This window comes from Macrotis lagotis, chromosome X (genome assembly GCF_037893015.1).
Source record: "Macrotis lagotis isolate mMagLag1 chromosome X, bilby.v1.9.chrom.fasta, whole genome shotgun sequence".
NCBI lineage: Eukaryota > Metazoa > Chordata > Mammalia > Peramelemorphia > Peramelidae > Macrotis > Macrotis lagotis.
Window position 1 is genome coordinate 573,492,443 of NC_133666.1, and position 72,089 is coordinate 573,564,531.

The 72,089-nt window shown below is 35.0% G+C and overlaps 1 pseudogene; it reads right to left on the reverse strand.

Annotated features, from left to right (window-relative positions):
- Positions 1-16,398: 16,398 nt before the first annotated feature.
- Positions 16,399-18,025, reverse strand: LOC141499370 (E3 ubiquitin-protein ligase RNF126 pseudogene; annotated as a pseudogene).
- Positions 18,026-72,089: the final 54,064 nt, after the last annotated feature.

Consider the following 72,089-nt stretch of genomic DNA (forward strand, 5'->3'; position numbering starts at 1 on the left):
TAATTTTTGCCACTTTTGGCAAAACATTTGATGATTGGAATTGTAATTTTTGGTCATGTAAAAAGCAGTAATTATCTCTACTGGATCTCTGATCTTAGATTTAGTTTTCCCATATTTTCAAGTCAGTTAGCAATAACTATATACAAAAACTACACACACACACAAAAAAAAGAAAGACACTAAATCAATAACATACACCATACACTAGAAACAAGATGTCAGGCAAATATTCCTTTATGTTTTTATCAAACCAAAAAAAAAAAACAACCCCAAAACGCCAGAGATCTAACCACTGAGCCTTCTTACCAAATGAGATTCCTCCTTTAGATTCTACAACTAAGCCTTGACACCCTCACTGGCTGGAAAACAAAAAACTAGGCAAAATCTCACCAAAATGAAAAAAATTGCCCAAAACCCTAAATAACAATTGCAGAGAACTTCATTTCATGAAAGAACACAATTCACAACTAAAGCAAATTGAGTTTGAAAAATAATAATCTCACCTTTAGACAAGTCACTCATCCCAGGCTTAAAATGTGTCCTGGGTTTTTTTTTTTCTTTTTTAGAGATCCCTTTGATAAATTATCCTGAGGAAAAGTTTATCCTTTTTCAAATTCAAGCCTAGATCTGATGTCACATGCACCATTTACTGTTAACCATAATTTTCCTTTGGCTAAAATGAAACAACAAAGTTAGTTTTATAAATGAAGTTTGATTCTCTAGGATCTTATCAAGACCCATCCTTACAAATGGCAAAACTGATCTAACATTTTGGGGGATTTTTATACAATTTAAACAAAGAGCAATAAAGCTTTAGGTGGCCAACCAATGAGATTTCACATAGATGACATGGTTTTACAATATTCTTCTCTTAAATCTTATTATATTTACTGAAAATTCCTATTGACAAGAATTCCACTTATGTTGAAGAGTAAATGTCTACCATCAACAATAGGATTTTCTCTCTTCTCCTCCAGGATGTCTCCTATCTTAAAGTTTGTTGATCAGGTACTAACATTGAGATAATCAGATAGTACTGACACAGGTGTAGTCAACATTGTAGGAGACAGGCCTTACATAGCAGACTAGCATTTTATATTCCTTAGTTAAAGGTTAAGAGACTAACTTCTGATCAGAAATATATTATTCAAGAAATATTAATTCCATCTTAAAGAATATTCAGTTAGACAACATATATAATACATGTATGTACATTTACACATGCATATATAATTCACTGTTCTCATTACATACACATAAATATGTACATATGTGCATGTATGCATACACATACATAAAAATGCAAACAGATTCTCAGATTCATTTTAATGGGGGAAATATGAACAGACATTAATAAGTAGAAATGAGAGCATATAGAGTACTTTAGATGAATAGTCAACTTAAAGCAGAAAGCAACTATAGGGGACGTGAGTAGTGGGAGACATTGAGGAGGGGGGAGATTGGGGAATTTCTGTAGAATGGGGCACATAAGTTTCATCTTGAAGGCAGACATACAGGGCAGCTAGGTGGCACAGTGGATAAAAGCACTGACCCTGGAGTCAGGAGTACCTGGGTTCAAATCCGGTTTCAGACACTTAATAATTACCTAGCTGTGTTGCCTTGCGCAAGCCACTTAACCCCATTTGCCTTGCAAAATCCTAGAGAGAGAGAGAGAGAGAGAGAGAGAGAGAGAGAGAGAGAGAGAGAAGGCAGACATAGATTGTGGAAAAAATAGATAAAGAGAATATCATACGTATTTTAAGACAAAGGGTATGGGAATTACAATGACCAATGTGATAAAGAGCTATGTATGTAGAGTAATACTATGAAGTCATGAAAGAGAGGAAGTGATCAGGTTGCAAAGATATTTAAATGCCTCTCAGAGGAGCTTCTATTTGATATTAAATATAATGAAACCTATTGGGGTTAATTGAGTAGCAGTCACATGATCAGATCTATACTTTAGAAAAATCACTTAATCAGTCCAGACAAAAGATAATGAGCACCTACACTATGGTGGTTATTGAGTGATTAGAGAGGAATAGATCTGTAGAAAATGAAATAATAAGATGGGACAAGTAATGAGACATGCAGTTTGAATGAGAGTGAAGATATGAAAGAATGATGGTACTTTCTATAAAAAAATAACCTCATGAACATTTGGAGTAATAAAAATGAATGTTGTTTTAGACATATTGAGTTTTTGACATCTGCTGAAAGACCAGTTTGGAAGGTCTAATGGTCCTGGAGGCCTGAAAAGACCAGGATTTGATGACAGGAAAAAAGACTAGGGTATATAACCCTACATAGGTATTGGAATCAATTTCATTAAAAAAATGTAAACTAAACACATTAGAATTGCTAAGATTAAGAAATGAGAGTATTGATAGAAAAGATAAAAGGTCCAGCAAGAGTTTTAGTGCACATCCAGAGTATTTGACAGGGATGAAGATTCATTAAAGGAAATTGACAACTAGTATCAAGACAACTAAGAGGAGAAACAAGTATTAGGAAAGCCTAGAAAGGAGGAAAATATTTGTAGAAAAGAATCTACAATATTAAATATGGCAAAGAGTTAAAGAAAGGTGGGGATTGAGAAAAAAATGACATTATATTTGGCAATAAAAAAGATATGATGATTTTGAAGAATGCATTTTTTCTTCAATATAATAAAATGGTATCCAGATAAGAAAAATTTCAGGAAAGTAGTTAAAGAAAAACTAAGAAACTGAATGTATGTTTGTAAAGAAATGATTTAGATGGAAGAACAGGAAAGAGACAGTATAATAGTTTTTCAACATAATATAATCTCATGTGTTTTCTTTTTTGTTGTTTTTTGGATTTTTATTTTCTGAGTTTTTAGGATGGGGTAGAACTCTGAATAAGCAAAATGATTGGAAAATAGAAAAAAGCAATTTGAGAAGAGAGAAGAGTAGAATTGAATTGGTTCTTCAAAGGATTGAGAATAGAGAATAGAGTGTATTAGAAAATTTGTAATTTTTCTACTGTGGAAGAACTGAGGGGCAAACTGAGGAAAAGAATTGAGTAAAGAACCTGCAAGCATACACAGAGTCATAATAAGAAAGAGTATGATCAGCTAAGTACATTTCAATTTCTTGAACATGTAAGTTAAAAATAGGAGTGAAGCTAAAAAAAAGTGTGTCTATACTTGTATGTGACTAAGGTATAATGAAGAATATGTAAGAGGTGAGTACATTGAAGAGCTAGAAGGGTATGTAATTTAAAGTCCCCTACTATGAGGGCAAGAATTGGAGAGCGAGACTGCAAATCAGAATTATACTCATACTCTTTGAGAAAGGAAAATGTCATGAGAATCAATAGTTAATGGCCTTTACTATTTGGACTGCATGATGCATTTGAGTTGCATGAACATCAAAGGAGGAGATATGCTGACTGATAGTGGCAGAGGGAGAGCCTTGAAATGGTACTTGGAAATAAGAGTACTCTGGCTTCCCTACCAGGATTACAGTAAAAGATTATAAGGGAAAATGCAACCAATATTACCCACACTTAGGTGGATAGTGTCAGAGCTAGAAGATAGGAGGAACAAGGGTAGACTCTATTTAACAATGAAATTTGTTTATTACGGTTTAATATTGTCAAGGTTTAATAGTAAAATTACTATAAACCCATTGTATTATATATTTAAGACCCTTGAGGCCATTTCACAAAGTCCTAGCATTGCTCTGGCTAGGAACTTAGACTTCAGGTCTGTCCAAAAATCTTTTGTGTGGGACAATTATTGGAAATGATTTATCCCTAAGAAACTTGGCATAGTTTATAGAATTATAAATTTTTCATTTTAATTCAGCCCTTGGAAACCTTGGAAACCCAACTTCCCTATATTTGTTTGCCACTTTTTCATATCTGATGCCTAATAGCTTCACTCCATTTCAAATCACAGAGATAGTCATAATTTAGATTTAGCTTAATTCTCACAATTATAACATGCCCATTACTTTTACATTCCAAAATTGTCATAGCTGATTATAATCTCTTATCAATACTTCTCTCCTTTTGTCTTCCTCTTCATAAGATTATTAATTCATACTTCAAACTTTGAACCTTCTGTTGTTCTGAGCCATTACCCTTACTCTGGTTTCATATTCCTTCCTGCATTAGTTTTGACACTACATTTACCTAGTTCACATATATACAATGTCCTTGTGTCATTAAGTCCCACCTCATTGCAAAGGAACTGTCCATAGGGCTAAATTGTTCTATGGTTTAATGATCAACCTAGGATCAAGGTCCTGAAATTCAGGAGCAATGTGACAGTGTTCTGCAATAATTGGAAGGATGAATATTAGTTAGCAACAAATAACCAATAAACATTTGTGTTTTTATTTGCTTCTATACAATATTTTCTTAACTGTTGGAGAAGCCCCTAACACTCAAGAAAAAGGGTTTCAGGCAGAAATCAAAATTATCAGAATCTAGTAATTAATTTTTTAGCAACTTTTTCATAGATGGGCCAGCTTCCTGTCCTAGAAGAAAAAATATTAACTGAGTTTTTTGATCTCTTGTCTCTTCCACATACAATCCCAAATTAGAGTCTCTAGCAGACAAGATTACAGACTCAACATATACCAGTCATGACCCAGGAATGTCTTGATAAATGTGCTTTCTTTTGGCTTTCATTAATCTTGGTTTACATTATTCATGACTTATTGATGCGGACTCCATATTTTTATTATTATGACTTCCTCTGCTTAAGGAATGCACATTATTATTATTATGGCTTTCACCAAAAGTGCCCCCAAAAGTACCTACTATGTTTAATGAATTAAGGAAGAGACAAAAATAGATACATTTATTATTCACTATATGCAAGAGAGAACAGCTGTTAGCAAAATTCAGAGCTTCTCTGAGTACATCTGGCTCGAGATGCCCTAACCTGTCACTTGCCTCCAGTACAAAGGGGTTCTCCTAAGGGGCATGCACACTGTCGTCAACATCCATCTGTTAGGTATTTGGAGGATCATACTAAATGAAACTGGCTGGCTGGTCACCATAATAATAAACAACACTATATTTCCAGATGTATTTTATATCAGCTAGAAAAGATATGCCTTCCAAATTCATGCCCTTGAGCTGAACTTATGTAGAAAACTAAACTTATCTTCTTGCTCCACCTCCAAACATGTTTTTCCTTCTTTTATACCTCTGTTGTGTTCATGGAAGCCTCATTTTCTTTAATCATTTAGATGTGAATCCTGAGTATTTTACCTTCAAGAATTCTTTGTCTCTAAACTTCCCTCCTTCTCCTCTCTGACCTAATCAATATCAAAATCCTTTCCATCTTATTTTTTCCTCTGCCTCTGTCTTTATCTCTCTATCTGGCTCTTACTTCAGTGTGTGAATCTCTCACTGTCTTTGTTACCATCTCTCTCCATCTTTACTCTTTCTGTCTTTCTCTGTCTCTCTCATAAATACACTCTCCACACTACCACCCTCACAGACATCCCTCCTCCCCCCAGATCATCAGTTACCCTTCTATAGTACTCACCTGGTCTCCAGGATTTCTTAAAATAAAAATAGTAATTCTAGATTCTAGTGTTCTAGTTATTGCAGTACCCTGTGATACATTCATTTAGTCTCCATCATTGGAACTTATCACAGAGAACAAAGGAATCTCTTTCTCTCTATTTATCTCTAGTATTAATTCTGTTTTAGGAGTGGTTGATAGGATCCCTTCCAGTTCAAAAATCACTCTTCAATAGAGAAAAATAGGGAAAATGTAAGAATTGAGCAGCTCTGTTTTCTCTCTAGTGTCAATTAACACAAGCTCGTGTTGCTCCCATCCTTTTGCTAATCCTTTTCTTTTTCACAGTATAGCTAAAAGCAATAATTGAAAAAAAAGCAAACATGCTTGTTGCTGAGCTTTCCCACAATTGATAGTATCAAATCATGACTTTATCCTTAAAGGGATAAATTTTTTAATAAAACCAAAACTGCTGTGCTATTATTTGTCCAATACTCTACATATCCTTCACACTTAACTATGAACTGTTTCTGAAACTTTTTCATTCCCAGATCTATAGCTTTCTCTTTGTGTGAAATGCTCTCTACTTTCAATATCTTTCTACTTTCTACATCCCAAATTCATGCCTGTAAATATTTTAACTATCTTTCAAATGATGCCTCTTCTTAATGCAACTTTATCTGATTTTTACCATTAGGGGAATACATCGCTCTTTTTCACATCATCATTTTTAAAAAATATGTTTATTATAACACTTTAAAAATGCATGTATTTTTAAAACTTCAAGGGATCTTAGAGATTTTCCAGTTCATCATTACAATTTTGCAGTGTTTTCACACACATTGGCAGATAGAACACTAAACACACTTGAGAAGAAAAAAGACAAAGGAATTAGTCCATAAGCATTTACTAATCAAATGCCATGTACCTGGGAATGTGCAAAATTTTATCTCATTTTTCATAAGTTCTTAACTGAGGCAATGAAATAAGGGTTATTGGTTTGTCATTGTAATAGATTTTCATTAGTATCATTTAAAAAAATCATACAAATCACTACCAGGTTCATGGAACATGACAAATCATTTCAAGGTTATATCAAATGTGAGTCCAGGGATATCTGGGTAATTTAAAACTGGGAAGACCACAATTGTTGCAGTTTATGATTTGTTATATATAATGTCTTGCCTGTAGTATTCATTCAATTAGTATTTATCTGAAAGAATGAATCAGTGAAGTTAGTAGCTATTGGTGGACTTCAGTTAAACTTTCCTTGAAAAAATTTATTGCATTTTACTTTGCTGCTTATAATTCCAGATTAGTAATTAATAATTTCAAATTTCTGAATAATTTTGGCATCAATATATGTGAGTTCTAAAACCAGTGCCTATTTTCTTAATATCACGAACCATTTTTCATCTGGTAAACCCTATTGACTCCTCAGACTAATGTTTTTAAATTAATAAAATAAATGTTTATGAAACAAACCAGTTTTGCTGAAATATTTTTATCCTATACAGTCAAACACACACATATATTTAATAAAACCAAATTGATGCACCTCTTTGAAGAGCTGCTTATACTCTACAATCCACTTGAATTCTTATAAGGTCTACTTTTTCAATATTCAGTTGATTTTCTTTGATTCAGCAAAAACTCTTGAAAAACAGTATGCATTTTTAAAAGAATCCCATCAAGTTGTCTGGATTCTTTACTAGTGTGTTTCATATTTAGCTTTGAGCAAATACATTAGGGTAGGGGAAAGGATTTAATTGACAAATAATCACAGTACTTTAAAAATGTAATTGTAACAAAATTCAGATATGTTCAAAATTGGAGAAACTTTATAGATGGTAAGAAAAATTATATATATATATATATATATATATGTGTGTGTGTGTGTGTATTTACATATGTGTACAAATATATATATATGTATATATATACATATATATATATATATATATCTCCATATCTATTTCCTTTTGCTTCTTCCTCTTTTTTGAAACTTTATAGCAGCCTTGCCATCAGTTTGCTCACAACATTCCTTGCTCTCCACTCTGATGGCATTAGCTGCCCATAAATAATGTGTGCAGTGGAATTTTAAAAATGGAAATTCTCTCTCAAGTTATTGAAAAGGAAGGTCTATTGCCAGTGCATAACAAATGTTCACTCTATGAGCAGCTGAAAATAATAAACTCCAAGGGTAGAGGGTTATGATGACTGTTTGGTAGCAGAATACAAATTATTCTCTGCTTCTTAATTTAAGAAATTATTATCACTAGTATGGATGGCTATAAATGTGCCATGAGAATGTATATGTGGGTGCAATTGTCTGCAAGTCAGCAAATTTCAGTGAATATTTATTAAATGCCTACTGTGTACAGAGTAAAAATCTAGGATTTGGAACTCTTATAAAATTTAGATAAAGTATGATCTCTTCCCTAACAAAATGGGTATGGGTATTAATTCTATAAGTATGGTATCTAACAAAACATTATGAAAGTATTAGAGATTAAAAAGCATGTGTTATATCAAGATTAAAAAGAAAATCCTTATTATCATCTATAATGGACAGTAGATCGGAGAATATTTCAGGCAGGAAATAACATTTGATTTGTGAGTTACAGGATCAGATTGAATTCTAGAAACATAATGGCAGAGGGAGAATATTCTAGATATTCATTGAAAAACACTGTAAGCAAAGTGGAGAGTGGAAAGTAAAGGATATATAATAAAACAGAACATGGTTTAGAACAAGAAAGTGTAAATGAGAGGAAGGAGTCTTAGAACAAGTTTTGGTACTGGATGGTACTGGACTATATACCAGGTTAGGTAAGAGAGTTTACAATAGGGAGTCAAACAACTTGTATGTTTATTAGTGCTATTTTTAATTTGTTAGTTTATAAGCAGAAAATTGATGATCAGATTTGAATATTAGAAAGATTGGCAATGGTTTGTGAGATGGATTAGAGGTAGAATGTTGGAGGAAGAAAAACTCAATAAGATGCTAGGTTATTAAGGTTATGGAAAGGAATAGGTAAAAGTAAGATTTTGCAACCGAAATTGGTGATTAACTGTGAGATATGATGAAGAGAATTCTAATCAAATTAAATGACTTATTCAGTGCCAAAGCAATGAAACTAACAAATAATTATTTTACTGAGCTAGAAAAAATAGTAACAAAATTCATTTGGGGTGACAAAAGATTAATAATAACAAGGGTAGATATGAAAAATGTAAAGGAAAGTGGAGAAGCTTTACCATATCTAAAACTATACTATCAAGCATCAGTCATCAAAATTATCTGGTACTGATTAAGAAATAGAGTAATGGATCAGTGGATTAGGATAGGTTCATGAAAAATTGGAGTAAATGAATACAATAATCTACTGTTTGACAAACCCAAAGATATTAGTTTCTGGGTTAAGGACTCACTGTTTGACAAAAATTGTTGGGGAAACTGGAAAATAATACAGCAAAACTAGGTATAGACCTACATCTCACACCCTTTAACAAAATAAGATCAAAATGGGTACAGGATTTAGATATAAAGGCCCACACCATATATAAATTAATAGACCAAAAATATGTTATCAGATCTATGGAAAGTAGATAAATTAATGATCAAATAATAAATAAGAGTACATTATAAACTGAAAAACAAATGATTTTGTCTATATTAGATTAAAAAGGTTTTACACTAATAAAGTCAATGTTGTCAAAACCAGAAGGAAAGTAGAAAATTGGGAAACAAACTTCCAACTAGGAATTCTTATAAAGATCTCATTTCTAAAATATATAGAGAATTGAATAAAATATAAAAGTTTACAAGTCATTCCTCAATTGATAACTGGTCAAAGGAAATAGACAGTTTCCAAATAAAGAAGTTAAAGCTTTATATAATCATATGAAAAAAAATGCACCAAATAATTATGGATTAGAGAAATGTCAATTAAAACAACTGTGAGTATCATCAGTGCACATCTATCAGCTTGGCTAAGATAAGAAAAAGGGAAAATGATCTATGTGGAAGAGGTGGTAGGATTGGGGTATTTATGTTTTGCTGTTGGAGTTGTAAACTGATCCTACCATTCTGGAGAGTAAAGTGGAACTATGCCCAAAGAGCAGTGAAACTGTTCATATCCTTTGAAATAGAAATTCTATTTCTAGGCTTATATCTAGAAGAAATCATAAAAATGGGAAAAGTCCCACATGTTTTTGTAGTGGCAAAGAATTGGAAATTGAGGAGATAAACATCAATTGGGGAATGGTTAAAAAAGTTATGGCACAAGAATCTTATGGAATACTATTGTTCTATGAGAAACCATAAATGGTCAGACTCAAGAGAAGAATGGAAGGAATTATAGGATCTGATGCTGAGGGAAGGGAGTAGAACCAAGAGAACAATGTACACTTTAAGAATAACATTGTGAGATGTTCAACCTTGATGGAAGCAGCTCCTCTCAGCAGTTCGGAGAACTTGGACAACCCTATTAGATTGCCTATGGATAATGCTATCTCCATCCAGAGGAAGAAAAAAACAAAACAAAACAAACAATAAAATCCTTCAGAATCTGGTGAACACCACATTTATTTTTCACTTTTAAAAATAAATATCTCATATATTGCTTTCCCTTAATCTTAATTCCTTAAACTGAAAACAACTAACCTGACTGTTCACTGACCAGGGGAAGGAGGTGGGAAGGGAAGGTGGAAAGAAATTTTGTAACATAAAAATATACATATGCATATGAATGGTGAAAAATTTTCATAACACATATTTGGAAAAATAAAATATCAATAAAAAAGATATGATGAACATAGAACCAAAGTTAGCCCAAATACTTTAAATTTGGAAGTTAGCACAAATGGCAATGCCATTGATAGAAATTGTAAAGTCAGAAGGATAATTAAATTGATGAGGAAAGATAATGCGCTTTCTTTTGGATATGTTGAATTTTAAGTTCAAGTGGAATATAGGAGATTTCCTTAAGGTCATTGAAATCATTCTTTGAAACTGAGAAAAAAGATCAGGGCTGAAAAGATAGTTTTTAGATACACATAACCTACATGCAGCTTATACTTAAAGTCAACTTCAAATAGCTAAGAGAAGGACCATAGATCTGGGAAGATCTAAAGGGACACTGAAGAATATTTAAAGAAGCAGGAAATAAAGAATAAAGGAGCAGGAAGAGCATCAAGAACTGTGTTACCTCTGAATCTAGAGTAATAATGAATTTTAGAAAGAGGAGTAACATTTAATAGTGTTAACACACTCCAAAATGGACAGTTTCTTTGAAAAATTTTTTGGATTTGCAATTTGAGATAAATAGATATAGATCAAGACTAAAAGAAGGTAATTTCATAGTCAGTATGATTTAGATAAAAGAAGAACTTATTGATCCCCAAAATTGAAATTAGAAGTAGAATCTGGAATTTTATAACTTTTCTCCACAAATTAATAGCTCTAGGCTTTCTTCTAGCCATACAGATGGAAGCTAAGGAGCTTATAAACTATTAGGTAGAAATGAAAAAAAAAGCAATATATATTTTACATTATGAATATCCAAAGAAAGAATAAGAATTAGGTTTCTCTTTGCAGGAAGAGGAGTTTAGGGCCATTAATGATGAGATTTGGATTTGAGTATTAGATTTATAAAATTACATATTTCAACCTGATAGAGATCTAAAGTTAAATGCCTTTCACAAGGTCATTTTGCTAGTAACAGTTAGAAGTGGGATTTGAACCCATTTTTCAGGGCTTCAGGAGCTGTTCTCTCTTGATTATGGGACATTGTCTTTGACAATCATTGCATTTTAAAGCTAACTAATGTAGTCTCTCAAGCAACTCATGTTTTTCTTAAATATCCCTAGTAGAAGTATATTGAATTGATTTCAACAAACATTGAATAAGTATGTGTCATTTTCAAGTAATGGAGATACGCAAACTAAAAAATAATTCAGTTTTTATCCCTGATCAACATATGATCTAACATAAATGATAAGACGAATAAACAAAATGAATTCAATTCAACGTAATTGATATTTATCCTATTGGTAATATATTATTCTGTTCATCTAAGATTCAAATATGAAAAAGAATAACAAGTAACATTACCTTTTTGGCCCGGGGAATCATATAATCTAAAAGAGGCTGTCATGTTTAAATCTGAGTAAGATAGAAGAATTTCATATGGAAAAGGCAGGCTTTTTTTCCTTGAAGCAATATGGAGAGGATGAGATCACTTTCAACTGAAGGAATCATAAAAGATTTCATTTATTAGGATTGGCCTTACTAGTGAATAGAGATTTCACAAGGAAAAACTGAAAATATGTTATGGGTATGACAAGTCTGTTTAAATATATAGAAGCAAGAGAGGGTAGAATAAAATTAAGTATTTTCCATTTGGTTATTTTATTCAAATGTAACTCCTATGAACTTAGGGATTGTTTTGTTCCTGATTTTTTATATGTCTATACCTAATAGTCATTTGAACAAAGTCCTTACTTAATAGAAAGCTTCTGAATTAAATTTAAATCATATTTATTAGCATTAGTAGTAGCAACTATTATCCAAAGAATATCCAAAGAAAGGTACTTTAAAGTTTGCAAAGTTCTCACAAATATTGGCTTATTTTATTCTCATAACTCTGAGAAGAAAGTATCATGTTGCAGATGATGAAGGATTTGTACAGTCACACAGCTAATAAGATTCTGAGCATAGTTTTCAACTTTAATCTTTTTGACTCCAAATGTAGCAAGTACTCTAATCACTGTGTATCCTATCTTCCCAGTTTTGTCTCAAATACAGATGACAGCCATGAAAGACTGAGATGAATTCCCTAGAACAGTGATGTCTCAATAGGGATTATGTAACATGAAATTATACTATAAACAGTTGTCATAAGTGAACAGAAAATTGAGTAGCGAGAAAATAGAAAGAGAATAGAAAGAGATAGCAGCAATTTAGTAGGAATATTGGGGGTAGAAGATAAAGTAATAGAAGGGTTGATATTTAGAGAGATCAAGTAGAAAAGTAACTAAAGTTTAAAAGATATCATACTTCGGAACCAAACAACCATAAATTCAAGACTGCAAAAATAAGAAAATTAGACCCAGAGCAGGGATGATGAAGAGACAGAACAGGGTAGAGTAGTGATAGGTCTGAAATCAAAAAATAGTTTTGTATTGAGGCAGAAAAAGAGATGAAAGGATAGGAATTTTAAATGAAAGAGGAATGTCAGAGTTTCAAATAATAGAAGGGATGCAATTATAAATGGCAGTGAGAACTTTCCTATGATAATCCCTTTAGGTAGTTGAGATGGAGTGAAGTGTAGGTCAAAGAATGGAAAAAAAATGAACTGAGAAGTTAAAAAACCCACTGAAAGAGAAAGAAATGCAAGCCATAGAAAATGAATACACCTAGTACTTGAAAGTTTATGAAGCATGCATTTGAATTCTACAATTCTGAATTGTATTAGAAGTATAATTTCAGGGCGGCTAGGTGGCGCAATAAATAGAGCACCAACCCTGGAATCAAGAGTACCTGAGTTTGAATCCAGACTTAGACACTTAATAATTACCTCTGTGGCCTTTTGCAAGCCACTTAACCCTGTTGCCTTGCAAAAATTAAACAAAAAAAAAGATTATATACCCATTTTCTAAATGAGTAAACTGTATATAAATCACACAACTGATACATACTCATGTTGTATTTTACTCCACAAAATTCACATGAAAAAAATTTAAATTCTCTTCTGGAAAGTTTTGAGGTTCAAGCTACAAGTCTATAGATAATAGGTGCTACTCTTTGAAAATCTGAAATATTTGTTTTCCTCCAATCAACAAAATTTTATAAAATACATAGACATTGCCATTGGAATCTCCTACGTTCTGTATTCTAAATTATAAAGTTAAGCAAAAAAGACTGCTACAAGCTGGAAAAGATTAGATTTTGAGAAGGTTGTGGACATAAGCAAAAAAGAGACAACTGAAGAAGAATAACAAAGAGGTTAGTCAAGTTAAGAAAGGGGAAAAAGGAAAAAGGAAAGGAAACAATGCTGGGACTGACTGAGCTAGAATCAGCCACATGGAGGTAGGACCACATGTGTTCAGAATCATGGAACTGGGATTACACGCATCCAGACTGGAGAAAGGAAGGGGAAAAGAAACCAGACAGCAATTGCCCAGTCAAGACACATAGAAAAAAAGGGCAAGCCCTGGAAGAACCTTGCCCAAATGCATTTCTGTGGTGCATGGAATGGAGGCAGCATTTAAGGAGTGACAGAGTCTGGTGCCTACTCCAAGGATGGGTTTTATTTAATAATCAGTATAAGGTAGCATTTTACTGAGTATGAGTGTTGTATGTTATGCCTGCCTCCAGGACGTGACTGAAAGTCAGACACAGCCACCCACCAAATGCAGACATGGGGGCACCCAAAGGGGGTTTGTAAAAGACAATTGAACAGTACATGAAAATTTCAAGGTTTGTTTCCAATACAAAAGGGTTTTCTGTGCCTAAAGCTCCTCTGTTTCACTTTTATACCCATTTTGTCTTTCCCTTGGGTTTTTTTTTAAATGAATCTTTATTATGATCTAGTCACTTTTCCTTTAAAGTTACTATCATTCTTGTGGGTTAAATAAAATTGATAATTTTTCTTATTTTCTTCAAAAAGTGCCCTACTGAAATTGCAGAAGCTCCTAGAAGTGTCAGATCTAGACACAATATTCAATCTCTCATATTATGAGATTATCAGATACTATAAAGTATTACTCCTCAGGGAGAGATTTTTTTCTGTATGGTGTTTGCATATTACTCTTAGTGATTCAAAAATATTGGCCAGTATCATACAAAATCATTTGGAACGATGGATGGTCCATGCAAAAAATATCTGTTGTATTACTCAATGATATAAAGATTTACTTCTCCCATTTTTTTCATCTTCTTCTTCTACTCATTAACTTGTTGATAAGAAATTCCTTCCCTTTCCCCTCCCCATCACCAGATTACTCATACTACCCATCTTTTTCCCCCTTATTTAGATCTTTTCAAGATTATTTCCTATGTCTTTAGAATCTATCATCTTTAATTAGCTTGAGTATGAATTGAAGTCTTTTCATCTTCTCCTCCAGCTCAGAGAACAGCTTGTGATTTCAAAAGACAAAACTGCACATGTATGTATGTATGTATATTTTATATCTTGCACATCAATGCAATAGTTCCCTTAGTGTAAATATTTCATCAATGTCTATGAACTTAGAGTTCTTTTTAGTTTCTCCTAGAAGTTTCCTTTTGCCAGTTTCAGCCTAGATGGAGAAGCAAGGTATCCTGAGGGAGAGACAGGAGGCAGCAGACTTTAGGTAATTGAAATCACCTTGACCATTTCCCTTTTGACCTGCTGAAGAACAACAAACCAAAAAGTATGAAAAGTAACCTCAGTTGAAGGGCACAGAATAGGACCTCAAAACAGAGACAGAGAAGCTTCAAAACTGTTGGCAAGATTATTACTGGTAAGGCCAGTCAGGAGCATTGGTGACTTTACCACAGTGTAACAAAGATACTAAACTCTTAATGTGATAAGAGGTTAGATGACTTGGAATGATAGGAATCAGATTTTAGAATGTTGCCAGAAAATATGGCCAGCTAAGAAAGATTTCAAGGGTTTGAGGAACCAAATGAATTTACTTAAAGGATCAACTCTGACTCAGAAGTATTTAGGAACAAAAATAACAAAAAATGTTTGCTTATTTATGTATTACTGTGATTAGCAGAAGCTAAGGGAGAGAGAGAGAGACAGAGACAGAGAGACAGAGAGACAGAGAGACAGAGAGACAGAGAGACAGAGAGACAGAGAGACAGACCACAGGCAAATGGAGCAGTTGGAAACAACAGGAGCAAGAGGCATCATCAAGTTAAGAAAGGTGTAGGGGCATGAATTTTATTTGGGGATCATTCTCCTCAAGGATTGAAAAAAGGGTAAACTTTGAAAGGGTCAGGATGATGAGGTAAATAGGTATTAGTCAATGAGGCCAGTAAAACAGGAGCTGAAATGAGGTAATTAGGGATATGTAGATGTGGACAGAAGTTCAAAGACTTTATCCTTTCAGGCCAGGGTAAGGATTTATTGTTTTGTTGACAGGGGCTTGTGTCCCCTGCCTGGGGGCAGGGATTTATTGAGTCTTTGACTTTGAGATACTGAAATTAAGATGTGACTGGGGTGGAGGGGCGGAGTCAGTGGGTCAGTGTTACTCTAAGGCCAACTCAGAAGTTAACTATTTGACATGATTAAATTAATTGTAGAATATATTATCTATCAAATACTACCTCTTCTACAAGAGGAAGTCTGTTCTGACCTCTTCATTTTGCAGAAAATGAAATAGAAAGAAATATAACTTGATTAGGGTTCCAAGGAAATAAGTCATAGAGCTGAGATTTGAACTCAGGTCCTAATGTTTCCAAGTACCAGATTCTTTCTATTGAATCATCTTCTTCTAATGGCAGCCCAAAATCGCATACAAAGTTTCTTCTTGTATAATGTTGACAAAGGTTTTTTGGTCCTTCGTTCTTGAAGACCTTGACATCAGAGAGGTGATGTCATGACAAACGAATACATTTAATTTGAGTGAGAGGGTTCTGTGCTAAGTCACCAGCCTTACTTTCTCCTCTGGAACCATCTGGGTCCAATGGTCAAATATAAATCATCACACAACTGGTAAGTGTATGAGATCACATCTGAACTGGGGCCCTCCTGATAGAAGGATTAGTGCTCTATTCACTGCACCACCAACAATCAGCTTATACCATACAGTATCTCCATAATTTTCATACTCTTACTTGAGACTAGGGGTTTTTTTTTTTAGCTAAAACACCCATTTATTTAATAGCAGTAATAATTTAAAATTATAAAAACCCTTTCCGTTGTTGAGCATTAGAGGGCAAGTTTATAAAGACAGACAGGATGATGAGGAGAGGATAGCTGAAGGGGGAGTGGACAGTTCGCATGTTGGATGTCAATGAAACAGCCACACTCCACCGGCCTTCCCACCTGAGAGTATTGTCTATGTTCCCTCTGAGGGGGTTACAAAGGTTAGGGGGGACTGTTGGGGAGAAAGGGAAAAATAAAAAGTATCTCAAATCCACAACCATAGAGATGGCCTAGTCACATCCATCCTTCATTTCAGACAACCTGGTACCTGCTAGGATCCAGACTAATGAAACGCAGTTAATGTGACCTGGGGGCTTTGTAAGCCAGCGCAGTGGTAGGAGAGACAGAGTTTCCCTGGAACCATCAGATGAGTTGGGGACTGGCAGGTGGTGGTGGTGGGGAGGTCTAAAGGCCTTTGGTGCTTCCAAAGTTTGCTGAAAAAAAAAAGGGAAAAAAAGGTTCTGGGGTCTTGGGGTCTCTCCTGCCCCCCTCCCCCTCTCCCCACTCTGCTTCTTGGGTTCAGTGTGGGGTGGGGGAAGAGACTAGCTGCTCCCTCTGACCAGGAACCAGATGGGCAATGGACAGGGTAGGGTAGGGAGCAAAGGGGAAAGAGGGAAGAATGTCGGAGATTGGTTGGACTGGTTGGTGGTGAGATTCACGAGTTGTTTGTTGAGTTTTCATTATTTGGCGAACTGGAGGAGGAGGAGGAAGAAGAGGAAGAGAAATTCATTCCTGTCAGTCCCGGGGCATTTGTGGCAGTGTTCTGTCCACTTAAGCTTCCCCGACACACTGGGCAGGTATGATGCTGTTCCAGCCAGGGGACTATGCAGCCATCGTGGAGTAAGTGATTGCAAGGTAACTGCGGGACATTCTCACCCAGCCTATAGTCATCTTTGCATACAGGACATTCTAACCCTGAACCTACTGTTCCTCTGTGACTTATATGGTGGGAAGGGCTTGTATTTTCTCTTTGTCTGCTGGTGGAGGACCGGTGTTTTCAAACTGATTAAGGAGCTGTGTAAGATCGCATCCAAGCCATTAGCACCCCACGCATAGTCCATTGGATTTGAATGCAAAACACCCCAAGGGCCCAATCCCAAATTTGGTATTGTTGCAGGTGCAATAATTCCATTGACCAATTGCTGAATAATCCCTTCCAATGCTGGGATGCCTTCATGCCTGCCTGTGGCACGCCGTGCAGTGAGGCGGGCCCGGGGCTGCCGTGCACCATAGCGATGGTGGGACGGGTGTTCTCTCTCCTGCCTGTTCCCCCGAGTCTCTGGTGTCTTCAGATTGCACCCCAGAGCCGAATATGGGAAATTCAAAGCTGTCATCAAAAATCCCAAAGGCAAACTGGCCATAACCCTGTGGCAAGGTGAATAAATGCTGATCCACATTCTCAAATGGTTGTCTGTTCTGATCCATGGGGGCTGTAGCAGAGTAGGAACTATTTTCAGTATTTCTGGTCTCTTCTGGAAGCTCTTCAATAAAACCAGACTCACACCTTGGGCAGATATAATCCAGCAACCGAGGGGAGATCTCGGCCGAACAGCAGTGGCCAGAAGTACTGTCCGGGCTGCAGTGAAGCCTCCATTTCCCTTCCCCCCACCCCTCCTCCCCGACTATCTAGGTTTTTATCTAAAGTATTGAGATTTGACTTTCTTATCTTCTATATTAGAAATGAGGATTTATTCCAGGACAGTTCTATCCCTGCCATGTAGAAAAGGATAGCTTGGATTAGATAGGACTCTCTCCTGATTTCCTACCTTTTTCCACTTGAAAGATTCATTAAGCACCCATAATATTCCAGGTACTATTCTAAACTCTTTTTATTTGATCCTCACTATAATCCTTGGAGGTAGGTGAAATTGTTAATGCATTTTACTCTTCAAAAAACTGAGACAGATGGAGCTAAAATTTGTTTGATTGAGCTCACACAGCTGTTTAATGCTTGGGGACAAATCTGAATTCAGGTCTTCTTGATTCCAGGCTCAGCAATGGGTCAACTAGCAAAATCAGTCAATAAACCAAATTGATATACACATATGATAGTCTCAACATATCACACAACTAGGTAATGATATAACAATAAGAAATGTTTGGAAACTGGGTCAAATCTGGCTCACATTTTATATTTATCTAACAAGAATAATCTTAGCTAATAGAACATTAAAAAAAGAAACCAGGTAGTGGATCAGATTTGACCAGCTGGAAATAGTTTGCTGACCTCTAACCTATAAAAAGGTTCTTAACTTTTTATGTGTCAAAAACCACTTTGGCAGTTTGGTAAAAGCTATGGATTCTTTTTGTTTGTTTGTTTTTGTAGGGCAAATGGGGTTAAAGGGCTTGGCCAAGACCACATAGTTAGGTAATTATTAAATGCCTGAGGCCAGATTTGAAGTCAGATACTCCTGACTACAGGGCCATTGCTCTATCCACTGTGCCGCCTAGCTGCCCCATTCCTTCTTAATATAATATTATTAAATACATAAAATAAAATATATTTGTTTGGAAAAGATGCCAAATGCTAGTGAAAATGAAGATGCTGTTTTTCTTTCATTCATTTTACCATTTCCTAAAAATCTATCCATGGTGTCCAGACTTAAGTTTAAAAACTCCAGACCTAAAGGAATACCTAGAAAATATTATGTATCCCTTATGGAGTAACCATGAAAGAATAGGGAAGTTGCTTGGATGAAAAGACTTTGATCCTGACCTGCACCATTGTTGTAAGAGGGACTATAGGTGAAACACTTGGGCTCTGAATCTGGAAGACTCCTCTGTGCCAAATCTTGCCTGAGACAATTACTAGTTTTGTGAACTTGAGGATGTCACTTAACCCAATGTGCTTCAGTTTCTTCTTTCTATAAAAGGAGAAGGAAATAGCAAACCACTTCTCTGTTTTGCCAAGAAAGTCATAAAATTTAATCATGAAGAGTCAAACACTACTGATAAAACTAAACAATAACAAATTTTTGGAAGAAATCACAATAAGACATTGACTATACTGAAAAAACAAAAGATAATTGACTTTTTATATTTCTCAGTGCTTTAAAAATGTTTTTGTCATGCTGATGTCTCTATTGTTCTACAAAATACCATGAAGACAACTATTCCATTGGAAATCATGTAGCTGCATACTAATTTACTAAAATATTTTCTATGTAATATTATAGTTAAATATGAACTGTTGAACTTTTGTAATAATTAACTAAAATAACTAAAGTTTAGTAACCTTAGAGGAGAAAGAATATAGTAAGTTAAGACATTGAATAAAAAATTGCTGCTCTCATTAAAGGGTAGTTTTTGAGAGATATTTGACTTGTTATTTACCATTGAGTCTCTATTTTCCAAAAAAAAATGATTATATCCATGCAATTCTAAATTTTCACAGGTATGTAAATCTGAAACTTCATAGTTTGCTATTTTACTTTTATATAATAGATTTTTAGCAGTTGTATTCCCATTATTTATGAGATAATTTTACATTATTATTAATTATTATTATTTTAATTCCTAGTGTTTTATTTTTTAATAAGTACCACTACCAAGCAAAAGGCTGGGTTATAGCACATCCAGATAAATACATTTTAACAAAACATTACATTGAGTCCCCTGCAGAGACAAACACAGCAGGGATGATAAGTAATGTAAAGGTAGTGACCATTCTCATTAGACTGCCCACTGAGTGGACAGTGCTTGTGGTTTAAGCTCTGTAGGTTAGCAACAGGAATTGATTTAGGGATGATTGAAAAGTCTTTCCAATCATTTAAAATATAATTCTATGTCTTTTGATGAAATTTAAAACATAATAGAACAATATAAAAGTAAAACCATGGATATAAGTCTTATCTTTGGATCCACCTAGGTGTTACATGATTTTATTTATGTTCATAAGTGAGATATAGGGAAAGCTATTGGCTTTGACTAGTACATCTAGAATTATTCATATCTTGGTCAAAAAATTCCTTCAATGGGCAATATTTACTGAGTCCCTTCTATGAGAGATCATAGCATGTTTTAAAGTTCTATGAATAATATTAAAAATTACATGACTGTCTCCAAATATATATATGTAAATATATATGCATATATATGGATATGTATATAACTAAAGATTTGTTTCTAATTAGCAAATGGAATATATTCACATGAATCATTTAGATAAGTTTAATGCAATTCTAAAACGTCCCTATACTGTGATTCAAAGAATGTGTAAGGAGTTAGAAAAGAAGAGCTGAGTGAGGTCTAGTCATTGTTGGAGTGTGATGGAGAAAGGAAGTCTTAAGGAAATCCTTATGACAGACGTACTTCTCTTTCGAATGTGTCATATTTTCACTTTGTGTAAAAGATTCTTTTATGGAAAACTCTCACAGGGCAAATGCTGACAAGCTGATTAGAAAAGGTGATACTATGCTCTATGAGCAAAGCAGAATTAAAGAAGTTCAAAAGAAACACAAAATGCATAAATTTAGAAAATCTACCACAAATACTTTTATGGACTATTTGTACCTAACCTATGGTAGACATTTTGAGCTCCTATTGATCTGATAAGACAGTTGGATACACTGTAGCTTGACTAGCATAATAATGTCATTTTGGCCCTCTAAGAGAATAGAAGACAACAACCATCAGGTATAGTAAGATAATGAGGATGGTGAATGGCCTTGAGAGAAGACAGGAGGAGAAAGAGGAGGAAGATGACCATTAGTATTATGAGTGTGGGGAAAGCACCTTTTCCTCAAATAAAGTGACCTCTGAGGCCTAGGTAACAGAATTATAGGGTTTGTATTTTATTTACTTCTCCATTTGCATATATCCTCCATTTCTTTCTGCTGCCAATCAACAGATTGGCTGTGTATGTAATTGAGCCAATAATGCTGTAAAAAGTCAATTTGTGCCCTAAGAAGTTGAAGTTGTTATTAACCATAGCAAGCTTTCTTAATGTACTAATAACGGTATTTTCTTTTAACTTTGTATAATCACTTTATTTAATGTAGTCAGTCTAGTGTACCAGTGTACCAGAAAATGAAAAATTCCCTGGACTTTCAAGGAGTCCAGGTTAGAAAACTCTCGCATCGAAGATAACTTCAAGGAACTGAAGCTGGAAGAAACAGTTCTTAAGGTATATAGTATATATTATGAATACCTTTAAAGATTTGAAAGGCTGAAATATAAATGGATATGACTAGTGAAATTAACCTCAAGAGAAAGAACTAGGAACAATGGGCATAAGCTGCAAAGGTGGAAATTTCGGTTTGATGTAAGGAAATATAGCCCTATTAGTGAAGTCTAAGAGAAATGGGTCATCTTTAGAATTGTGGGTTCCCCCTTATGGATAATCTTCAAATAAAGGTATACTTACTAGATATGGATCCTTTTGTTCAGCTATTTTACTCTAAGATCCCTTATAGCTCAGAGTCTGTAATTTGAATTTATTTTATTTTACATGTGTTCTTCCCTCCCATTGTTAAATTTATCAGGGGAGAGATGCCACCTTTGTTTTTTGTTTGTTTGCTTGTTTTATACCTCTAAAGCACCTTGGAAGAATCTGTTGCCATGTCAAGCTCCAGTTTGTAGAAGAAATGTCCTGTTTTTACATATTGTTTGTTGAAGGAATTTAAAATTCCATTTGTTAGGAAGACTCCTTTCCTTTAACATTCCCATATCAGTCAGGTTATGAAAGAAGGCATAGAATGCAAAAAACCAAACCAAACTCCCCCCAAAACTTCAAACCAAAAAAAGTAAAAATGTTTGCTTGATTATGTATTAAGGCACCATCAGTTCTTTCTATGAGGATGGAAAGCATTTTTCATCTTAAGTCCTTCAGAGTTATCATGGATCATTGTATTGCTAAGAATAGATATCTATTCATAATTAATCATCTGATAATATTGTTGTTACTTTATGTATAGTGCATTTCCCCTTTGTTTCAGTTCAGGTAAGTTCAGATTTTTCTGAGAGCATTCTTCTTATCGTTATAGGATTGTAGCATAATTACATTCCATCAGAATCATGCAGTACAATTTGTTTAACCATTCCTTAATTGATGGGTATTCTCTTAATTTTCAAACTTTGCCACCAGAAAAGAGTTGCTATAAATGTTGTAAATATAAGTCCTTTTCCTTTTTTGTTTTGTTTCTCTTTGGGATATAGAACAAAGGGTGTGCACAGTTAGGCTATAAAGTTCCAAATTTCCCTACAGAATGTTTGAATTGGTTTACAATTTCACCAACAATTCATTGCCTTAATTTTCTCATATTCCTTGATAATTTTTCATTTTTCTTTTCTGTGCTACCACCCAATCTAATAGATATGAGGTAGTGCCTCAAAAAAGTTTTAACTTTCATTTCTTCATTCAATGAACTAAAGTATTTTTTAAATGGCTATAGATAGCTTTGATTATTTTAACTCAAAATTGTACCTATCTTTTTATCGTGTATCTATTGTGAAATGGTTTATATTTTTACTAATTTGACTCAGTTCTCTAAATTTTTGAAAAATGAGACCCCTATCTGAGAAACTTGCTTCATTTATTTCCCATTACTATTGCTAACCTTTGCAAGGTAGATGCTTGAAAAGCAAGATCACATGAACACATAGAGGTACAATATTATGAAAAATGAAAATATTGGAATTGGGATGAAAGCAGAAGCAAGAGTTCTATGCTTAATTATCCAAGAGGAAGTCTTTCACTACAATAAATCAATTAATATTGAGAACTACTTGGTATCTACTATTTTTTTTTAGATTTTTCAAGGCAATGGGGTTAAGTGGCTTGCCCAAGGCCACATGGCTAGGTAATTATTAAGTGTCTGAGGTCGGATTTGAACCCAGGTACTCCTGACTCCAAGGCTGGTGCTCTCTTCACTGTGCCACCTAGTCACCCTGGTATCTATTATTTTTAAGATACTATATGAGACACCTGAATGTATATACAAGAGTGAAAGAGTTTTAACTGTCAAAAATATTACATTCTCCTAATGGGACATAGCAGGTTTACAGATAACTAAAATTCATCTCTAAAAAAAATAAATACTCAGTGACATGGGATACTAATTGATAAGGAAGTCAGGAAATATCTCTTGGTGAAAGTAGCACTTGATTTAAAATTTGAAGATTCTAGGGGTTTCAAATCAGGAGATGTATATAGGCATAGGGAACATGCTGAGTAAAGGCATGGATTTAGGGGACAGAATCTTAAAGGTAGAGAGTATTAATAGCCCAGTTGGGTTACAACCCTGTGAGCATGAATGGGAATTATGAAATTTATTTGTAAAAATAACTTGATTTCATATTGTAAAAGTAGAGGAGCTTGTATTTTATCCAGATGGCAATGGAGAATTAGTGAATTCTTTTGGACAGTGGAAAGATGTGTTTAAATTGGAATGTCATTAATATCAATTTGAAAATTATGAAAGAGTAAATTAAAGAGGGAGAGAGTTTGGATACAGATGAATGAATTAGAAGACCTTTGCAACAATTCAGAATAGGAGTGATGAAACGTGAATTAGGGTGGTTGTGGTATGAGCAAGGAGAAGGAACTAACAGAAGAGCAGTTGAAGGATTAAGACCAATCAGATATCATGATTAATTTTTTATATAAGATGAAAAAGAAGAATTAAGGATAATAAAATGAAAAATGAAAGTACATTTATTACTACCTACTATGTACTAAGGGTGAGGCAACACACAAAGAAAAATGGTGGCAAGGAAAGTCCATTTTATTCTAGAAAGTTAAAAGGCTCTTGAAGGAGATGGCCAAAGAGAAAGAATTGAAGTGATTTATGGCTCAAGTTTTCTAAATAGTGATCTGACAGAGATAATTACCAATTAAGAGACAGGTTGTACCCTGAAACAGAAGTTCCTAAGGATCTGGGCTATAGTGTTAATGAATTGGATTCTATGAAGGAGTAAGCTGGAGAGGAGGGAGTGACTTGTACTTCCCACATTTGGATCACTTAAACAAAAGATGGTGTTCTTCATAAACATAAGAAAGGGAAAGGGGAAGCAAGGGAGAAGATAAATCAATTTCAAACTTGTAAAATATCATCAGTTAGAGATATTAAGCAGAGTTGGAGCTATAGAATAGATGAGGTCTAGATATGTATATTTGAGAGTCATCTACATAAAGATGATATTTGGATCCATGGTTTCATAAGAGATGCCTCAAAGAGAAAAGAAAAGACGGTCGAGTAAAGATCTCTAGAGTATTGCTGCTTACAAAAAATGACCATAGCACAGTAGATAGAGAATCAATCCTGGAGTCAGGAGGACCTGAGTTCAAATCCAGTCTCAGAAACTTAATACTTGCTCAGGCATGAGACCTTGGGCAAAAAAATGACTAGAGATAATGAACTTTCAAATCATAGCAAAAAGATTTAGGTGAGAAGTAGGAAGAGCACTCTAAATTAACTGTTACAAAACCCAGATGGAAAGAGTATTCATAAAGGTTATAGTCAACAATGTCATAAGCTGCAGAATGGTAAAGAAAGATATGGAATAAGAAAAACTCCAATCCTTTAATTTGCCAAGTCCTGGTTAATTATGACTGTGACACTCTGGCATTTAAAGTGCTTCATTTTCACTGTTTGCAGTATTTTCTCTTTTTTAACTGCTAATTCTGAAATTTAGCCATAATATTCCTTGAGGTTTTTAATGTAGGTGCCTCTTTCAGGGGTTATCAATGGATTCTTTCAAGGAATATTTTATCTTCATTTTCTAGCATACTAGGACAATTTTCCTGAATGAATTTATTCAGTATCGCTTTTTTTTTCCAACTTGCAGGTAGAGAAGAATTTGTAAATTATCTCTTCTGGATCTATTTTCCAGTCAGTCATTTTTTTCTCTAAGAGGTACTTTGCATTTTCTTTTATTTTTCCCCATCGTTTTGTTTTTGTGGTCTTTGTTTCTCAAAGGGTCATTAGTTTCTCTTCGTATAGTTCTCATTTTTAGGATTTTATTTTCCTTGTTCAACTTTTGTGTATCCTTTTCAATTGTTTACTTTTAATATTGACTGAGTTTTTTCTGTATTTTTTGACTGTGATGTGATGATAGTTTTAGCTCTTAGACAGTTAGTGGGATCATGATTGAACAGAAGGTGTGGGTATGAATTGATTATGAAGTGATGATACCTATAACCCTTGAGAATTGTACTTCTATTAGGACAGTGAGTACACATATAAAACAATTAGGAAATTTAAAAAATGGTTTATAGTGGGAAAAGGTGATAAAACATAAGAAGATAAATACAAACACTACAAGAGGCAAAAAAGGATCTATTATTGTAGAGGGAAAGAAGGGAGGTAAGGGGACTGAATAAATCTTTCAACAGATTTGACTCAAACAGGAAATAACATGCATTCCTAAATGGTTTTAAAAATGTATCCTTCCATACAAGGAAATAGGAGGGGGACAGAGGAAAAATGGGTAGTAGAAGTGGCTGACAAAAGGGAGGGGAATTGTAAAAGGGGGACAGGGAGAAAAAAAAAGAAGGGAGCTGATAAATGAGAGGGAAGATTGAGGGAGACAGCAGTCAGAAGCAAAATACTAATGGGGATGGTTGAGGGGAAGACAGGACAGAAGGAAATTCAGAGTTAGTAATCATAGCTGTTAATGTGAGTGGGATAACATCTTGATTAAAAAAGGAAATGGAAAGCAGAATGGATTAAAAACAAAAATTCTAAAATATATTGTTTACAAGAAACACATTTGAGGTGAGAGATACACCCAGAATAAATAAAGGATAAAGGCTGGTACAGAATGCATGTATAAAAAGAAGCAGGAGTAGTGATCCTGATCTCTGACAAAACAAAAGCAAAAATGGATCTAATTAAAAGTGATAAGAAGGGGTGGCTAGGTGGTGCAGTGGATAGAACACTGACCCTGGAGTCAGGAGTACTTGAGTCCAAATCCAGCCCCAGACACTTAATAATTACCTAGCTGAGTGGCCTTGGGCAAGCCACTTAGCCCCATTGCCTTGCAAAAACTAAAAAAAAAAAGTTATAAGAAAGTAACCTGTATTTTCCTAAAATAGGCAATGCAGTAATATCAATGTTAAACAGTTATGCACCAATTGGCATAGCATTTAAATATTTAAAGGAAAAGCTAAGTGAGTTGCAGGAACTTATAGATAGGAAAACCACATTAGTGGGGCCTTCAACCTTACTCTCTAAATTATAAATGTAACTACAAAATAAAGAAGGACTTTAAGAAGGTGAATAATTTTTTAAAAAAAATATAGCTATTATAGACCTCTGGAGAAAATCAAATGGGGTAGAAAGGAATATATTTTCTTGTCTGTGGTCCATGGTACCTACACAAAAATTAACTGTGTATTAGGGCAGAAAGACATTAAATTCTTCCTTTTCAATAATGGTGAAATAAAAATTGCATGAAATAATGGGCTAGGGAAAGATAGAGTAAAAATAATAGGAAACAATTTAATTATAAAGAATGAATAGATAAAACAACAGATCTATAGTCATGAAAATATGCTCAAAATCATTGTGGATTAGTGAAATGAAAATTAAAATGGCTCTAAGATACCACCTTAAACCTATCAGATTTAATTAAAATGGAAAAAAAAGATAACGATCTATGTTGGAGAGGATGTACAAAAACTAATCACTGTTTCCCAGTTGGTAGAATTGTGAACTGATCCAGCTATTCTGTAGAGCAATTTGGAACTGTCCCAGGAACAATAAAACTGAACAAACATTTTGCTCTAACAATGCCACTACTACTAGGTCTACATTCCAAAGAGATCATTAAAAAAAGTACAAAGATATTTATAGAAATTATTTTTGTAGTAGTAAAGAATTGGAAATTAAGGATTGCCCATCAATTAGGGAATAGCTGAACAAGTTATGAGATATGAATATGATGGAGTACTATTGTTCTATTAGAAATCATGAGTGGGCAGACTTCAGAAAAGCCTGGAAAGACTTGCATGAACTGATGCTAAGTGAAGTGAGTAGAACCAGGAGAATATTATACACATTAACAGCAGCATTGTGAAATTATCTATTTTGATGGATGTAGCAATTCGATGATAAAGGACAATTCTGAGAGATCTATTATAGAAAATGTCATCCACATCCAAAGAGGAAGCTATGGATTTTGAATGCAGAGCAAAGTTTACTAGGTTCACTTTATAAAACTTCATATTTTTTCTTTCTTTATCAAAGATTTTTTTCCCTTTAGTTCTAATTCTTCTTTCACAACATGACTAATATAGAAATATATTAAATCCAATTTACATTTACAACTTATATCAGATACATTATTGTCATGGTGACAGGGAAGAGAAGGGAAGGAAAGACTAAAAAAATGTGGAGCTCTAAAACTTTCAATGGATCAATTTTGAAACTCTTTGCATGTAATTTGAAAAAAATGAAAAATTAAAAAATTAATATGATAATCTTAAGAATAAAATTTCAGGTTGAAAAATGTTTAAAAGATCTTGAGTGAAAGCATAGGAAATTCATTTTCTAAGCAAACATTACACCAAAGTTGAAATATTTATTTCCAGAGATAGTGAATTTTGCTTCACAAGGTCTCAGGCACTATTTTTGGAGAATGTTGGTGAGACAACACTTTAATTTAGATTATACAATAAGGCATTTGAAGCATTTTCCAATGTTGTGATTTTTGTGATATTTTAGAGCATTTGTTAAAGAAAATAAGAACAAGTTAGTAAAGATTACCACATCAGTGATATAGTTGAAGTAGGATTTAATTCATAAATATTGAAATTTTGAGAGCTGAAAATAATAATTTAAATGACATTTGGGGCAACTAGTTGGCATAGTGGATAGAGCACTGGCCCTGGAGTCAGCTGTACCTGAGTTCAAATCCAGCCTCAGACACTTAATAATTACCTAGCTGTGTGACCTTGGGCAAGTCACTTAACCCCATTGCCTTGCAAAAAAAATGGACATCTTGGGGTCATAAAGAATATTGAGAAAGATACTTCCTTGTAAATAAGATATCTTACTAAGATAGAACTACTTATACAGTGATGATAATTGATAGGCAAAAGACACATTTACTCAATTGTAATTTCATTTGTTTTCTTTATTAAATGTTATTTTATTTTTCATTTACATGTAAAGATAGCTTTCAAGATTCATCTTTTGAATTTCACAGTTTTCATCTCCCTCCCTTCCCTCACTCCTTGCCATGACAATGAGCATTCTGACATAGGTTATACCAGTTCAAGCATGTCTAACATATTTCCATTTTAATGGAGTTAAAGAAAAATCAAAACTAAAGGGGGGAAGAGAGAAAAGGGAAAAAAATTCAAAACACAAACTTTGTTTTGTTTTTTTTGCAAGTCAATGGAGTTAAGTGATTTGCCCAAGGTCACACAGCTAAGTAAACATTAAGTGTCTGAAACCTGATTTGAATTCACTTCCTCCTTACTCCAGGGCCATTGTTCTATCTACTGTGCCACTGAGCTGAGCCCAGAAAACAAGCTTTTTTTCCCATATTTATTTATTCTCTTTTTGTACAAATAATCTTAAAAGGGTAAAAATAGTATACTTTGCTCTGTACAAAAACTCCATAGTTTTTGTCCTCAGGATATGGATGGCATTTTCCAACATAAGTCCCCTGGAATTGCTTCTGACAACTGAACTGCTGAGATGAGACAAGTCCATCAAAGTTGATTGGAACCCAATATTCTTTTTCTTTAAGTAACAAAGAAAAAGTATTCTTCAATTTGTACTCATACCCCATCAGCTCTTTTCTCTGGGTTTGGAAAGCATTCTTTATTATTTCAGAATTGACCTGGGTCACATCACCACAGAGCAGTGCTAAGTCCTTCATAGCTGATTATTTTACACATTACTGTTCCATTTTTTTTTGGAGGGCAGGGTTGAAAGATAATGGGGTTAAGTAACTTGCCCAAGGTCACACAGTTAGATAATTATTAAATGTTTGAGGTCAAACTTGAAGTCAGGTGCTCCTGACTCCAGGACTGGTGCTCTAACCATTGTGCAACCAAGTTGCCACCGCACTGTTATATTTTATACAATACATTTAAAATTGTATTTGCTCATGTGAGTACTTCTAGGTTTTGCCAAGAGCATCCTGTTCACCATTTCCACCAGCAGAATAACACTCCATTGCAATCACTTACCACAATTTTTTCAGTTATTCCACAACCATCTGGTCATCTTCTCAAATTTCAATTCCCTGTCACCAGAAAAGAGTTGACATCTCTTTATACATATAGGTCGTTTTCCTTCCCATTTTTCATTTCTTCCAGAGTTCTATAATCCTTTGGGCACAATTCCAAATTGCTCTAATAATTGCATTAATATCTTTTTTTCCCATATCACCTTCAATATTTATCATTTTTCTTTTCGGTTCTATTAGTCAATCCAATAGATATAAGGTAGTATCTCAAAATTGTTCTAATTTGCTTTTCTCACATCAGTAGTTAAAAATTATTTTTTTTAAATGGGACTGTATATAGTATTGATAATCTCATCTGAAAACTGTTCATTTCTTTTTTGCTCATTTAACAATTGAAGAATGGCTTAGTTTTTTTATAAATTTGAATTTGTCCTCTAAATTTGAGAAATAAAGCTTTTATCCAATAAGCTTGTGTCAACATTTTTCCCCACAGTTACTATTGACAGTTGACTTTTCCCTCTATCCTATTCCACCATATTCATTAAGTCTATTCTGTCTTTCCTTTCACCCTGCTCCTCCTCAAAATTGCTTGGCTTCTGACTACTGCCTCCCACATTCTGCCCTCCCTTCTACTTCCCCCTCCTCTTTTGCCCATTCTCTTCCCCTTAAACTTTGCTGTAGAGTAAGACAGATTTCTACACCCAACTGAGAAATTATGTTATTCCCTCTCTGAGTTGATTACAATGAGAGTAAGGTTCACTCACTCCCCTTATTTCCCCTACTTTCACCTCACTGCAAAAGCTTTTTGTCTCTTTTATATGAAAGAACTTACACCAGTCTACCTCCTTGTTTCCCTTTCTCTCAGTACATTCCTCTCTCATCCTTTAACTCTATCTTTTTAATATATTATCCCTTCATATTCAACTCCCAACCATCCTTGTCTATCTATGCTCCCTCTAACTGCCTTAATAAAATGAGAAAGTTTGTATGACCTATCAGTATCATCTTCCCATGTAGGAATACAAACAATTCAACATCATTGAGTTCTTATTTCCTTTTTTATGTTTTCTTTATCCTTGAATATGAAATTGAAATCTATGTTCAGCTCTGGTGTTTATATCAGGAAAATTTGGAAGTTCTGAATTATTTTTTTTTAGGTTTTTGTAAGGCAAATGGGGTTACATGGCTTGCCCAAGGCCACACAGCTAGGTAATTATTAAGTGTCTGAGACTGGATTTGAACCCAGGTACTCCTGACTCCAGGGCCAGTGCTTTATCCACTGTGCCACCTAGCCTCCCCCAGAAAGTTCTGAATTTCAATCTATGTCCATCTTTTCCTCTTAATAGGTACGTTCAATTTTAGTTGATTCTTGGTTGTAATCCAAGCTCCTTTGCCTTTTGGAATATAGTATTCAAAGATCTATGATCCTTTAAGAAGTATAGAAGCCATTAAATCCTGTGTGATCCTGACTGTGGTTTCACTGTAATTGAATTATTTCTTTCTGGTTACTTGAAATCTTTCTCCTTGAATTATGACCTCTAAAATTTGGCTATAATATTTCTAGGAGTTTTCATTTGGAGATCTCTTTCAGGAGGTGATCAGTGATTTCTTTCAATTTCTATTTTGTTCTAGAATATCAGGGCTGTTTCCCTTGATAATTTCTTTTTTTCTGTTTTTGATTATGGCTTTCAGGTAGTCTAATAATTTTTAAATTGTCTCTATGAATCTATTTTCCAGGTCAGTTGTCTTTCCATTGAGATATTTCACATTTTATTCTAGTTTTTCATTCTTTTGCTTTGTTTTATTGTTTTTTGACTTCTCACATAGTCATCAACTTCCCTTTGCTCAATTCTATATTTTCAGAACTTATTTTCTTCACTGGGCTTTTGTACCTCCTTTTCAGTTTGGTCAATTTTGCCTTTTAATGCCTTCTCTTCTCTCATCGAGCTTTTGTCTCTCTTTTTCAATTTGTCACAGCCATGCTATAAGATGTTATTTTCTTCAATTTTTTTTCTTACTTGTTCTTTATGATTTTCCCACATCAGTGCCATTTCTATTTATAGTTTTTCCTCTATTTCTTTTACTTGATTCTCAAAATCCTTTTTTGATCTTTTTCTTGGCCTGAAAATAATGCCTATTTTTCTTGGAGGCATTACATAAAGGAGCTTTGACTTTGTTATCTTCTTCTGAGTGTGTTTTTATCTTCCCTCTCAACATATAATTTACTATGGTCAGATATTTTCTCTCTTGTCTGCTCATTTCATTAGGCTGTTACTGGCTTGAACCCTTTGGTAAGGTTGGACACTCCTACAGAGAGGAATAAGGGGAAGAGGAATGCTCTGTCCTAGGATTTTGAACTTTTTTTTTGCAACTATTTTTGGAGATATTTTTACCTCTCTGCAAGTTTTCAGGTCTTTGAAGATGGTATGACCTAGGGTGAGGTCATTCAGAGGTCTATAATTGAATGAAGCCTCCCTCAAGGTTTAAATGAGTCTTTTTCAGCAGCAGTTGCAAGGTTTCCACTATCCAAGGTCAGGTGATAACAAAGATTATACAGCATTGTGCTGATGGAACTCATATATGGAAGGATACAGAATTATCTCTCTGATAGCTTAAAACTGGATCTGAATAATTATGCAAATAGGGCTTGAAATGCTTTGTCTCAATTACCTAGATACTGTGGAAAGATTGTCAGCCCAGATATCTAGCCAACAGGAAAATGGTACTACCTGAGATAAAAGGGGGCTTGCATGCCTCCATACTTTGCTCTCCTCCTAGAGCTGTAACTCATGTTCTAGAAGTTATGCCCTCTTCTTGAAGAGCAAATAAACTCCTTTTTGTTATCTGGTCTAGAACTTGTGATTATTCTGTTTAAGGAGAACCAGTGCTGTAACACATGATTCTGATCCCTTATTAAAGACAAAGACATCTTTTTCTTTGACTATTCAAAGTCTTATATTGCATTGTTTTTGTTCAATTGAATTGAATTGAGTATCAAATGTCTTGCAAAGATATTTGCTAGATACTTTTTAGACCATTCTCCATAAAGAAAATAAAAATTGAGGTGGAACTAAGATGGTAAAGGTAGAGACTCATGGAAGTTCTTTCCCAAACCATTCCAAATACTTTCAAGTAATGACTCTCACCAAATTCTAGAGTGATAGAACCCATAAAAAAGATGGAATGAAGCAAATTTTCAGTCCAAGATAACTTGGAAGTTTGGCCAGGAGAAAAAGTGAATGCAACACATTCAGTGCTTGCTCCTGAAATAAAGGAAATGTTGAGAAATGTGTTTGATAATTAATTTGTTCCCTCAATACTGATCTTGTTCCTTACATTAATACTCTCCCCACCCCATCCCATTGTCCAAGCTATAGAGATGAGATCAATGGAATTTTTAGTAAAGTACCTGGCTCTTCTTTAGAAAGTTCTTGGGAAATTCTTGCCCCCAGGGACAGGACAAGCCCTAAAAACAAAACAATGGATCTCTGCCCTTGTCTAAAAGGATTAAGTCTTTGAACTTCTTCCCTTCATCTACATATCTCTAATTGCTTCATTGCTGCTATCTGACTTACTGCCATCATCTAATAGTAATGTTTCTACCCTTTTAAAAACCCACTTGTCTTCCAAACTCTTGGATGTATCATTTCTCAAATAACTCTTCTTCCCCTAAAGCCCTCCTTACAGCTTATACCCTGATGGCTTCTCTTGCTTTGGGAGGTCAGCCTGTTCTGGGTAAGCATGATCTCAAACCACTTTACCTTACTTTATTGCTTATCCATGAAGACTTTTCTTCCTTTGGGAAGCAAGATCCCTCTTAGAAACCATTATTCCCCAAAATGAACTTTCCTGCCCATATATCTTTCCTTATTATTTATTGGATCATGGTGGCCACTGTTCCAGTTGCTGTTATTATTGCTATTGTTAATATTTCTTTTCCTTAGATTCTGATAACAACAGTAATACCTAGATAAGTTTTTTTAAATCTAAATTCTTCTGGATCAGAGTCAGTCTTGTAATGGAATTCTTTCCCATTTGCTCAGATCCTTGAAACTTTTAACTGGACACATTTTCTGGCAACACTCACACTCTGATCTGTGGGCAACTACAAGCATTCCCTTTTGCCCTGGAACTGTGAAGAGGGCTTTTCCTCCACTATGGCATCAAAGTCTGTTGTTACTCCTTCTCTTCTTCCTGGGACTGTGACCTGTAACTGAGACTCATTTTAGACAAAGCAATAGCATCCCCCAAAGAGATCTCTTTAACTACCTTCAGACTCTCTTACCATCTATGAATGAGAGTTGCTGAAGTAGCTACCACTCCTCATTCAATGAACCCCAAAGACTACTCCTGGTCTGCTGGGGTCAGGTGCCTTGCTGAGACCTATGCTGGATTGTGTTCCACTATCACTCTGGTGTGACAGACTTTTCCTGTTGAACTTTTAAGTTGTTCTTGGCAGTCTCTGAGTTGATAGGTAAGGAAACTGCCACCACTTCCATTGACTCAATCGCTTTGCTTCCTGTTCAGATTGCTGAGACTGCTCCAAACTGGCAGAGCCAGTGCTTCACTCAGCTCTTCTCTCACCAGGGTGAAACAGATCTGTCCTAGCCAATCTTTGAAGTTGACTTGGACTGGAAAATTGTTTCATTCCATCTTTTTGTGAGTTCTGGCATACTAGAATTTATTTAGAGTCATAATTTAGGGATATTTGGAATGGTTTGGGGAAGAGCTTGAGTGAGTTCCTGCCTATTCTCCATGTTGGCTATTTTCTTCATGAAGAAGAATTGTCTAAAAAATTTCTAGCAAAAATTTTTTCTCAGTTCAATTCAATTTAACAAATATAATGTGGTAGGCATTGTATAAGAACTTTGGTATTCAATGGCAAAATAAAAAGTCCGTGTCCTTAATAAGCCAAACATATAAGTAGATGCCATTCATACACACATACATGTAAATTTATTGATTTGGGAGAGAAAGAGAATTAATAAAATTGGGAAGAGTAGGAACGGTCCTTAGAATTTGAGTTGTCTTCATATAGTTTCCAAAAGGCAGAGAAATGAGGAATGAAAACAATAAGTTTGGAATGTTGAATATGTGTTTATGTGGAGTATGTATGCTCTATGTGTGGAAGTATGTAAATGTGTGGTTTGACATAAAATCAGTCTAGAAATAATGGTTTGATGTAAATGGTTTCAAACTTCAAGCAGAAGAGACAATCTAATATAGTTACCCAACTAATAAGAGAAACATTTAGCAGATATATAAATGATTGATTAAAGAGGGTGAAAAGGAATCAGAGTCAAATTGGAGGTTATTGCAATCATTTAGATAAGATTTTGTGGCAAAAGCTAGGCAGAGACCTACATCTCATACATCCCTATACCAAAAATAAGCTCAACATGGGTACACAATTTAGAAATAAGGTGTGACATCATAGATGATTAAATAGATCAAGAAATTATCAGATCTACGGAAAAGGGAGGAATTTATGATCAAGCAAGAAATAGAGTATATTTTAAACTGCAAAAGGAATGATTTTGATCATATTAAATTAAAAATATTTTTGCACAGATAAAATCAATGCTGCCAAAATTAGAAGGAAAGCAGAAAGCTGGGAAACAATCTTCACAGTTAGGGGTTCTGATAAAGGTCTCATTGTTAAAATATATATAGAGAGAATTGCATCAAATTTATAAGGAGACAAGTCATTCTCCATTTGAATAATGGTCAAAGGATAAAAATAGACAGTTTTCAAATGAAGAAATTAAAGCTATATATAATCATATGAAAAATACTGCAAATCATTATTGATTATAGAAATGCAAATTAAACAACTCTGAGGTATCATTTCTCACCTATCAGATTAGCTAAGATGACAAAAAGGGTAAATGATTAATGTTGGAAAGGTTGTGGGAGGATTGGGATACTGATGCATTGCCAGTGGAGTTGTGAATGGATCCAACTTTTCTGGAGAGCAACATGGATCTATGCCCAAAGAGCAATAATCATACCTTTTGACTCAGGAATTCCAACATGTGGGACCTTTCCCAATTTTTATGATTTTTTTTCTGTATATAGACCTGGCAATAGAATTGCCGCATCATAAAGTGTGAACAGTTTTATTGTTCTTTGGGCATGCTTGCATATTGCTCTCCAGAATGGAGAGTTCATAACTCCATCAGCAATGCATTAAAGTCCCGATACTCCCACAACCTCTCCCATTATTCCCTTTTCATCATCTTAGCCAATCAGATAGGTGTGAAATGATACCTCATAGTTATTTTAATTTGTATTTCTCTAATCAATAATGATTTGGAGCATTTTTTCATGTGATTATATATAGCTTTAATTTCTTCATTTGAAAACTGTCTATTCATATCCTTTGACCAATTATCAATTGGGGAATACTTGTAATCTTATAAATTTGATACAATTCTCTATATATTTAGAAATGAAACCCTATCAGAACTCCTACTTTGAAGACTGTTTCCCAGCTTTCTTCTCTTTGATTTTTTAAATTTCATCATAACCTGAGGGCCTTCTTTGTGAGTTTTTTAATTCCTTTCTCCCATCTATCTATATCTAATTCAAGTACTGGCTTCCTTACTCTTCCTCATGTAAGACATTATTTTCTTAGAGATAGCATTTTCACTAGCTGTTCTCCATGCCTGGAATTCTCTCTCTTCTCATCATTGTTTCATGGCTTCCTGGCTTTTGACAAGTGGCAGCTAAAACTCCCAAATTTTGCAGTAATCATTTCTATTAATGCTAGATTTTTCTTTAAATAATCTCCAATTTCTTGTCATTAACTTATTTGGAAATAATTATTTGTATGTTGCCTCTCCCTCTATATTGTGAGCTCTTTAAGAGGAGGAACTGAATTCACTTTTCTATGTATCCCCTATACTTTAGGAAAAGGGCTAGCAAATATTAGAAACTTAAATTCTCATTGATTTGACCTAGTGTCCTTCAAAGAAAAATAAGTAACTAAAATGTAATATAAGATCTATTTCTATCTCTCTATACATGTGTAGAAGCATATATATATGCAAACACAAATATACTCATGTACATATACAAGAGTTATTGTCTTTAGACTGACCAATACAGTAAACAGAGATTTTAGTCATTTGGGTTAGGTACAGAAGTTGTGTCCAGAGATATGCATAGTGACTTAGGAATTAGCAAATTTTCAATGTCTTTGGTGGAAATTTTATTATATTTTTATCTGATCCTTTTTGTGCTTTATTAGTTTCCATTGGTCCTGCCCAACTTCAGGCCTCTCTTTTTTTTTATTTGTTTGCCTTTTAACTTCAGAGCATTAAACATTTTACATATAAGTTTTACTCACAGGGGTTAGATTTATCAGAGGAAAGTAATTAAGTGTAATCTAAGAACACACATATAATATGAGGGTTTCAATGCAGTTCTAGTAACTTTTAGCATATATTATGCTTGAAATAGTGAAAGTGTACATGGATGATCTTGAAAATCCTGGGTAGTAGTGGTAGTTGAGGAATGCTTGGGGAGATAATGAATCCCCCACTTAATTTACATATTAAAGAGATACAGGGAGTACTAGAATCTATCTTTCTTCAATGGAATATTTTTAAAACTTGGCATATTAGATAGTTGTATGAAAAAACAAAACATCAATGTACAAGGAAGAGCTTTGTTCATATGATAAGAGAAAAAAGGCAATTAATAGGTCATATATATCCACATATATCTTGAAGAAAAAGTCAAGTAATCTTAAGAAAAACCCCTAATACAAAGAAGAAACCATATGCATAATCATAGAAGCACATAAATCTAAAAATTAGCTGAAAACTCAAAAGAAGTTCCCTCTTGACGACTTGGAACTGGATTCATATCTGAAACAGAATTCATCATCTCTCCCTTTATATATTCCCCTCTTCCAAAATATCCTATTACTGAAATCATATCAGCATATTTCTCTACAATTACCTGGGTACAGGTCCTTACTACTCATACATCAACTATTTCAGGCGTTTTCTGGTTTGACTCTCCATTTCGTTTCTTTTCTGTCTACAATCATTTTATGTTTATCTCTCTAAATGCTTTTTTCCTATAGTGTAGATCTTTCCATGTCACTCCCCTACTGGATATAATCTTGGGGTTCCCTATTATCTCTATGATCAAATATAATGCTCTCTGGCATTTAAGGCCTTCAGCTTTTGGTTCCTTCTCACCTTTCCTGTCTTCTTATACTTCATTCCACTCTCTCTCTCTCTCTATATATATATATACTATGGACTAGTGACACTGGTCTTCTTGCTATTTCCTCCATGTACATGTGTCGGGGGTCGGCCCTGACCGCCTGGGTGGATAGGACCTCCCCGGGAGTGAGGTCAGACCAACCCAGAGAAGACACGGCTCCTTAAGGGGAGCAGTGGCTTCGCCTGGTTGGCCTGTGTCGCTTGCTCCAATCGGGTGGTAGGTTCTGCCCTCGGGGCGGATTGGGGTGGCAGCCCGGAAATAACTCCCTATATTAACCAGCGCTCTGAGCTATTCGGGGGATCCCTCTGCACCTAATAAAACATATGCCTCCTGAAGACGTGTCTGCCTGAGTCCCTCCTCGATGATCCCCGGGGGAGGGAAAAACCGGGGACGCTCGATGCAGTGCCCACTGAGGAGCTCACTCGGGGGTCCGGGGAAGAAGACCCCGGACAGAACTGGCCCCCGAACAGGGACACCCGAAGACCCCACCGAGTGAGGTAAGCCTGTTTAAGTAAAAACAGAAGAGGCAGACACCCTAGGTCCACGGGACACCTAGAGGGAGTAAACATGGGCAAAGGAATGTCTAAGCATTTACAGCCAGAGGATTCAGGAGTATTAGCATGTCAAGTACATGCACTAGTAAAGACTCATGGCATAAGAGTCCGTATAAAAGACTGTAGGGATTGGGTGGAAAAAATATTGGTTGTCTCCCCTTGGGTCTCCCACACCGGCATTGACCCTCAGACATGGAGAGTGGTAGGAACTCAAATGGCCTCTTATAACACAGAAAAACCTGGATTTCTATCGGACACGGACTTTGTGATTTACTCCGTGGTGGCCGCGGCTCTTGACCCGCAGCCCCCACTGGGAGCCGTGCCCGGAGAAACACAAACAGGGCCCTCGTTACTAGGGGAACCTGAATGGCCCCCGCCCCCAGATGAGGGGCTTGACGACCTGAGGGAACCAGCCCCCAAATACCCTTGGGAGGAATTGGCTGCCGTGAGTCGGCTGCCTGCCCGGGTAAAAAGTGAAAGTAAGATAGTGAAACAAACGAATATACACACAGAGAAGCAAGGGATATGCAGACCGAGTGCAGATGGCTGGAGACATGCACTGATGACAGGAAAGGAAGGGTCTGGGGCGACCGTCCCCAGCCAGACACCCCGCCGGACTCGATTACAGCAGGCCATTCATAAGGCTTTGGAGGATGGGGAGGAAGTAGAGGAAGAAGACCTAGACTATCTTACTTCCTCAGCAGCTGCTTACCCAGTATTTGTGCAAAGAGAAAACGGCCAACAGGTTAGAGTTCGCCGCCCAATACCGTACAAATTTATCAAAGATCTCAGAGAGGCAGTCCATAATTATGGGCCAGGATCTGCCTATGTAAAATGGCTCATAAGTTCTAACATCCAGACCGCCGCCTGGCTCCCCACAGATTGGGACGAAACTTTACAGGCGGTGTTGGAGTCATCTCATTACACCGCCTGGGCTGCCTACTGGCGGAGAGAGGCCAGGCTACAGGCTGAGATCATAGACCCAAATAACTCTGACTTAATCACTAATCAACTCACTGGAGGTGGCCAGTTTAACACTGTGGACGCTCAATTACAACTTTCTGAATCCATTGTCAGGGCAGTGCAGATAGCAGGACTAAACGCCTTGAACAAATTGGCTCGAGCAGCTGCCACCCCCTTACAACAATTGAAACAAAGGACTAGGGAGTCTGCTGTAGATTTTATCAGCAGAGTGCAGACCACTGTGGAAGGGAAATTCGGGACAGGAAATGCAGCACAACCATTAATCATTCAGTTGATAAAGGGAGGACTAACTCATTCAAAGGGCTTGCTAGCTACTCTGCCTGCTGACCCCTCCTTAGAGGAGATAATTGATAAAGCCCTAGATGAGGAACCTCCCCCGGACCCTCTCCAAACCTCTATTAACCTCCTCGCTAATGCTTTACAAACCACAAACTTAGTGCCTAGATCAAAGGGTAAAGGAAATTGTTTCCGCTGCGGAAAGACCGGTCACTTTCAAGCTGAGTGCCGTAATTCCCAGAAGAGTGCAATGAAGTGCTTTGTCTGTGGTAAACCTGGTCATATAGCAAAGCATTGTAGGCAGAAAAACAAGAACCAGAAGTATAGCGATGGTGGGCCGCAGGGAAACGGGAAGAGGGGTCGAGAAACCGAGGGCCCGACCCCAGGGCTGATCTGCTAAATCCCTCGGTTACTATTCCCCTCTCAGAGAGCACAGAATTGAGCCCATGGACTACGACTACTGTTAAAGCCTCCCCTAGGGACTTCCACCGTTTAGTGATTGGAACTGCTCTCGCTCCCCAGGTCATTGTCCACACACAGCTCCTAAGCCCAGGCCAGACTTCTATAACTGTTACAAATCCCCATCATTACCCAATAGAGCTAAAAGGCGGTGAGCCTGTTGCTCTTGCTATTTCCCTCCCCTGGATAGATAAGGATTGGAGAGAACGTACCCATGAGGACACATGGCAATGTTTTTGACTATGTATCTCCATTGGTTTTTACCTATTTCTGCAATGTTCTTCCTCTTCAGTAGTAAAGAAAAAAAATACATGGCAATGTTTTTGACTATGTATCTCCATTGGTTTTTACCTATTTCTGCAATGTTCTTCCTCTTCAGTAGTAAAGAAAAAAAATAAGTTCCTACTATATATATCATGCACTGTACTTGTTATCTCTATCTCTTGGATTCCATGCTTTCTTTTAAGACAGTTCAAAGGATGCTTTCTGCAGGAGGTATTTCTTAGTTGCCTCACTGTTAAGGATCCTTCTGAAATTACCTTCCATTCACACTGTATATAAAGTTATTTGTATGTTATTTGTCCCATTATAATGTGAACGCTTTGGGATCAGAGACAATTTTACTTCATTTTTTTTTTGTATCCCAGACACTTAGAAACTGATTTCCTAACACAGAGAAATAAAATCAATTTCTGTTCATTGACTGAGTGACATTAGTTTCATACCCTCATTTTGTAAATAAGGTAGTTGATATCTTGTAAAATGGCAAACTACTCAATTAATTTTGTCAAGAAAATCCCAACTGTAGTGACTAGAAATGGAATATGACTGAAACAAGTGAACAACAACAAAATTGTGATCCAATCAAGTCCAACAATTTGTTCAAAGTGACCTAGGTATTTATTTGCAGAACCAGGAATCAAACTTAATTCAAAATTAAGTTCTCCAAGTTCAACAATATTTCGAATTTCCCATGTTGACTCTTTAAATTCAGGGAAATACTAAATGAGAAATTTTATTTGAAAGGTTAGTGAGATCATAAGTCTATCAAAGTAAAACTGAAAAGATTCTTGCTTATTGGAAAAATCATCATAGCACTTAAAACTTAAGGGAATTTTAGAAAATCCTACTACCTCATTTTATATATATGAGGTATTGAAATATTATTTGACTAGTCAAATATTATGCATTGGGTTTTGTTCATCTTGTAGTGCAACTTGTAAATTTTATTTCAAACATCTTTTTATGATGTTGAAATAATTTATCTTCACCTATGTTATGACAAGGATAGACTCAGTTATCCCTAAAGCTTCTTTTACCTCTAGGACTATGGGTCTATTAGTAAATGAATGACAAATTTAGGATCAAATAAGAGTGTTTTGTAAATTCACAATCTCTAAATGCATGCTCATCTATTCTAAAATAGAGCCAACAGGTTTGAATGTTTCCATTGTATATAAAATTTGTATTATGCTTTTGTTCTTATTTCCATTAACACAAAATTCACCTTGGAGGTTATTTGTCTCTGTCATGGTCAGAGAGGGATGGGGTTTCTGTTGTTGCTTAGAGAATCATAGGAATCACATGGAGACATCTATTCCAACTTGTACATGAACAATAATTCCCTTGGTAATTGGAATGTCCTTAAATTGCTCCAGTGAAGGAAATCAACCTTAGAAAAGTCATTAATTTTTCTGCAACTTACTTTCCTCTTTTCTAAATGAGAAGGCTATACTTTATGGCTTCTCCTTTCTCTTTCACTATACTGTCAATGATCCTATAACCTTCAAGGCAGTCAATTCCAATTCCACCTTATGAAAGATCTAATTATTAGCAAGTTTTTCTTTATCCCAAATCTAAATTTATCTCTTTACAATTTCAGTACATTGTTCATAAATCTTCTCTATGAAGTCAAATAGAACAAGTGGAAGCACACTCACATGATAATACTTTAGACATTTGCAGACAGTTATTATGACTTACTCCCATCAATCCCAATCTGAATTTCTTCCTTTCTTCAGGCTAAATTATTTCTAGTTCCTTCAGCTGATCTTTTATGTTATGTTTTTAAGCCTCTACATTTTTTAAACCTACAATTCTTTACTAGAGGTATCTCCAAAGTCCTCAACAGCATTATCAAAGTTAAAGAAATAGTCCTGGATTTCTGGGAGCTAAAGAACCTACTTTAAATGATAGAAGTATTTCAATAGCAGCAAGAGCGTGATGGAACAACAATTTCTCCCTCTAACTTTAGATCAGATTTTGCTGTCACATAGGGAAGGGACCAAGGACTGAGACAATAAGAAATAATCAAGACACCAACCAACCAATACTCTTGGCTAAAGTATTCATAATGTATTTTTTTAATGTATGTATAAGCTGCCTCAGGATAGAGATAATTGAAATTGTCAATTAGTATCTCTACTTGGATCAGCTCCCCACAACTTAGATGTTCCTGTCTAACAAAACCAACAATTCCAATAGAGAAGTTAACATGCAAAGAACTGTGTATCTGCAAGACTTACACTGTGTTAAATATGAAGCAATCTCACATAAAGCATTCTTTTATTGTAAACCCAGTATCTTTTGACTTGTTTCCATAATTAAAAGTATTTTATATTAAAAGTAAAGTTCACTAATATCTCCAAGATTCTTTTTATACCCATAGAGTTGTTTTCTAACCATTATCTATCCCTACTGCATCTTATATTTTAAAAAAAATTATAGATTTTGTATTCAAGTGCAAAACATTACAATTATCCCAAAATTTTTTCTTATTCAATCTAGGTAATTATTAAGTGTCTGAGACTGGATTTGAACCCAGGTATTCCTGACTCCAAGGCCGGTGTGTTATCCACTACGCCACCTAGCCGCCCCTTTATTCAATTTCTTAACTAATGTATTAACCTGTCAAAAAATTTTTAAAATTTGGATCCTCTAGGAAAACTATATTTGACCAGCTGTAGACTATATTAAGCCTATTCAGAGGAAGGAAAACAAAACAAAACAAAAGACACACACACACACACACACACACACACACACACACACACACACACCAGCCCTTCAGAAACTGATGAACACTTTATAAAAATTATCTCTTATGTATCTCTTTCCCTTAATCCTAATTCCTCATACTGAAAATAACAATCTGTAAACATGTTTATCAAAATATATAGGTACAATGGTAACCTGACTGCTGCTGTGGGGAGTGGGGGAGTGGGAAGGGATGGTGGAAGGAAATTTTGTAACTTGAAAATTTGCATATGCAAATGAATGAAGAGAAGGAAAGAAAAAGAAAGAAAAGAAAGAAAAAAATAAAAAAATTGGATCTTATGTATTAATTTTCTCTCCTGTTCTTCTGTCCTCTGTACATTTGATAAACATTTCAAGTGTCTGAGGCTGGATTCGAACTCCTGTCCTCCTGACTCCTTCTACTACACCACCAACTGCCCTAGAAGTCTACTTAGCACCATGACTTTGAAAAAATTATGGACTCTTTTTGAACTTGGTCATTTTTTTAACTTCATATCAGAGAAAGTAACAATTAATCAATTAGCCAGAATTTTTTTAAATGCTGACCATGAATTATTCACAGTGCTCTATACTGAAGATTTATAGCAATATGAAATACAATCCTCAAGAAACTGGAGTTTTATAGTGGAAATAATATAAACATGAATAAAAAATATTTTTGATGGGTCTGTTAGCAGCTGGGAAGATCAGGAAAGACCTTTTGTAGAAGGTAATATGTGAACTTTGCTTTACAGGATGCTAGAGATTCTTAGAGATGGATGTGAGGTAAAATGTATTTGTTGAGGATTTTCATCTCTTTGTGGAGTTCCTGTTGCTACTGCAGGAAAGCATGTAATATTTTGACTTTCAGAACATTTTGCTAGGCCAATTCTTTTCAGACTTGTATTCACATTCAAGTCAAGTACTGATTATTTTTTTCCTTTCCTATAAAATTTTAGCTTCTAGATTGACATGTTCACAGCTCTTCACAGAGCCTAGGGCAGTGGTCACATTTTAAGTACATCATAGAAAAAGACTCGGCAACCGGGAGTGCTGACTGACAAACTTTAAGGAATAGCCTCCAGAGAATTGGAACTATGACACCATATTTCGAGTTGGAACATAATGTACAGTATGAATAATTTGAAAAAAATGGTGCATCATCATTTTAATTGGGTAAAAATAAGAGAAAGGATCATGGAGGAAAATAAAGATTTGGATGTAGGATGCTTATAGCGTTAAAATTAACTTCATAGAATTATAGAATGTGAGAGCTGTAAGACCAGAAAGGTGATATAACACACCTCCAGTGACTAAGTTATATTTCTTACTTAATATAGCAAATATTTAGCCTTAAATCTTCTTAACTTACATCATTTCAGCAACACTACATTTACTATGAATCAGATGGGATATGAAGGATGCTTAAAAACCCTGCCCTAATTTTCCTTTAGCATGCTAATTGCCTTTGTAAGTATACCTACAATATGTCAAACCCAGCTCTAGTGCTACTGACAGAAAGAAAAAAAGAGTTTCTTATCTTTACATATTTAACTTAGGTAGATGACATATGTATATGTATATCTATATATCTATATCTTTATCTATCTATATAATCTGTATCTGTGTATGCTATCTATACAAAAATAATAATAGCTAGCATTTATATGCATTTTAAGGTTTTTCAAAGTGCCTTACAAATATTATCTTATTTTATTCTCAAGTCAGCACTGGAAGAGAGGTGCTATTTTTATTCCTTTTTCTAGAGATGTGGAAAGTGAGGAAGAAAGAATTGTACCTAGGATAACACAACTAGTGTCTGGAGCCAGATTTAAACTCATTTTCCTGAATCCAGATGTAGCCCTCCACCCACTGAACCGCCTTCTTGATTCTACAATGAATACAGGAGAGTTTTTGTCTGAACCATCCTATTAATGTTTTATTATTAGTGTTCTGCTATCATCTAATATCCCATGAACACTTTAACAAGAATTATTTATCAGGTTACCTAACTCTCTTCTAATAATTTCAAGCAGGGTGCTATGGGAATGGGACTTACTTCAAATTTCTAGGAGCCATCTTTTTCAAAGTATGTGTATTTCCCATATAGAAATTCTTCACACCTCTTCAGTACTCCCTAACGCTGTATTCTTCCCTCCTTTCACATGGAGTGACTGTAAGGTGGACATTGAAGGGTTCCTCACAAATCTTCCATATAGGAAGTTGGCTAACTGGGGTAATCTCATCCTTTCTTACTAAAGCAAAGGATGGTCTTTTGCCTTTCTTTCCTATCGTCAGTGTTAAAACTGTGGTTGACAAATAGTAGGGTCTTGATATGTGTTTATCAACTGACTGTTCAAGAAATATTGCACTACTCTTATCTAATTAGTTATTACATTGATCAAAGTTCCTAAATATTTCAAAATTATTTGTCTTTATGATACTTTTGTCACTATGTAAACTGTTCTTGTGACTCTGCATATTTCACTTCGTGTAAGGTCAAACAAATCTCAGATTTCTCTGACACTATCCCTTTAATTATTTTTTACAGCATAATAGTACTACATCACATTTTTGTTTCATTTTTTTTTTGTTCTGCCATTTCCCATTTGGTAGATATCTTCTTAAATTTTCAAATCTGTGCCATTGTAAAAAGAGTTATATATTGCTTAGGACTAAACTCTCCCTAATTGTTTCTATCCTTTTGCTATCCCTCTCTCCTTTCTAATTTTGTCTTCCCTGTTTTCCTATTGAGTGAAATTTATTTCTGCATTCAACTGTTGGTTTTTATGTTCCCATACTTCAATTAGCTCAGATGACAATGAGGTTTGACACTCTTTCTCTCCACTTCTCTGCTTGCCCTTATTATACTTCTAATTTGATTTCTTCACCATGTGAGAATATTTTTTCCATCCTTTCTTTCCCTTCACCAACCTAGTGTATTTTTCTTTAACTCTGTTCAATGTAGACTGTCAACACATAAAAGAATCACTCATTGGGCACAGCTAGCTGGCAGAGTGCATAGAGCACTGGCTCTGGAGTCAGGAGGACCTGATTTCAAATCTGGTCTCAGGCATTTAATAATTACCTGGCTGTGTGATCTTGGGCAAGTCACTTATTCTCATTGCCTTTCAAAACAAAAAACAAAAAAAAAGTATCACTCACAGACTTTCTGTCTAATTTAACTTTTTCAATGATTCTGATGAAGATAGCATTCTGTAGGGACACATATATCATCTTCCTGTAATAGAAATGAAAGTTTATTCTCATTTATTGATTTAACTTATATTTACCTTTTAAAGTTTTTCTTAATTATTGTTTATACACTTCCAGGTTTTTCTGTTCTGTTGTGTTTTTTAAGTATTTTTTGCAAGGCAATGGGGTTAAATGACTTGCCCAAGGACACACAAGTAAGTATTAAGTGCCTGAGGCCAAATATGAAATCAGGTCCTCCTGACTCCAGGGCCAGTGCTTTATCTATTATGCCACCTAGCTTCCCCAGTTTTTTCTTTTAAAAATATTTTTAAAATTATATTTAATGAGTTTTTATTTTAAATATAAATACAAAATGAGAAAAAACACATTGTCATGTACCCCTAAGAATATGAGAGAATTCAAAATATAAATCAATAAATTTCCATTTCAAGAAAGTCTATAATAAACAATACATATTGTATACAAAATTGTCCAACTTTGCTTTCTTGTAGGTTTTCTTTTGTTCTCTGTTGTATATTTTGCATTTCCCCCTCCCCCCTAAAGGTTACAATGAAGTATGGATATAAACATATATGCATAAATATATACACATTCATACATGCAATATACATACATATATACACTATATACATGCACATTCATACACATTATATGTACATACATATATATACACATGCATAATGATCAATGCATAGTGCTATACATATATATTCTTATATAACTATGACTAATGCATATATACATAGTCATAGACATATATAAGACTGCATTATGCTTATTTCCATTTATTGTGTTCCTCTGAAGGCAGATATCATCTTCCTTCATCTGTTCAAAACTTTCTATATTTTTGAAAATCCACCAGCTCATAATTTTTCTCTATCACAGCAGTATTTCTACTTTATACTATCTAGTTATTTTAAATAATCTAAAACAATATTGATGAAAATTCCTCTTGTGTACTTTCTACATTTTTATCTTTGGATTAAATCTATTTTAGCATTCATGATGATTACTAGTCTCTTGATTTTTTTTTTTTACATAAAAATTCTACTCCTGATCTTTATTTATGTTTGTGTGTGTCTCTCATTTTTATTACTTTGCCTGAAGGCAATAAACCCTCCCTACTCCTCTGCTTTACTTCTATCCACTACCTTGCTCTCCTATTCCTTGACCTATTTCCCTCTAAGAATACTTCTCTTAGACACCCTTATATATCCCTCCATTCCAGTTAAACTACATAACCTTCTATATCCCTCCTTAATCCATTTCCTCATTCCTTTCTTCATTCCTTTCCATTTTCCCTTATTTTCTTAGTTCTTCCTGAATTTATAAGATTTTCATATATACACACACAGGTAAATCATACACAGACACACACACACAAACACACACATATATACCCATAAATGTAGTGGAGGAAATATTGGATAGAAAAAAAAATGTTCTATAAGTAATCTGTTCTGAACTGGCCTTGCTTTAAGCACTGACAACTATCACATTGCTCAAGGTTATTGACCCCCCCCCCCCATTTAAGATCTCACTCCCATTCCATTGACCCAGCTATCAAGGTGAGTTCAAAAAACTTTAAGTAAAGTATATTGCTCCTCCCTGGCAAAGATTCGATAAATTCCTGCCCCTAGGAATACAACTAACCCTTTATCTACATATCCTTAATTCTCACATCTTTGCTGTTTGAGCTATAGCTTTCACATCGATATCCCTAATTATCTCATTTCTGCAGTCTGGGTTAATTACCTCATCTTTCTGCCCCTTTAAAAGCTCATCCTCTCCTCAGTTGAGTCAAAATCTTCCTTTGAGAAACCAGCCCACTCTTGGGGAATGTGATCTTACTCCTATCCCCTTTCTTAATACCTATACTCTGATCCTGTCTCCTCCTTCTACTGCTGCTGCTGCGAATCCCCTATTCTCTCTCTCCCTTAGCTTCTACTTACCACAGTTATATCTGAACAAATCTTTTATGCCCATAAATTTTTCTGTGTCAGTCAATCTTTTAAGTTTTTTAACTCATATTTGCTCAAACCCTTGAAACCTTTAGTTGACCACATTTTTCCAGATGCATATAAATATATATACACATACATATAAAAAATACACATAAATGTATATATATATATATACAAATATATGCATACATATACATGTATATATGTGTATATATGTGAGAGAGAATTACATTCATAGTGGCACTTCAATATTCATCAACTTCATAACTCATCAAATCCTTTACTTGTTTCATTTTGTTAAAAAAAACCTTAAGATTCCTCTCACTTGATAGAGTTTATTTGTGTCATTACAACAAACCACAAGGGACAATATTTGCTTGCCCCTCACTCAGAGCCCATCTTCAGATGAAAGAGAGGTCTATCCTTAATCACAGGATAGCTCATGAACAGTGCAGAACCCCAGGATAAATCCACTTCTTCACTGATTGGGCCTTGATTGGTTCAGAATGAATGCAAATACCAATTGTTTCTGTTTATACAGAAACTCTGAGGGTTTCCCCTCTCAGACTGATTTTTTTTTTAATATGAAAAGGCTATTCTTTACTTCATTTCTTACTTTCCTACCTTGATCATTGAGAATCACTAAGGGTCTAGTCCTCCCAATTAAATATTTTGGGGGGGGAGTTAAGCAAAAGTGGCTATTCAACATCTTTGCCTCATCTCTCTCACCTAGCCTTAATCATTGTAGGAGTCATAATCAAATTGTGACCTGGGGAAAAATCATAGCTTTAAAAGGTCAAGATTTCCACCTTGGTCATTCAAGACCATCTCCAGTTATCCTGATGCATATCTAGAGGAGAAAGTAAAGGTCCCTAGCACCTCCTTACTTAAATCCAATTCAGTTGTATGTCATAGCATTGATTCAGGGAGTTATGGCTGTAGCAGATATTGTGATTAGAAAAACATTTTATGGAAGGAAAAATATCATTTGTACTTATCTGGGGATCTCTGTTGTTCAAAGTGACTCCATTCCAGATGGGAGTGGCCTCAGATTGTTCAACTTCCTTCAGGCTTCCAGTTTCCAGCTACCTGACATTGGCTACTGATGGTGTGAGAGGAAATGACATATTGGACTTAGAAGTCATGAACCTTGGGACAGGAAGGACCAGTGCCTAGCTTGCTTTTTGGAGAACATCTGGAATCAAGTGCTAGACCACTCCCCAAGTGCCACCCTTGTCCAACAAACTATAAAAGTGCATTTAAGTCCAGAAGAGAAGCACTGGTTCCTCTTTTTCTTTCTTCATCCTCCCTTTGCCTTGCAAAGATAGCTCTCTCTCTCTCTCTCTCTCTCTCTCTCTCTCTCTCTCATCCTTAGACCACATGCTCCTGACTTAGGCCCCCTGGAGACCCATGGTGCTCTATGCCTTGTGGCCAAACTAAGTCAGCCCTTATTGCCTCTAAGTGCTTACTACAAAAAAGGTTATAATCTCTATACTTTGTAGCCATCTATAATAAATCCTGACAGTTTAAGATCCCAGGACTATATGTGAATTCATTAATTGATCAAGGCCTCTTGATCATTAATTGGGGACTTCAATTTCAACTAGCAACAGCATCAGCTTCCAGATGTTATGGTCCTCTTCAAAAGCAAAGGACAAACAATAATCCATTATGCCAGGTAAAGTGAAGTTAAATTTTATTTTATTTTTATATAATTAATTGCATTTTTATCTACATCTATTTAGCTTATGGCTTATGGTTCAAAACAATCTCATTTCTACATATCAGACCAGGGAAATGTGAAAGTTCTGGATAACTCCCACAAATAATTTCTAATTACATTATTTCTTTTGGAAAAAAAATAATCATTCTCTACTCATTAGTTTCGTCACTTGACAATTCTTGAATAAGAGGATGGCAGAGAGAAATCAGGATTTATGTTAAATGCTCCTGAGTTTCCCTCAGAACAGACATTAATCAAGCCTCTTAACAGTTCTTTTGGAGCACCAGAACTCAACATGAAGAAAGGCCACAGAAAACCATGATCAGTTAAAAGTTACCTTGGACACAAGGATGGACAAAACACAAGCTCAGAAAAGGAGACCAGAATGGCAGCTACATGTGAAACTATGGAGGAAAATAAGAATTGGTCTCCAGCTCATAAAGAATTCTTAGAAGAGCTCAGAAAGGATTTCAAAAATTAAATAAAAAAATTGAGAAAGGAAATGCAAAATGAAACACCCACAACAAAATGTGACAGAAGAGAATGAATCTTTTAAAAATATAATTGGGTAAATTGAAAAAGATAACAGTTCTTTTAAAAATAAAATTAATCAAATCGAAAGGGAGATCAAAAGCTAAATTAATAACTTCTTGAAAATAGAACAGGACTAATGAAAGCTAATGATTTCATAAGAACCAAAAATCTGTTTAACAAAATTTAAAAACCAATGAATAAATAGATGAAAATGTGAAATATTTTATTTGTAAAACAACTGACCTGGAAAATAGATCTAGGACAGATAAATTATCTTGGACTATCTGAAAACCATGATCAAACCAAAAAAAAAAAAAAAAGCTGGACTCCATTCTTCAGAAAATCATCCAGGAGAAATACCCTGATATCCTGGGACAGAGGACAAAGTAGTCATCACCCCCTGAAAGAAATTTCAAAAGGAAAATATAAAGGAACATTATAACCAACCTTAAGAATTATCAGCTCATAGAGAAAATCTTGCATGCTCAAAAAAAGAAAGAAAGAAAAAAGTAAAAAGAAAAAAGAAAATTCTGCAAGTGACCAGAAAGAAGCAATTCTCATACAGAGGAGACAGAGTCAAAATGACATGGGACCTGACTGCATCAATGTTAAAGAGTTAAAGGGCTTGGAATATTATATTCCAGTGGTCAAGGGAGATTGGATTACAACCAAGAATGAACTACCCAGCAAAAGTGAGCATACTTGTTCAGGAGAAAAGATGGGCATTTGAGGAAATAGGTGGCTTGCAAACTCTGCTGATGAAAAGATGAGAGTCGAACAGAAAAAACAGAGTCTCCAAAGAGCAGACTCAAGAGATACATGAAAAGGCAAACAGGGGAAAAGAAAGAGACTGTTTTCAAGAAGATTAAACTGGTTATATCCCTACCTGGAAGGAAAATTCTCAAAATTCTTCAGAATCTTAACTCTTATTAGAATGAATATATTTCAGCTGATTGTATGGTCATAAATTGATTTTGATGGAATGATTGAAAAAATTAAGACATTAAAAACAGTGAGGATTATAATGAGACTCGAGGAAGGAGAAGGCAGAATGGGATAAATTATATCCCATGAAGAGGCACAAAGGACCTATTGTAGTAGTGTGAACAAAGGGGAGGCTGAGAACTGCTTGATTCTTTCTTTCTTGGAATTTGGCATAAAAAAAGAAATCAATACTTTGGGGGGTTTAGAAATTTATCTTATCCTTCAAGTATTAGGAGGGGAAAGAGAGCACAGAAAGGAAGGAGTGACTAATAAAAGAAAGGGAAGGAAGAAGGGAAAAGGGAAAGAGGAAAGAAAAGGAGGGGTCTGATAGAAGGGGGACAGATTGAGGGAGGTGATATTCAGAAACAAAACTCTGATGAGGTGGGATAGAGTAAAGGGGGGGAAGTACAAATGAAGGGGAGATAGCATGGAGGGTAATGAAGAGTTAGTAATTAGAGCTGGCAATGTGAATGGGATAAACTCTTCCTTAAAATGGAATCAGATAGCAGAATCTTACAAACACATTTGAAGCAGAGAAATTCACACAGAGTAAAACAGCTTGGAACAGAATATGTTATGATTCAGGTGAAGTGAAAAAAAGTAAGGATAGTAATCCTTAGACAAAGCAATTCCAAAAAGAGATCTTATTAAATACTAAAGAAGGAAACCATATTATCCTAAAAGTTACCGTAGACAATGCAATAATTTCAAAACTAAACATGTATGTGCCAAACGGAATAGTATGCAGATTCTTAGAAGTTAAGTTAAATGAAATATAGGAAGACACAGCAAAATTCTACTGGTGGGGGGACTTAAACCACCATCTCTCAGTAAATTTAACTTTAAATGAACAAGAAGGAAATTAAGGAGGTGAGCAGAATATTAGAAAACTTAGATATAATAGACCTCTAGAGAAAAATTGGTGAGGATAGAAAGGAATATATAACTTTTTTTGTGCTGCACATGGCTCCTACACAGAAATTGACCATGTATTAGGGCATAAAATTCTCCAGATCCAATGGAGAGTAGCCTAAAATAGCCTATCTCAGGGCTGCTTTCCTCCTTTGATATCCACTTGAGTCATCTAACTCTCAGACATTGTTCCAAGAAACTGTAGCATGCAAAGAGTCCACACCCTAGTAAACTGTTTCAGTAGGTGGGCTAAACCAGGTTGAGGGTAACCAAGGGGTCTCAAATTCATTGGTGAGTTGGGGGGGGGGGGTGGCAGGAGTGTCTACCCAGAGCATGTGAAATCTTCCACTGTTGGAATCTGTGGATGAGTACACTTAATTCCAAAAGTCATGAAGGTAGCTGAAGTAGGTATTGTAGAGTACTTGGTTAGACATTGAAGATGCCAAGGCAATCCACTTTGTCTAGAGCCATCACCGGTTATCTTGACTCTATCTTTCTAAACTGAGTTATGATGACTTTGGAAAGGAGAATAATGCAGATGACGCTGTGCAGCTCTATCTCACTAAAACTCAATTTTCACATGCATCAAAAGACAATATCCATTCCACTTTACCTATACTATTTCCAAACCCTGTGGACAGTCAAGTGATGAAGCAGCAGGTACAGATACACTGGGAGTTGTATTCACAATCCTGCACATAGGCAGCCCAGGGCCATAGGGTCACTTCTCCACTGAAAGAAGCAGTGAGATTTGACAGTGCCCTGGGTGACTGAGCAGTTCTTTTAAGGATCACACAGTTCACTTCCTAGTGTGAGGAAGGGGCTAGAAAAATGCCCTAAAAATTGTCTGCTTACAATCCTGGCCTGACTGCCAATTTAGGCAGTGATCCCACAGTGTGGTTGTGACACAAAAATATCCATAAAAGCATCTTCAAAGAAGATTCTACTCACGATCAGTGCATGCAATGTGCACACATTCATAGGCAACACAAGATACAATAGTCCTTAAAGATGAACAGCTGTTGTTGTGAGAGAACTCAGCAGATATAGTATCTAAATAGCAACCCTGAGTGAAACAAGACTAGCAAATGAAGGTCAGAACTGGTTACATATTTTCCTAAACTACAGTGAAGGGGAGCTGCAGTGAAGCTGGAGCAAGTTTTGTAATCAAAACAAATCTGGTCAATATTCTTGAAAGCCTACCAAAAGAAGTAAACAACAGGTTTATGATTGAGACTGCCCTTTCCAGGAAAACTCCATGCCACTATTATCAGTACCTATGTTCTTACCATGACAAACTCTGATGAAATAAAAAAAAAATTATGAAGACCTGGAGACCCTTACCATCCATGTATCAAAAGAGGACAAGCTTATAATTTTGGGTGACTTTACGGGTAAACTAGGCTCAGACTATACTTTCTACTGAAGATTTGAGCTTCTCGTCACAGACAATGTCTTGCTTTTGCCTAAATGCAATAAAATTTCCTAGACGCAGTCTTGCAGAAAATACTGGCAACTATTCGATTATCTGGTTGTAGAAGAGAAAGACAGGATGTAAGAGTAATGAAGGCAATATATGGTGCAGAGTGCTGGACTGATCACAGACTCATCCTTTGCATAGTAAGTATTCACTGTAAACATAAGCAGATTCTCCAAGGCAAAATGACTGCCAGAAGAATGAATGTCAAAGATTAGAGTTTCTTTCTGAGTGGGAACAGTTTGTTGCTAAATTGGAGGGAAAACTGAGTCAATATGCAGTTGACAACAAAGGAGTAGTAGAGAGTAGGCAGCTTTCACAGATCTGCTGTATAGTACTGCATTTTCTCATCTGGGTCAGAACATTTGTGAACATCAAGACTGGTTTGATGAAAGTGATGGGGAAATACAGAAGCTACTAAATGAGAAATGCAAACACAGGCCTTATCAGCAGGATAGTTCACCCATTTCTAAGAAGGCAACATTAACTTCCATCAAAAGTAAAGTATCAACAAAGATTAGAGAGGTACAGAACTCTTGACTCAGAAAGAAAGTAGTTTTACAAAGATAGTAACAATCCAAAGTGCATTTATGATGCCCTGAAGATTTTTTATGGGTCAAACACCTATGGTACATCTTAACTATTCAGGGCTGATGGAGCCATGTTAATTAACATGATTAAGGACAATATCCTAAAGAGATCAGATGAATACTTCACTTCCATAGTGTTCTTTACAACAGACCATCATCAACAAATGTAGAAGTTCAAGTTTTTAGTTTTTAGTTCAAGTTGAAGTCAATCAGTCACTAACTGAAGTTCCAACTTGTGAAGTTTTGAATGCCATTAAACTCAAGTGACAAAGCACCTGGTGCTGATTCTTTTCTAGTAGAGATTAACAAGGTAGAGGGTCTATTGTTCATCTAAAAGTTGACTGACATTTTCCATATTATATGATATGAAAAGGTTATCTCCCAACAAATCAAAGATGCTTCCATTGTTCATCTCTATAAAGGTGAACAGGTTATCCTGTGACAGTCACAGGGGTATTTCTCTATTAGTCATTGTGAGTAAAATTTTTTCCAGAGTCCTTCTCAATAGGCTAATTCTTTACCTGGAAGATGCACATCTCCCTGAGAGTTGGTCAGACTTAGAAAGGATCTAGAACAGTCAATATGATGGTTGCTGCTCAACAACTCAGGAAAAATGCCAGAAGCAGAGCAGAGGTCTGTAACACATTTTTAGATCTGACTAAGGCCTTCAATACCATCATTCATTAGGGTTTATGGAAAATTATGCCAAAATTCACTTGCCTGTATAAATTCCTCAGTATGATCTGTCAATTTCATGATGGCATGCTTACCTGGATTTTGGGTCAAGAATGATGCTTTCAAAGATTTCCTGGTCCCCAACAGATTGAAACAAGATTATATCCTTGCTTCTGTACTTTGTAGCATGATATTTTCAGTCACATTATCAAATGCTTTCACTGAGGATGAAGATGGCTTCAAGATCAGCTATGTCACTGATGGCAAATTATTCAACTTGAAAAGGCTACAAATCAAGAACAAAGTGGAGGGATTGTTGGTACATGATCTTCATTTGCAGATCATTGTGAACTCAATGTAGCCTCCATAGCTGAGAAGCAACAAAGTATGGATCAATTCTCTGATGTTTGTTCTAATTTTCTCCTAATAACACCAAAAAAGCACAGGTACTCCATCAGCCAGCACCACACCATCTAATATGGAACCATCAGTTACAACAAATGGAGAAGTTTTGAATAATGTGGATAAGTTCACTTTCCTTGCAGTGTACTTTCCAGGAAGGTACATAAACATTGAAAATAGCATTTACATTTGCATTGCCAAAGCTAACTCAATATTTGGGAGGTTCTGAAAGAAAGAGTGGGGGAGAAGAGGTATTAAACTAAGGTCTACAGAGCCATTGTGCTGACCTCATTGTTATATGCCTGTGAAACCTGGACAGTCTACCAGTGTTGTGTCAAAATCTGAATCACTTCCATTTAAATTGTCTTAGGAAATTTCCATAGATCATGTGGCAAGAGAAGATACCATTCTCTGAGGTCCTTTCTTGAGTTAAAATAACTAAGATTCCAACATTACTACAGACAGCACAACTACAATGGATTGGGTACACTATTAGAATGTCAGACGTATGCTTTCCAAAAACACTATTTTAAGGAGAACTCACACAGGGCAAGTGATCTCAAGGGGGTCAGAAGAAGCAATACTGGGACACCCTGAAGGTCTCTCTTAAGAACTTTAGAATTGATTGTACAGCATGGGAGATGTTGGCACAGGGCCTCACAGCATGGCATGCCCTCATCAGAGAGGTTCTGCCCTCTATGAGGAAGATAGAATTGATACAGCTCTATTGGAAACAGGAGATACATAACTTTAGAGTAAGCATCCTAGGTATTCACAAGGACTATTTGTGCTTGACAAGTGGTAGAGCATCCTGAGCTCATATTGTTTTGATAGGAGGGGAGAGAGAGAGAGAGAGAGAGAGAGAGAGAGAGAGAGAGAGAGAGAGAGAGAGAGAGAGAAAAGAGAAAAGAGAGAAACCATCTTCTATGTTTGGTACACTTCTTGCCTGTTTGAGTAAGAAATGGCCAGGTATCCTCTCTGATATTTAGAAGTTCAGGCAGTGGCTAACATGAGGGCTTCCTCCACCACTTGAATACATTCTGCTATGCAATGGCTATTCTCACTGAATTTTTTTCCTCCTAAGTAAATCTACTTTAGTTAAACTTTGAATTATTAAGGCATGCACCATTATTGAATCTAAACTCACAGGTCCTTGGTCTGAGGCAAACCCAACCCAGAACAAAAGCTGTGGCACTTTTTAAGTAATCGTCAGTGTTTTAAACAAATTTAAGAACTCTAAAGTAGACTTTAAATGAATTTGTAAAAAGCATTTCCTCACCTATACTAATCATAACTCAGTCTTTATCCTTGTAATTAAAAAATGCACTTTTATCAGTAGTTTCATATTTTTGCTCCTTAGATTTTTCAAAAATCCCTGGTGGATGACATCTGATCACAAGCCTTTGACAGAGAGTTGTTTCTGTTTTTTAAATTAGGTATGGAGTTATAATTTTGTCTTTTTTTAAAACTACTTTTTTGCCCTTCTACCTCAAATATTTTGCTCACAGTTGATTTCCAAAGTGAAAATTTCTTGAAAGTAAGCAATTAATTTAATCTCTTCCCTATCTTCTTTACAATCCAGAGCATGTTTTTATATCTAGCAATAAAGTGTTGTTGTATATTCTAGAATTGGTTTCTTGCCATTAAGGAAAATATCATTATTTACTTTGAAATTCCTTTAAAGTCATATCTCAGAGTTTGTTTTCATTCTTCGGTCTAGTGTTTATCTAACTTGCTACATTTTGTTAATTTTCCATTTTATTGTAGCTCAGGCAAGTTTTATACATTTTAAAAGATATAATTTCCCTGTATAACCTACCCCACTTAAAATTACTCTAGTGAACCATCTCCCTATAGAGAATTTCAATTCAGACCTCAGTAAAGTGAGTTAAAATCAGCATGCCATTTTACAAGTAACTGAAACTTCATGTCTCAGTTTTCCTGTCTTTTCATTGTATAGATAGTATAGGATAACCCTTCCAATTTGATAATGCATGATTTTAGGTCTCTTAGGCAGATAATTTTAAATATATTTCTTGCTATATGTAAAACATAAGCTCTCATATCATTTATAACAACACAAACCTTCCATCCATACTTTCTTAAAGCATTCATATATATTTGCTGGACTAAGTGGAAGGCTAGCTAATCAATAAAGATTGTAAATGTCATATATGCCCACCAGATATTATTCACTTAAAGCTCCTCTATTTTGGACTTTATAACTGAAACAGAAGCTAATCAGTAAGGAAGTTGAAAATCTGGGTGTTGCACATCTTAAATATTTAACTAGATCAGCCACCTGAACCAATGGGGTCAGCTTGTTCTCCTAAAATTCTCCTTTATATCTGGGATAGTAGTACTTATGGTAATTACATTAAGGAGACAAACAATTATGGTTCTCCCAGTGGTATAATCCTATCAAGAGAAGTACTTACTGGAATAGAAAGCACAATGTGGCAGAGACATCAGCATAATTTTAAGTACTAAAACAACTTACTGGGGCTAAATAACCAAAGTAACAATCTTGTAAAAGCATTCATGTAGTTTCTAAAAGGGGTTACTTTTCAAGTTAGAAAAAAGTTATCACCTCTTCGTAGGTAAACTATATAGTCATCATGACAAGAAATACTTACTCAAAGTAATATAGTTAAAGAAAGTAATTCTATAATCTATATATTTCATTAAATATCTTATTATTGTTTTCACAAGACAAAACTGTTGCAAAGATTTTCTCATTTGTCCTTTCTTTTTAGATCAGGGGATAAAGCAACACAAAGCAAAGCCTATTTCAAGCCTACATTTTGTTCTAATCAATCTCTGCAGTTTAGTTTATGGTTGTATTCTTGCTATTAGAACTAATGTAAAGAAGATATAAAAAGTTACCTTAATCACGAGATAGTCCAGGGAAGTTTTGTTGTTGATTATTTGAATTTCACTTTGTTTTAAGCTATATGACACATATTCTTTTAAAAATAGATGGAGGAAAAACAACAGAAAGTTTAGGAATAGATGTTTTCCATAAAATAATAAATAGTATATATATATATATATATATATATATATATATCTCAAACCACCAACAAATATTGTATGTAATGGTAATAAAATCAGAGCATTTCCAATAAAATCAGGGATGAAACAAGGATGCCCATTGCCACCATTACTATTCAATACAATATTAGAAATACTAACTGTAGCAATAAGAACAAGTAAAAGAAACTGAAGAAATTACAATTGGCAATGAAAAAGCAAAGCTTTCACTCTTTGCAGATGACATGATGGTATACTTGGAGAATCTGAGGAAATCATCTTTAAAAAACTCCTTGAAGCAGCTAACAAATTCAGCAAAGAAACAGGATATAAAATATACCCAAATAAATCATCAACATTTTATGTAGGAACAACAAAATCCAAAACAATTTTAAAACTTTTCTCATCAAAATAAAGACAGATTTAAATAATTGTAAAAATGTCAATTACTCATGGTTAGGTTGAGTTAATATAATAAAAATGACAATTCTACCCAAATTAAGTTACTTATTCATTGCCATAACAATAGAACTACCAAATAATTACTTTACCAAACTAGAAAAAATAGAAACAAAATTCATCTGGAGCAACAAAAGGTCAAGAATAGCAAGGAAACTGATTGAAAAAATGTGAAGGAAGGCAGTCTGGCTCTAACAAATCTAAAACTATACAATAAAGTGGCAGTAATCAAAACTGCCTGGTACTGGTTAAGAAATAGAATAAGGGATCAGTGGATGAGGATAGGTTCAAAAGAAACCACAGTAAATGACTATAGTAACCTACTGTTTATCAAATTTAAAGACATCAGCTTCTAGGATAAAAACTCACTATTTGACAAAAATTGCTGAGAAAACTGGAAAAATAGTATGTCAAAAACTAGGCATAGACCCACATCTCATACCTTATAACAAAATTATTTGAAAATGGGAACAGTATTTAGACACAAAAGGTGACACCACAGAAAAATTAATAGACCTAGAAATACTCTATTTATCAGAGCTATGGAAAGGAGATAAACCAAATAATAATTAGAGTATATTGTAAAATGCAAAATGAATGATTTTGACTATATTAAATTAAAAAAGATTTTGTACTAATAAAATCAATGCTGTCAAAATTAGAAGGAAAGCAGAAACTGGGAAAACATTCTTTGCAACTAGGTATTCTGATAAGGGTCTCATTTCTAAATTATAAAGAGACTTGCAACAAATTTATATGGTCATGAGTCATTTCCCAATTGATAAATGTTCAAAAAATATGAATAGACAGTTTTCGAATGAAGAAATTAAAGTGATATATAATCATTTGAAAAAATACTCCAAATCATTATTGATTAGAGAAATGCAAATTAAAACAACTGCGAGATATCCAATTCTAGGTCTATATCCAGAAAAAATTATAGAAATTGGGAAACATCCTATATGTTCCAAAATATTCATAGCAGATCTTTCTGTGGTGGCAAAGAATTGGAAATTGAGGGAAAGCTCATCAATTGGGGAATGGCTGAACAAGTTATGGTACATGAATACTATGGAATATTATTGTTCCATAAGAAACCATAAAGGGTTGGATTATAGAGAAGCATGTGATGAGTTAAAGGATCTGATGCTGAGCAAAGGGAGCAGAACCAAGAGGATATACATTAAGAACTACATTTTGAGATGATCAACCTTGATGGAATCAGCTCCTCTCAGCAATTCCGAGAGCTGGGGCAATGGTATTAGACCAGCTATGGACAATGTTCCCCATCCAGGAAGAAGAAAAAAACAAAGCAAAAACAAAACAAAAAAAAGCAACCCTTCAGAATCTGATGAATACTTTATAAAAATTATATCTTTAGTATCTCTTTCCCTTAATCCTAATTCCTCATTCCTAAAATGACAAATCTCTAAACATGTTTATCGAAAATTTGTATGTCCAATGCTAACCGGACTGTTCACTGCTGAGGGGAGCAGGGTAGGAAAAGAAGGTAGAAGGAAATTTTGTAACTTAAAAATATACATGCGCATATGGATTAATAAATGATTAATATATAAATTTTTAAAAATAAGGAGAGGAGGGGGCAGCCAGGTGGCACAGTGGATAAGAACACTGGCCTTGGAGGCAAGTGTATCTGAGTTTAAATCCTGCCTCAGATCCTTAATAATTATCTAGCTGCATAACCTTGGGGAAGTCACTTAACCCCATTGCATTGCAAAAATCAAAACAAGAATAAGGGGGGCAACTAGGTGGCGTACTGGATAAAGCACCTGCCTTGGAGTCAGGAGTACCTGGGTTCAAATCCAGTCTCAGACAATAATTACCTAGCTGTGTGGGCTTGGGCAAGCCACTTAACCCAATTTGCCTTGCAAAAAACACCTAAAAAAAAACCCCACAAGAATAAGGAAAGGGAAATTAGCTGTTTAAATGGGGAAGATTAATCTGAATTTTTAAAAAAGAATGAAAGGATGAAATAGGATGTATTTCAAGGAGAAATGATAGATCTCATGATGGACTACCTCAGTAATATAAGAGTCACAGTTATTGCTAAAAGAGAGATGGTTTGGGTTTCTCTTGGATGAATGAATATATTAATAGAAAAAACATTTATTAAACATTTACCTTAAGCCTTAAGTACCTTAAGTACCATGCTAAACTCTAGATATGCAAATAAATGAGATGCATCTTTATCTAAAGGAGTTCCCATTCTAATAGGGACAAATATAGAATTAAAATGATTACAAATTTAAAAATGTACTTTTAAGTTTTGATAGTTTACTAACATATTTATTGGCTTAAAATTGTATGAAGAATTTTAGAACACTACATAGGTGGTTTCAAAGGCAAGGAGATGGAAAATCCCATTAACCTTAGAGAGTGGATGGTAATATATCTATTTTATTTTTTCACCATATTTAGTACCTTATTCTTCCCCAGTGACAATTTTTGACATTCATTTTACTACTATGAGTTCCACATTTACCTTCTTACTTCCCTACCCCCAGTCACAATGAGAAGGAAAGCAATTGAGTATAGATTATACATGAGTAATCTTGGAAAACATTTCCATTATAGTCATGTAGTGAAAGAAAACAGACAAAAAAAAAACAACAAACCCTCAAGAGAATAAAAACATGTTTCAAACTATATTCATGCATCATCAATTCTTTCTCTGGATAGCATATTTTATAAGTCCTTCAGAGTTGTCTTGTACCATTGTGTAACTTAGAATAGGTAAGTCATCAGTTGATTATTTTATGACTGTTACTTTTTATGCAGTTTATTTCTCTTTCAGTCTTCTTTTGTAAGTCTTTCCAGGTTTTTCTGAGAGTATACTGTACATTATTTCTTATAGCACAATAGTATTCCATCATAATTTCATTCAGTGTGGGAACAGGCTATTCTAATGGCCTGGCCACCTGGACAGTCTCAGGAGCTGGCATGCCGCCTGAGAAATAAAGTGCACTGGAGTCCTTGTGAGCTGGCCATTCTGCCCCACAACCCAAGGGTACAGGACACAGCTGTGCTTTACCACCTCCCCCCCTAATGTACCCCTTATCCTGCCTGTAATGAAAGATGCTGCATGTAAACCGCTTGTACACTGCATTCCCTCATTTTTCTTTGTTCTACCCTGGAAGACCTAACAGTATATATGTAGAAGCTAAGCAGTAATAAAATTGAGCTGGAGACATAAGGCAATGTGGCTTGACTCCTTTATTCTCAGCTCCCCTCCGGGAGGGAGGTCATCGCTGAGGGAGGTCAGTCCCTGTTAGGGCCCCAAGGTGAAGCAAGATGCAACAATTCAACAATTTCTTCACCTCCCTAATTGATGGACATTCCCTCAGTGTCCTCTTTTTTGCCATTGAAAAAATTGTTTTAAATATTTTTGTACATGTGGATCCTTTTCTTTTTTGTTTTTTTATCTCTATTAGGATACAGATCTAGCAGTTTTATTGCTAATTCAAAGAGTATGCATAGTTTTATGGACATATTTCAAAACTGCTCTACATAAGGGTGGCTAGGTAGTGCAGTGGATAGAGCACTGGCCCTGGAGTCAAGAGTACCTGAGTTCAAATCCATTATCAGACACTTAATAATTACCTTGTGGTAACTAATTAATGTAGCCTTGGGCAAGCCACTTAACCCCATTACTTTGCAAAAAGTTAAAAAAAAAACCAAATCCCTGCTCTACAGAACAGTTAAATCATTTTGCAACTCCACCAATACTGCATTAATGTATCATTTTTTCCCCACATCTATTTGACCATTTCTCACTTTCCTGTTCTGTCCAATGAACCATTCTCATAGGTAGAATTGTTTTAGTTTGCATTGTTCCAATTAAGAGTGAGTCACTACATTTATATATCATTATAGATAACTTGGATTACTTCATCTGAAAACATTCATAGCTTTTGATCATTTATCAAATGTGGAATGGCTATTTCTATTACATATTTGACACAGTTCTCTATGTGTTTGAGAAATGAGATCTTTATCAGAGAAACTTGCTTCAAAATTTGTTTCACAGTTATAACTAACTGCATTTTTCTTATTTACCCCTTGCTTATTTTATTATCTGTCTCTTTTCACCTTAGCCCTCTTCAAGAGTTTTGCTTCTGATCACCCCATCCTCCAATCTACCCTTCTTTCTATCACTTCACCCCTCCTTCTTTCATCCTTTCCCCTCTTACTTTGCTGTAGAATAACATAGATTTACATTCTCTTGTTGAGTCAATATTATGAAAGTTTCACTCACTTCTCAATTCCTTTCCCCTTTTATGTGAGATAATTTACTCCATTCTACATCTCCCTTTTCCTTTATCCCATTTATTTTCCTTCCCCACCCTTATTTTATTTTTATTATATTATACCTTCATGTACAACTCATATCTTTGCCCTAAGAATGAAAAAATTATTGTGACTTTTCATTATCATCTTCCCATGTGTGAATATAGTTTAACTTTATTAAATCTCTTTTGATTTCCCTTTTCTACTTAGCTTTTTATGATTGAGTTTTGTACTTAAAAGTCAAATTTTCAGCTATGATCTGTTCTTCAGTAATGCTTAAAAGTCCTTTATTTCACTGAATATACATTTCCCCCAAAGGATTATGCTCAGTTTTTCTGGGTAGATGATTCTTGTTTGTAAACCTAGTTCTTTTTTTTCCCTCTGGAATATCATATTCCAACCTCTCTAATCCTTTAAGATAGAAAATGCTAAATCTTGTATTATCCTGGCTATGGTTCCATGATATTGAATTGTTTCTTTCTGTTGCTTAGAATATTTTCTCCTTGAACTGGAAACTCTACAATTTGCTTATAACAATCCTAGGAATTTTGGGGATCTCTTTCAGGAGGTAATCAGTGAATTTTTTTCAATGTCTATTTACCTTAATAATTTCTTGAAAAATGATGTCTAGACATTTTTTGTTTTCATGACATTCAGGTAATTCAGGAATTTTTAAATTATATTTCCTGCATCTATTTTCCAGGTCATTGTCTTTCTAATGATATTTCACATTGTTTTTTATTTTTTTCAATTATTTTAGATTTCTTTTATTGTTTCCTGATTTCTTATAAAGTTATTATCTTTCATTTCCTTAATTATAATTTTAAAAATTATTTTCTTCAGTGAACTTTTGTACTCCCTCTTCCATTTGGTTAATTTTACATTTTAAGGATTTTTTTCCCTTTTCTATATTGAATTTTTGTGCCTCTTTTTTATTTGGACTATTCTGCTTTTCAAGGCATTCTTTTTCTCATTAACCATTTCAAAATCTTTTACAATTTGGTTTAGTCTCTTTCATAAGGTGTTATTTTATTTATTTATTTATTTTGGGGGGTGGTTTATGTGTCTCCTTTACCAAAATGCTGACTCATTTTTCATGGTTTTCTTGCATCAGTCTCATTTCTCTTTGCAATTTTTCCTGTAATTCTCTCATTTGATTTTCAAAATCCTTTTGGAAGTCTTTCATGATCTTAAATCAATTAATTTTGGGAGGGAGAGAGGGAGACTTTGAATGTAGGAGTTTTTGCTTTGTAATCTTCTTCTGGGTATGTGATTTGATCTTTGTTGTCACTATATTATTTTCTAAGATCAGAATCTTTTTACTGTTGTTTGCTCATTTGTCCAGTGTATTACTTGGCTTTTGACTCTGTTAAATTTGAACTCTGCTTCAGGGGTTTTGTGTAGCTCTTTTCACATAGACTTCTAGGGACTGTAAATTTTTACTTCTTCTAAAATGATATGATTCATGGAGAGGTGTCTGAACCTCTACTCTGATCTGTGTGTTTGATCACGAGCACTTTTTTTTGCCCTGAAACTGTGAGAAGAGTTTCTGTTCTATTGTAGCCTCAAGTGTTGGTCGGTTAATGCTCTTCCTCATTTTCAGACTGCCTCTCAGACCTCAGACCTGGTTGTGAGTATGGGCAAAGCTACACTTTTGACTTTTATAGACTGGGAGTTTCAGAAACAGTTGCTTAGTCAGTGACTGGTTTTGCACATGTGCAGTCTTTACTATAGTGTGCTTTATTCAAACCCAGTTGAAATAGACCTTTCTTGATAATCTTCTAAGTTGTTTTTTCTTCCATGAACTGAGAAGTTTGGAAATCATCACTGCTGCCACTGATTTATTGACCCCCTGAGCTTGCTCCTTCCTTGCTGGGGTCAGTTCTGTGCTGGTATAACATGTATTGGATTGTATTCCTGTTTCACTTTAGCATAATAGACCATTCCTGTCAATCTTCCAAGTTATCTTGAACTGGAAAATTGTTTTGTGCCATGTTTTTGTGAGTTCTGCCACTCTAGTGAAATTCTGACCATGTCACTACTCTATTCCATAATCTCCAAGGCACCTTATTACTCCTCAAGTCAACCATAAACTTCTCTATTTACCATTTAAACTTTTACAACCAAATTCATTCTCATCTTTCTATTTTTTTCTTCTATATTACTCTACTCCAAACACTCAATAGCTTGGTCATAATAGTTTGTTTGCTAAACAAGTTACACATGAATTTTCCTCCTGTTTTCCTGTCTTTATGGTGACTAGCTCTCATTCTCAGAATGCTTTCTCTCATAATCTAGATTTCTCTTGAAATATAAAATTTAGTTCTCTGTTTTTGTAACAGGGATTATGTACAGTAACTAAATCACTATACTTTACTTTACTATAAGAACCTTAATAACAGGAGATGTTTCATTTTCTGTCTTTGTATAATTCTTCATGCAATGAATATAAGAGTAAAGAGCTAGGAACTATCTTTAATATAGGATTTAGAATACTTAAGAGTTAGGTACTGTATGAGTTCATTGTTGTAGTGTTCCATAATAGAAAAAAAATCCTTAAAATATATTCAGCACCTTTTGAGCAATTCATAGTTCAGGAAAGTCACCTGAAATAATGAAAATCATGTGATTTTTTTTTTTTGCCAGGATCACATTAGTCATTTTTTGTCAGGAGAAAAAACAGACAATTCACAAGCAGATCTTCCTGTTTTAAAGTCACTATCTATTCATTGGACCACAATTGCTGAAATCAAAATGGTACTTAAGGACTTCTGGAGAAGAGCCAAGATGGTGGTGTGAAGCTAGTATGCTCCTGGAACTTTTTCCCTGAACAAGGTTAAATGAAGTCTCTACACAAATTAAAGTTACAGATCCCACAAAAAAGAAATCAAAGTAAGTTTTCAACTGTAGATATAGTGGAGAATCTTCTGTGAAGGTCTGTCTTGTCCTGGGATAAGGGGAAATTAAGCCTAATGAGGCAGGGATATGGAAAAGGCAATGAGAGCCTTTTTTTAGTCACAGTTTAGACAAATCCCAGAAACTAGACCTCAATCCAGGTCCTGGCAACTAGATAACAGACCAGCAGGGAAGATACCATCCCTAGTCAGACTCTGAACCCTGGGATCACTGGGGCAACAGACAGGACTAGGTTGGGAACAAACCATTGCATAGGCAGAGCCTAGATATAAAGGAAGAAACAAACCTCTACATAACCTGGGTTGCATACAGAACGTTTTAGCAATTAGTAAATAGGTGAAATTTAGCAGGGTAGTTAATTCTTGTTGTAATCCAAGGTGCAAGGTCTGATCCCAGACCCAGCACAAAAACTCAGGACTATACCCTCTATTCCCCAGGAGCAGAACTCAACAATCAAAATGAACAAAAAAAGCCCCAAAGAGCACTAACCATAGAAATCTACTATTCAGGTAGAGGTGATGAAAATGCTATCTTAGAAGAAGAAAGTAGTGACAAATTGCTGACTTATTCAGGGCTATACCAATTAAACTACCAAAAAACCTAATTTACCCCTACAAAGTTTATGAGTTGGACATAATTACAAAACCTCTTGGAAGAGCTTAAAATAGATTTTAAAAAGAATAGAGGAAGAAGAGAAATGGGAAAACAAAATGAGAACTGGCAAAAATTATGAAAAATTGAACAAAGAAATTAATTATTTTATATAAGCAACTTGAAAAAGAATATAACTCAACAGAAAATAAAATCAACCAGCTAGAAAAAGGAATACAACTCATCTAAAAGTCAAATCAACCATTGGAAAGAGAATGCAGTTTAACAAAGTGTAAAATTAACTAACTGCAAAAGGAAAACAACACACTGAAAAGTAAAATTAACCAACTGGAAAAGTAAACCCTAAAAGCTGACTGAAGAAAATAAAACCCTAAAAATTAGAATAGGGCAAATAGAAACTAATGGCCCTATGAGATACCATGATTCCATCAAACAAAATCAAATGGCTGAAAAAAATGGTAGAAAATGTAAAGTACCTTTTACAAAACACAAATGACCTGGAAAATAAATCCAGGAGAATTAGTCTATGAATTCTTGGTCTACTCAAAAACCTAGGTCAAAAAAAAGAGCCCAGAAACTATCTTTCTGGAGATTATCATGGAAAACTGACCTAATATACTAGATCAAGAAGACAAAATAGTACTTGAAAGAATACACAGAACACCTTCAGAAAGAGATCCCAGAATAAAAACTCCAAACATATCATAGCCAAATTCCAGAATTCTCAACTGAAGGAAAAAAATTGCAAAAAAAACAATTTAAGTACAAAGTATAAGCAGAATTGCACAGGACTTATCAACTTTAATGTTAATGGATTGGAGGGCCTGAAATAAGATATTTCAGAGGGAAAAGGACCTTTGATTACCACAAGAATTAACTACCCTGACAAATTCATCATATTCTGTTGGGGGAAAAGATAAATTTTCAATGAAACAGAGGACTTCCAAAATTTTCAGATAAAAAGACCAGAACTGAACAGAAAATTTGATCTTCAAATACAAGACTGAAGAAATGCATAATAAGTAAATGGAAAGAGAAGAGAAACAAATGCTAGTCGAGAACATTAATCTGCATACATCCCTACAAGAGAAGATAATAAAGCTCTTAAAAATTGCATTTCTCTTGGGAAAATTAAAGGGCTGTGTACAGCTGAAAGAAATGTACTTAGTGGATATGGGTATGGTTGGTTCTAGTACTTAGTTATTGAAATGGCATCAGTATGCTTGAGATAAATTACAATGTGTCGAACTGTGACTAATAAGACCAATATGAACTTGGAATGCTTTACCATAGATCTGACACAAATAGTCCATGTGAATACCTTGGGTGTTTAAGCTTACATTTTTCACATTTCCTTTGAATTGCTTCAATTCTGACTTTTTCATAGAGTTCAGCACCCCTTCTTATGAGATCATGCCATACTTTATTCAACAAGGGTTATAGTACCAAGGTCAGAGTGCTAAAGGATCACAAGGAGAGAGGGTATTGTGGTTGGGGATGGCTGTAGGGTTATGATTAGAATACTATAGAAATGAAGGGAGAGAGTGTATGTACTTATAGGGACTGGATATGAAAATATCATGAAGGGATTTTGCTTTGCTTAACATGTTGCCTACAGTTGGAGGGAGTGTTCTTAGAACCTGGGTGGAGGGAGATTATTTTTTTTTCAAGGTATGAAGAGAAGGCTTTATTCCTTTCTGAAGAAACTGGCAACAATCAGAGAGATTGAGGCAAAAGTGAAAGGTTCAAGAATCACATTTATCCTAACACAATCCCTGCCCCACACTGACCCACCCTCCTTAATGAGGAATGTTGTCTTACAATCTAATCATGAGAACTACCTTAGAGAAAGGAGCATAAAATTCAAACAAAGCAAACTAATCTAGGGAAAGGAACATAAAATTCAAACCAAAACCAGATTATCTCTTTATTCCCAGGAATTGAATGATTCTCCAAACATCAACAGATAAAATGAAGTCAGTTGACTCTTCAACAATATCCCAGAAGTTTGCTTTGTCAAGGGAGGAGGGGCACATAGCTAACCAGATTCAATCTATAATTTTTTACTGAAGAAATCTCAAAACTTTATTCCACATAATCCCTCCTCTTTTATTTTGATGAGATTTCTTCACATTTCTGAGTTGGCCCTTAAGTCTAAATAACATCTCCCTGATCACCTCCTTACTTCCCAGGGACCCTTTTAGATTAGCCCTATAATCACCATGAAAATAGGTACATTTCCAAGGTTGCTGTACCTCCTTCCACTTTAAGTTTTATACCAGACTTTAGAAAGGTCTTCCTGGCTCCAAAATTGATCAAACTAAATCCCTGATTTGTGTCATTGGATTAACCCCCAAGAATAGTTTATATACCTAGTGATGTTCCTTAAATTATTTTTCTTGCAAATGGCCATTTCCATACTTTTCAGTTTCCCTTAATAAATGCCCCAGTTTGCACATCTTTACAAAGGATCCAGGACCATCATTAATCTCACATGAGTCTGAGGCCACTATCTCTAAATTGTACAATCCAGAATATGTGCACCCCGCTTCTGGACATATTCAGACATATTCTACTCCCCAGGTAAATATCCTGGCCAGTCAGTTATAAACACTAGTCACCCTCAGTCATATGACACTGGTGTTTCTCTCCTCTGGATCAGAACCCTGTGCCACAGTGCACCTCTGATCAGGGACTGAGAATCTAGGTTAGACCCAGCATCTTCTGAATCTGTTGCAAAAAGTCCTCGCCCTCTCTGGTGACTACTTGTCTTCTGATAAAGAAACTGCTTAACATCTTAATTCATTTCAAAACGCATGTCTTCCATCACAAAACAATGAGATTCTGGAGCTTATTACAATTTACATTTTGCCTTACTGTCATATTGACACATATACTTCACTTTTAACACTTTTAACTTCCATTAGTATTTTACTACATGAACAAACTCACAAGGTTGTAACGTACACATTCAACAGTCATCTTTGTTCTAAGAGTACCCAACATCTGGTTTAAAATAAAACAATTTTAACCTTTGTTCCCGTTACAATGACTCTAACATCCTTAACCAAAATGATTTTTTTCCCAAATATTCCCATTTTTTCCTTTTCCTGGTGTACTTATCTAACTCACATTCCTTTCCTTAAACTAGAACTTGAAACTGTAATTATCCTAAGAATTTCCCATTCTTCTCTGTGGGAGCCCTGGCTCCCAACATTTCTCCTTACCTAAATATTCCCTCTAACACACATAAAAAAAAACCTAAGGAAACTTAATTCCTACCTTAGCATGTAGCTGATAGCAGGTGCCAGAGCCAGATACCTAATCTATATCTGGCTATTAGATTCAATTAAGCTAAAACCTTTTTAGTTTGCTTAGTAACTAACTATAAAGATCCAGGACATTAAAAGAAAATTCCTTTACAGATATAAGTATTGAATGTCAGTGTCCAGGTAGGTCATGTGGGTAAATCAAATGTATTAGGCCAGATTTATTCTTCCAGGTGAGATATTATCCAAATGTCATTTTGGGGAAATCAAGTCAAAGGGGTCCAACCCCAGCCATACTGAGAAGTCGCCCCATTGGCTGCCCATCCCTGTCATCTGACATCCTTGGCTTCCTTGGCTCCAAGAACATAACAATTACCCAGTAGCACTTCTTTTTGTTGACCATCCTGGTATCTGACATAAGAGAAAATCAATTAAAAGTCCTGTGACCTAAAATAGTTGTTTTACCTAGTTAGAACTTCCAGTGAATACAATTCACTAAATTCCAATTATAATCTTAATGGAGTCCCAATTAATGAAACCCCCTACCTAAAGCTTGGATTATCCTTCCTGGGTTTTTGCCTAAAAACCAGGTATTCTAACTATGACTGGCCCTACAGGCCTGTCTCCTACCTCTTACTAGAGAAATTCCTTTGTCTGAAATCATATCTACTCCATCTGTATATAAAGATGACATATCAGATTCCCCTTGGCTAGAGAAACCTCCTTCTAGTCTGTTGTATCTTACAACAAATAAATGCTTCCTTTGTCCAGGAGATTTCATAGAGAAATATCAAATTATCTTGTGTTTCTCTTTCCTATATTATATAGTGCTTTTACTCCAAAGGAAACAACCACTGGTTTGGAATATATATATATATATATATATATATATATATATATATATATATATGATATTCCCAATTAATATATAAATACATATATATTAATATATATATATATATATATATATATATATGTATGTATATAGTTAGAAACTTCTATATATAAACTTGTTTTACCTACTAGCCATCCTCAGCATACAAATGGTTATTTTTGTTTTGGCAAGACAATTGGGGTTAAGTGAATTGCCCAAGGTCATACAGCTAGACAATCACTAAGTATCTGAGGCCTGATCTGAACTCAGGTCTCCTGACTCCAGGGCCAGCTCTCTAACCACTGTGCCACCTAGCTGCCCCTTAACATACAAATTACTTTTCAGAATTCTTTAAAACCATTAAAACATCTTAGGTAGCTTTAAATTTCAAACATGCATTATTAATTTCATTATAACAGAACAGTAATAATAGTAACAGAGTAACACACAAATTACTAGATTTTTTTTAAAGCAATCCTTACACTATTACATTATTCATGAACCCATAGCTCTATCCCAGAAAGGGTCATAGTTTTTCATATTTTCCTTATTGATCTTCAAAGTAATCACATTAATCCCAGGCTTTAACAATACAGTATTTAAATAACATATTGACAATACATAGCTAAATATTGCAAATATAATGTCCTTGTGGTTACAAAAGAATCACATAACTGATAAAAACATCTTATTCATCAATAAGTTACCTTACAATAAGGCCCACCATTGCAATTTGTTCAGAGTCCCCATCAGCTATCTGCAGTAAGAGAGAAGTCCACATTCTTGACTTCTTTAAAATTAAACACACATTGTTAATATACATTAAACATTAAGATGCTTATTCGAACATCTCCCTTAGAACAAGAGCAACATGGATATCCCATGTTCTTTTCACTTTTGTCTCTTTACCCAAATTCTCAGAATCGAATCTCATACATGACACATTTAAGAACCCAATGTAATTACAACTCAACTTCCCAACAGTTAAGTTTGATAAAAACTTTAGAGTACCTTATACAGAAAATCCAACACTCACAT